Raw genomic sequence first — 72,089 nt, 5'->3', positions numbered from 1 at the left:
AGCAGATTGGTTCACGGGTCAAGAACCTGTATGCTCTTGAGGTTCAAGATGCATGCAAAGCCTTGAGCAGCGAGGCAACTGATGGAGACATGGTGGTTGAGAGGGAGCATATATTACCCCTCAACATGCAAAGCCAGAAGAAGTCTCAGACGATTGTGGAGGAGCCATGATTGGTGCAGCAGCTTCAGGAGGTTGTGGAGCAGCCACAACAAGGGAAGCTGAGAGGAGATAGAGTAGAGACATCTACTCATGCAGAGACCTCCAGTAGGGGGAAACTTCGAGCCAGGTGGGCTAAAGGATCGCATGCAGCCATACCTCCAGGTAGGGGGTGGGGTGATGTGGATTGATCGTCCCAAGGAGGAGGGGTAGGATCCTTGAGGTACCCAACCTCTTGGATGATACCTTGCTACGGGAGCCCCGATGTGGATTAACAGGAACTGACTAGTTGGGTAGAGACAGATGTGGATGGAGCGGCAAAGAGAGCGACAATGTAGGGAATCACAGGACAACGCATAGCTAGCAGGCTGCAGCAATGCGAGAGGCACAAGTGTTTTTCACAATGCTAGGTGGCACAAATAAGTGTTCAGTGGTTTGAGATGCATGGATATGTTGCAGTAGCGTAGATGTCAGAGAGGGAGCACTTGTCAGCAACAGGTAGAGCTTCAGCATCAGAGTATGTTCCTAGCCCAACAAAGTGGTCAGTTGGGAGTGTTTTTGTTCCAAGTGTTGTTGGAGAAAATGGACCGGGCAAATGTGTTGCATTCAGCACATTCCAGAGTTGAAGGATAGGGGTTGCTGATAATCCATATCTTGTTGAGAGGGAGTGTTGAAAATGCAACAAGATGATGGATCTTAGTGAAAAGGAGTCGCCTTCACTAAGTGGGCCCGCAGGCAAATTATGGTGCAAAGTCTATTTTTAGACATATGGATCATGGTCTATGAGTTGCAGGATGTTTTTTATGGATGATTGGTCATGTTTGGAAAAATAGATGGACTTCTATTTCTGGTTCACAGCAGGAGTGATCAAAGTCTATTTTTAGACTACCAGGTTAAAAATAGAAAAGTCAAATATTATTGTCTCATAATAATATTTAGACTATAAACTTTATCTTATCCTCTTGGAGCACTTCAGTTTGAGCTACAGATGTGGCACATGCAGCGGTCAGAAGGAAATATGCTTTTCTTATGAGTCAGTTGAGCTATTGCATGCATGACATCAGTTAGAACTCATGCATGTGAGTTCTGTGGAGTTGGATGTGGAGTTGATGGAGTTGTGTTCAGTTTGACTTTGTTAAACTAGTTGTAATTAGTCTAACTACAAATAGACTAGTGATGAGTGATGTGAATTAATTGATTAAATTAATTCACTAATTATTAACTCATAATGCAACTGAAGAATGCATCAGTTAACTCAGTGCATGTACAGTTCAGTGGAGATAGGTGTTAGAGGTTGAGATTGTTATCAGTTGTGACTATAGTTGTGCATGAGATCTTGCACAATCAATGGATTGAGTATGCCAACGAGTATTGCCCAGTATAAGCCCAGTATTATAGCCTGTTCTCACGTGACTTCTAGGGTGAGTGATTCTCAGCAGGTATTATGCAATAGAGGCAGGCAAAGTAGTGGAGAAGATTTGAACCTGTGACTTGTTCGGATCTGAGCTAGTTTTGTGTGTAACAGGTGGAGATAGTGCTTGATACTTGTGAGGAGTATTGTACTATGTATTGTTACATGTTCTTAATCATTAATATACAGATAGTGTGGGGTTTTTAGCTGTAAGATTTCCCCGGGTTACATACTGTGTTAATGCGTGCATGCGATTGATGTTTCATTGTTTTTAATGCTGCTAAATTGATGATCAACGTAGAGGAGCTTATGTATTGTGCATGTATTCTGCAATAGTGCATGATCAGGATAATCTCCGTTGAATAAGTGTCATATTATTCAAAATTTCTACATGGTTGACCATGATTGATAGTATAAATCCAAGATATTAATATTAAAACCCTAAGGGATTATGACCACAAGGGAATAATATTGACTCCAAGGGATTAATATTTTAAAACCAAAATATACAAACCATAAGATAAATATTATAAACACGGAAATAAACATGGTTGACCATGGTTTATTTTCATATTACGACAATCCTTATCACAATGCGATGTTGGAGCATGGATGACCATAACTGATTTTCATATCGAGACAATCTTTTTCACAATGCAACATTGGACCATGGATGAATTTCATATTGACACAATCTTTGCCACAATGCAATTATAAACCCAAGGGAATAATAAACTCAAGGAATTAAAACTAAAAACCCAATGGAATAATATTAAACCCATGGGAGCAGTATAAACCAAATTTAAATAAACCCCAAGATAAATATTATAAACCCTTAAATAAACATGGCTGACCACGATTGATTTTCATATTGATACAATCTTTGTCACAATGCGACGTTGGACCATGCTTGGCCATGGTTGAACTCTTAGAATAATAAACCCAAGGGATTGATATTATAAACTTGATGGAATAACAAAATCAAGGGATCAATACTAAAACCCCAAGGGATTATGAATCCAAGGGAATAATATTAAACCTAAGAGATCAATCTTATAAACCCAAGGTATCTAAACCCTAATATAGATATTATAAACCCTAAAATAAACATGGTTGACTATAGTTGATTTTCATATTCAGACAATCCTTCTCACAATGTGACGTTCAACTATGGTTGACTATGCTTGACGATGATTTACTTTTATATCAAGGAAATCTTTGTGACAATGCGACATTGGACCATGGTTGATTTTCATGTTGAGACAATGTTTGCCACAATGCGACATTTGACCGTGGTTGACCATGATTGACCATGGTTCACCGTGATTGATTTTATAAAATATGGTTGACCGTAATGAAGAGAAATCTCAATCTTTGATTTGTTAACTACTATTGAGAAAATTTTATAATATTTCATAAAGTATAAATTCCTACTATCCACCTATAGTTATTAATAAATATATTCAAGTATTGGAGACTGAATTATAAAATAAACAAACATATTAAAGTAAATATTTTAGAAATATTCAATAAAAATTAAATCTCTTTCATCTACTATAATTAATAAATTAAAAATCATTTTTGAAGCGAAAATTATAAAATAAACAAACATATTCAAGTAAATATTTTATTAATATTCAATTAAAATTAAATCTTTTTCATTTACTATAATTATTAAATTACAGATTCAAACACCACGTTCTAAAATAATTATAGATTTCAAGTTGTAATTTCAAAATTTAACTAAAGTCTTTTTAAAATATTAATAATACATTTAAATAAAGATAAATTTGTAACCCTGCAAAGGCCGAGGTGAAAATATTAATTCCGAAAGGGCCTTCGGGCTGACGCTTAAAATATTAATTTTAATATTATTATATTGAATGTATTATTAATATACAAATTTTAATATAATAAAAAATTAAGTATAATAAAAAATAATATTTTTATATTAAATGTATAATTTAAATATTATAAACCTATAATGATATTTGAAATATTTTGAAATCTGCACTTTAATTAAATTCATTAGATAATTAAATAAAAAATTACATGTTTAACATTATAAACAAATTTATTGTTAACAAATTTCCAAATGACCCGTTTATGAAGATTAATGATTTGGAGACAATCTATGAGACTGATATACTAATGAAGAAGATATCAACCAATCTTAACATAAAGATTCAAAAAGTCTACCAGATTATTCAATCTCTGGTTGATTCTTAAACTTATTATCAAAATTATTATATTTAAAAAATATTATATTATAAAATACAATTTTCCCTTTTAAAATTAATTATAATAAAAATATTATTATATTCACCATTTATTATTACTTTTAATTTAATTTATAATTATTATTTATTTAAAGAGAATTATGTATTAAAATAATTTTAATATATAGTTACCTAGGCATATTCATACGGAGACTATACTGCTATGGAGGGCGTTAATATATTTGTAAATAGAGAGGAATTGCATAAATGAAAAGCTCTGATACCTGTTGAAAGATAGCTATAGAAGGACCATCCCCATGTCCTGGACACAGATAACTATGCTAACAGGGATGCGGAACAGAGAGTGGAGAAGGTTCATGAAATTTTAAAGATTCAAAAATGTAGACGCGGGAGTAAAAAGCAGAGCGCAAGTGTATGGAATTTAGAAAAATTCAAAAACTTAGAAGCGGGAGGAATAGGGTCCGTGCAACTTTGAAGTGTCAATGTACCATTTCTTTTTGGTTACATATTACGAGGCACAAAGTGGCAACTTGGCATGTACAGTACATCATGTAATGACGAACGTGGTTACTACACATGTACGGTCCATCATTACATGATAGACGCGGTCACTGCACGGCGAGTCCTATTTCCACCTTGTTGTGGTCACCAACAACCCCCCTTTCTTCACTTGACATTAGCAATAACGTCAAGCGAAGAGGGGACCCTGAACGAAAATCCCCAAAAAATAAAAAAATATATATTTTTTCTAAAGCTTTTGTATTTCTATCCCTAAGGTTCAAATCGCATCGCAAAGAAAGGCCAAAGCATAACTCGAGCGCGAAAAACAAATACTGCGAAATTGCGATGCGAAGTTCACCGCATCGCATACTTCACACGCGCCCCTTAAAAGAAAAACCTTCGAGCAATGCGATCGCCGATATGCGATATCGCAAATCGCAAGCATTACGCTATACGACGTAACCATTAAACGAGAACTTGCGATATTTGCGATTTGCGGTGGCAGCGATCTGCGATCTGCGACCTGCGATCTGAAAAGACTTACCACACGATAGACCCATGCATTAAGCGCGCGCCTTGAAAGAATTTAATGACCGCATGCTTAAGTATCTAGGAATGATTGCGTTACATTTATCGAAGAATCAAGTGATGATGGATGTCAGAATTATGCGTTCATTAGGGATTAATGCTTTCACGTCAAGTCTTTTCCTTTCACTTCTCCTTTGCGTAGACTGCAAGACACGCAACTGATATAAGTTTATATGCAGGAAACATCTGAAGGAAAGAGGAAAGCGCCAATCAGCAAAGAGAAAATGCTTTCGCAAAATGGATGCCGCATGCAGCAGAACCGCGGATCCCAGGCTATCAGCCAACCGGCACTGATGAAATTAGACTATCCAGGACTCAGAGTCAAAGGCGCACAAAAGCAGCGTATTCAGAAAAGATCCTGAAGCTAAGACTTAGTGAAGCAGAGAAAGAAGCGCATGAGAAGGAGAACGCTTCAAGGAAACCTGGAACAAAGAACGGAAGAAATTCTCGAAACAGGGAGTTGCCCATGCAACACGACTCTTAACCCACTCAATCCACCGCATGACCGAAAACCGAAAATGGCAACAGCAAAATCAGTTCGAGAAGAAACTGGGACACGCTAAGTATACACGCGGCGAATACACCCAGCTAGAGAAAGGTTTTCGAAAATATCTTCTGGTCTGCCGGAAGGAAGTGCCAGCTCCTGCTATTTCCACTTTTATCTCCCGAGCGAAACAAGAAGGCGGCTCGCTGACTCTTCCCAGGAAAGCATTACACTGTTGACAGCACTAAAGAGAATATACAGAAACGGTCAGAAATTAGATTTTAAGTTTAGAAATAAAGTTGCTTTTAGTAAAAGGGCGGTCATTTGAGGCCGATTCCCTAATTTCATGTAATTAATATTGATTAGTTAGTAGTATTTAACCCTTCTCATGGTTTTTGGAGAAGGGTCCGGAAATCTGTCAAAAAACTTATCCTCAGAACATCCACTTCTGCACCCTCAGAGGAGGTTTTTGATGAATGGATGGATCGAGATTTATTTGTGTTTGCATTTTAATATCTGTTACTGATGTTGCACTTCTGTACTCTTAGCAGATGTTAGAACAAGTAGAAATAAATCATTGTTACTTGAAGTTTATTAGTGAACTTAGTCATAAATGGTACTTTTATCTCTTGGCTAGATTCTGCTAGTATTCCTAAAGTGATATGTGGCTGAGTTCTTTGTATGTTATTGCATGAATGTCTGTATTACCATTTGGCACTTCTGTACGGTGGGGTCATTTATTTATGTTTAACATATAGAAAACTGATTATGCGATATGCTGTTCACAACTACTCTGCCTAACTTCTTATGCAGAATGGTTTATTTTTATTGATTTATATTCTGATATCAGTTGAATGATCTTTATTATCGGCTACTGTTAGAAATATTTCTAGATCGCATAACAAAAGAGAAACACCCCGGGTTAGCGTAGATTAGATATATTTTTCTTCATTAGATTACATTAGCATAGAGTTAATTTAGCAGTTAGAATTAAAACTAGATTAGAAGAATCCCCCCCCCTTTCTTAGATTAATACCATCAGACTCTACGCACACACACAAACACCCATCACATTGGGAAACTGGTCCCATTACCCCCAGTCGGACCCGCTACTCCAAACGGGCAAGGAGCCGCCAACCAGGTTCCGGACCGGGTGGGTATCCCCCTTGTTGTTGACCCGACCTCGGGGCCCTCAACATTTCTGGCGCTAGAAGGAGGGCAAAAACTATGAATGGCACATAATTCAAAACCCAAATACCATTCTAAGAGCAAATCACCCTCACCAACGTCCCCGACTTCCCCAATACGACTAAACTCGGAACTGGAAGTCGCTCGGACACCCACCGCTGCTATACATCCCGATACATCAGAACAACTTATTGTCGATCCCCGTGAAGTTCAAACCTTGATCCGTAAACTCCAGGGATTCTCTATTTTTAACCAGAAATCTGATAAATCTAAAGGCAGCTTGACTTCGCAATACAACCCTGCTCATCCCCTGACCCGATTGAAGAGTGAAAAGTTTGGCATTCAGCCAACTGAAATCCCTCTCCCCACTAGGAAAAGAGCAAGGAAAGCATTTCAAGAGTCTGACAGAGAGACTCTTTCATCCACCTCATCCATTTCAACTCCCTCTCCGCGAAGTCGACCACCCACATCTCCACCTCAAATCACTCATCCATCTTCCGCAACTCTTCCTCCACAATCGTCAAAGATCATAACATCTCTATCTTCTCAATCTCAAAGATCATCTTCTACACTTTTACTAACCAGCAACTCAGCGATGGCACAATCTCCATGGAACAACCCTGGGGCGGTTCTAATGCCTCCACCCCTGAGTCCAATACCTGCCCATCCCGAGAAGTGGTTACCAAAGTTCAATCCAGAAACTGGAATGCTAGCTGAAGAACATATCAATAATTTCATGCTTTCTGTTAATCTCAACGGAGTTACCAACGAAGACGCCGTGGTCCGACTCTTCCCCTATACAATGCAAGGGACGGCCGGGTCATGGTACTTCTCGCTACCCTCCGGATCTATCACCAGCTGGGATATTTTTCAAAATCAATTTCTCACTAAATTCGGCGATGATAGATCGACAGCGACACTGATCAATGATCTGTCCAATCTTAAAGCTGAGGCTCGGGAACCCATTAAAGATTTTAACTTACGGTCCAACAAGATCCTCAATAAAATCCCCGCTGCTTCCCAACCCAGCGAGGAAGTAAGATGCGAATGGTACATCACCGCCTTACCTTCAAACTTGGCCATCTTCGTAGATAGGGCAAGCAAGACAACCTTAGTCGAAAATTTGGCTGAGGCATTAGCAGTCGAAAGACGCGTAGTAGCCCTAGAAAAGAGATCTACAATCGAAGAGCGTAAATCTAAGAAAATTTCTTTCAAAGAAGAAACCAAGAAGAAGCAAACGAAGGATCCTTTCGACATGGAAGGATTACAAAAGGTATTAAAGGCCATGTCAAAAGAGATGATTGATATCAGGAAACAAGTAGCAGAATCGTCCCCAAGAAAGCCTTTTAGGAGTTTTAAGAGAAATCCTCCTATGGAGACGAAGCCACCTAGCGTGGTCTCTAACTTGGAATATGAAGAAGAAGAAGAAGAGAACACCGCTGAAACGCATACCGACAATGAAGAAGTGGTGGAACTGCAAGGATTGTGGGATTTCATCCTCCCACAAGAGGAAGATCAAGAAGCACTTCCGGTTAGTACAAGAAGCAGAAATCAACTTGATCCTCCCCAGACTACCCCAAAACAGAAGGGCGCAAGCCCTGCAGCAAAAGAAAAGGCCGCAACAAAGAAGACAACCCCTAAAGCGACCTCATTTAGCCCAGTCCAATCAGAGCAATCGCCTCCATCAAAGACACTAATAGTGTCGGATGAAATGGAGTATAACATCATCGACGACATGAAGAAGACTAGGGCTAATATCACCCTGTACGAGCTGAGCAAATTGAAACACCAACAGAAAATCATGATGAAAGAGTTACACGCCGTACCTACTGCGCCTTTACCTACAGCTATAGCTTCCCATAATATAGGAAGACCCCCAATCAACGCGATCAATAAAATCGATCCAAATGACATCACCTTGATTGGAGGGAGGTCTAGATCTCACACTCCCCCTTTCCTCCTCACTTACAAGATCTTTAACAAAAACGTGCATAACTGCTTGGTTGATTCTGGTGCTTCAACCAATATTCTACCCAAGTCAATATGTGCCAAACTTAATGTTCAACCGCAAAAATCCGCAGTACGCATAGTTCAACTTGATCGATCACAAGTCGAAGTGATAGGCGAACTTAATCAAGTGAACATAAGACTATCGTCCAACCCCAAGGTGTGCCAGGTCATCGATATTCTAGTTGCTGACATCCCTGAATTTTATGGTCTAATTCTTAGCAGGGATTGGTCCGAGAAGCTACACGGATATTTTTCGACTGACTGGTCGCACATGTGGTTACCCTTCAACGGGAAGCCAAATCAAATAAAGGTTGAACGAGAACTGCACCAAAAGTACATAGTGACGGACCTGGAGGGAGAGAACGAAGCCATAGCATACAACAGCAGCATCATAGGCAACTATTCGGTAGATGCTTTCCTTGGAAATTTCAATGCTCACATATCACCATATTTAGAAAATTCAGTCGTGTCCCAAATAGAAAACTTCTCCCAGACTGATGATTCGAAATGTGTTAGTTTCTTAGATAACCCTGTAAATACTTCTTTATTTTGGAAATTATATTTTGATGGCTCTAAGTCCAACGAGGGAGCGGGAGCAGGATGCGTCTTGATTAGCCCAGACGGAAATAAGACCATGCTCACATGCAGACTGGAGTTCGATTGCACGAACAACACAACGGAATACGAAGCCTTGGTGCAAGGCCTATACAAAGCAATCGGCTCCAACGTCAAATATCTTCAAGTCTTTGGAGATTCCGAGATCGTCGTCAAACAGGTATGTAACACCATACATTGCATGTCTAGTCATTTAAAGCACTACCAATCTTTAGTGCAAGATCTCACTGCGCATTTTACAGCATTTAATATTTCATCAATCCCAAGACTTCACAATGCAAGCGCAGACCTGCTAGCAAACGTAGCCTCCAGACTCATTCCCTCCGAAGATTTTAGTCCAGATAGGTTTTCGATAGAATTAATTTTTAAACCATCTATCCCTGACAACATCACCAACTGGAGAGTATTCAACGACGACCCAGACATCGTAAGTTTCCTTACCTCCGAAGGATCCTACTCAAACCAGATAATCGACGAGGACTGCCATGACCACCAAATACAACAAAGTGGCACTGATAACGCTATACCCAAATCAGTGGTCAAATTAGAAGACTTGTATGACTTAAAAAGTCGGTTCAAAAGGTCAGCTAACGCCAAACTTTACAGTTCAACTTTGAACTACGAATCAGTGAACTTAGGAACCGACGAGAAACCCCAAAACGTCAATCTAGGCCAAGGCCTAGCTCCTGAAGAAAAATCAGCATACATCCGTCTTCTACGACAGTATAAGAACATCTTTGCCTGGAACTACGATGATCTGAAAACTTATAACACTTCTATCATTCAGCACACTATCCCTATGATCGACAACGAGAAACCCGTCCAACAAAAGCTCAGAAAAATCCACCCCAACCTGGAAAATCAGATAAAAACTGAGTTGAATAAGTTGTTGAGAGCCAGAATAATTTTCCCGGTCAGACATTCCAAATGGGTATCCAATATGGTACCTGTTAGGAAGAAAAACGGAGATATTAGAATCTGCATCGACTTCCAGAATCTCAACAAAGCCTGTCAGAAGGACAATTTTCCCCTCCCACCTATGGAGCAAATATTACAGGCTGTAGTAGGCTCAGAATTGATGTCTTTCCTAGATGGATTTTCACGATATAATCAAGTGCTGGTACACCCAGACGATCAGCTAAAAACCACCTTCCGAACTAAGTGGGGTACCTACGCGTATCGAAAGATGCCGTTCGGTCTGATCAACGCCAGCGCTACTTTTCAAAGAGCTATGGATATTGCGTTCAAAGGGTTAATCAATAGATCAGTAGTGATTTACCTGGATGATATAACTGTGTACTCCAAAAAACGAAGCGACCATCTCAAAGATTTGAAGCAAATCTTTCAAAGATGTTTAAGGTATGGAATCTCGCTTAACCCAAAGAAATCTTTTTTCGCGTTGAATGAAGGAAAATTGCTAGGATTCATAGTGTCCAAATCGGGCATTCACATCGAATCTGCCAGAATCAAAGAAATTTCGGAGATATCCATGCCCCATAACAAAAAGACCATGCAATCTTTCCTAGGACAGATCAATTTTGTGAAAAGATTTGTCCCAAATTTTTCACGTATTATTTCTCCTTTACAAAAAATGATAAAAAAGAATTCAAGCTTTAAATGGGATCTAGACGAGCACGAAGCGTTTAACTTAATCAAACAAGCCATCATCGATGCTCCATCCCTAGCAACCCAAAATTTTTCAGAACCATTTGTCTTATACACGTTTGCCTCAGAGCATTCTTATGCTGTGATCTTGACCCAGGCAAACAAAGAAAAGGCAGAAGCCCCAATCGCATTCTTTAGCTCAAACTTACAAGGTGCTGAGCTGAAATATTCGGACGTAGAAAAATAGGCATATGTCGTCTTTAAAGCAGTCAAATATTTTAGACCTTTCTTGCTAAAGGCCCATACCAAGGTCATAGTACCATTCCCGGCGGTAAGAAACCTCCTGATTCAGAAAGACGTGGGCGAAAAGAGAGCGAATTGGATCACCGCCTTGCAAGAATACGACCTGGAAATCAAGCCGGCACACATCGTAAGAGGCCAAGGCTTCTGCAAGATGTTAGCTGGAGCATCGCAAATCCCCGAAGAGTCACCTGAAGAGGTACACACATATGAGGTAAGCCTAAACGACGCAGAATCATTTTATGCCGACATAATTTATTTCCTAAAGAACGGATATGCTCCATTTCACCTGGATCACATAAAAAAGAGAGCCCTGAGGTTAAAAGCCAAACAATACCAGCTTGTAAATGATGTATTATTTAAAAGAAACTATGATTCTGTGCTTCTTAGATGTCTTGAGAAAACTGAAGCCGAAAAGGTTTTGCAGGAACTCCACGATGGACCAGCAGGTGGACACTATGCTGGAGAAGCCACCGCACACAAGATCTTACGTGCAGGATACTACTGGCCCACGCTGTTCAAAGACTCGTACAATCACGTGAGAAAATGCCAAGTCTGCCAAACCGCTACAGGAAAACAAAAGAAGTCATCCATGCCACTGCAGCCGGTTAACATCGAACAGCCATTCAGCCAATGGGGCCTGGACATTATAGGTGAGATCGTTCCTCACTCCTCTAAACAGCATAGGTATATCCTCACTGCAACTGACTATTTTACTAAATGGGTAGAGGCAGTTGCGCTCAAGACAGCTAATTCTGAAAACATTGTTGAATTCATAGATCAGTTTATCATTACTAGGTTTGGATTGCCGACGGCCTTAATATTTGATAATGCTTCATATTTTTCTGGAAATACCATGACTGAGTTCGCGCTCAAAAGAGGGTTCAAACTGAAGTATTCTGCCAACTACTATCTGCAAGGCAATGCGTTGGCTGAATCAACGAACAAGAACCTAATCAGGATTATCAAAAAGACAGTTGACCAAAACCAAAAGAATTGGCACAAAGCGCTGGTAAACGCCTTATGGGCAGACAGAATTACCAAGAAAGCCTCCATCGGGACTTCTCCCTTTAATTTGGTTTACGGGAGAGAAGCAGTTCTTCCAACTCACTTACTCATCCCCTCTTTGTCCTTAGTACAATACATTGATGAAGTACCTACTTCTCCCTTACAACTAAGGCAAATGGAGGTAATCAAGTTAGAAGAACGACGAGAACAGGCCAAGAAAACCCATGCTCACCACCAAGCGCTGATAAAATCCTCTTTTGACTCGAACATAAAGACCAGAAAAAACTTCCAGATGGGTGATCTAGTTTTGAAGTGGGATAAGGCTCACGAAGAAAAGGGCAAACACACGAAATTCCAGAAGCTATGGCTTGGTCCTTTTCAAATCGTAGAAGTCATAGGCCCGTCGCCTTTTGTGTTGCAGGACTTGACAGGCAAGAGAGATTCTCTCCCTGTAAACGGACAAATCCTCAAAATGTATTTCCCATAGAAGGTCATCCTTCTGTTTTTGTAGGATAGTTTTAAATTTTCATGTTAGTTTTATTTTTTTCATAGATAGGGCTGGTTGTGAATGATCATAAATAGTATTCATGAAGCAACATACCATTTCTGTATCAGATTTTGATTTCACTTGTATAAATAGCAAAACTTTTCGAAAAATCTGACTTTTATTATTGACAAATAGAGTTGACTTTAACCTGAATATGATGTTAGTTTCAAACTTCACAAAGAAACCTGGGATGAGAGTAACTTTTGGCAAAAAATTGTTTTATACCAATGCTATGAAAGGTATCATCGATAGCAAAATAGGTATTCTCTGCAAAACTGCTGTTCTTAAAACTCTATTATTGTCGTCCAGAGCTTTCTTAAGGAAAAACAATGACTTCCTCCCTGCTAAGGAAAATCGCAGCATCCAGAGAAACAATCCAAGAAAACACTATATCTCAAAGAATAAGAGGTCTCATCACGAGCCGGCTTATCATGATCACAGATATTATAACTTGCTGACTTTGCCACTACTGTCTACCAAAACAGGGCAACAACTCAACATTGTGCAATCGAAAGACAAGGGGTCTCATCACGAGCCAGCTTGTTCAGCGAAAAGTATAAATCAAGTGAATGACTGTGTCATAATTTGGCCACCAAACCAAGACATTGTTCTTTAGAGAATAAAAAATAAAAAAAAAAGAAAGAAAAAGTGTCAAAAGGATTTTTCTCTGGAATGTTGTAAATAACCTCAAGCAGGAAAAAGGATCATTGCTGGATAACATGGTAACCCTGTCGAGGCTATGGACGCTTGCGGGCAGCAGAGGCTCTACCTGCGACAAATGAGCATACTTTACAAAGCCAGTACGCAGAGAAGACCTTATTTTGTCTTTGAGGAGACTGAGTAATGACTAGGTATGAATACAAAAAATAACCCAGGGGAAACAAACAATCAGAATCAAATAAGAAGTTGTGATGAAGCATCATTGACGGGATAAAAGGTAATGCTCTATCTGTCCATAACAAAATTTAGGCATAAGAAAAATTTTCTGTTTTGGAAGTGAAAATGCAATAGAACAAGCAGAGATAACTGGTTCTTCACAGTGAATCGCCATTGTTGTGGTCACCAACAACCCCCCTTTCTTCACTTGACATTAGCAATAACGTCAAGCGAAGAGGGGACCCTGAACGAAAATCCCAAAAAAAAAAAAAATATATATATTTTTTCTAAAGTTTTTGTATTTCTCTCCCTAAGGTTCAAATCGCATCGCAAGGAAAGGCCAAAGCATAACTCGAGCGCGAAAAACAAATACTGCGAAATTGCGATGCGAAGTTCACCGCATCACATACTTCACACGCGCCCCTTAAAAGAAAAACCTTTGAGCAATGCGATCGCCGATATGCGATATCGCAAATCGCAAGCATTACGCTATACGACGTAACCATTAAACGAGAACTTGCGATATTTGCGATTTGCGATGGCAGCGATCTGCGATCTGTGACCTGCGATCTGAAAAGACTTACCACACGATAGACCCATGCATTAAGCGCGCGCCTTGAAAGAATTTAATGACCGCATGCTTAAGTATCTAGGAATGATTGCGTTACATTTATCGAAGAATCAAGTGATGATGGATGTCAGAATTATGCGTTCATTAGGGATTAATGCTTTCACGTAAAGTCTTTTCCTTTCACTTCTCTTTTGCGTAGACTGCAAGACACGCAACTGATATAAGTTTATATGCAGGAAACATCTGAAGGAAAGAGGAAAGCGCCAATCAGCAAAGAGAGAATGCTTTCGCAAAATGGATGCTGCATGCAGCAGAACCGCGGATCCCAGGCTATCAGCCAACCGGCACTGATGAAATTAGACTATCTAGGACTCAGAGTCAAAGGTGCACAAAAGCAGCGTATTCAGAAAAGATCCTGAAGCTAAGACTTAGTGAAGCAGAGAAAGAAGCGCATGAGAAGGAGAACGCTTCAGGGAAACCTGGAACAAAGAACGGAAGAAATTCTCGAAACAGGGAGTTGCCCATGCAGCACGACTCTTAACCCACTCAATCCACTGCACGACCGAAAACTGAAAACGGCAACAGCAAAATCAGTTCGAGAAGAAACTGGGACACGCTAAGTATACATGCGGCGAATACACCCAGCTAGAGAAAGGTTTTCGAAAATATCTTCTGGTCTGCCGGAAGGAAGTGCCAGCTCCTGCTATTTCCACTTTTATCTCCCGAGCGAAACAAGAAGGCGGCTAGCCGACTCTTCCCAGGAAAGCATTACACTGTTGACAGCACTAAAGAGAATATACAGAAACGGTCAGAAATTAGATTTTAAGTTTAGAAATAAAGTTGCTTTTAGTAAAAGGGCGGTCATTTGAGGCCGATTCCCTAATTTCATGTAATTAATATTGATTAGTTAGTAGTATTTAACCCTTCTCATGGTTTTTGGAGAAGGGTCCGGAAATCTGTCAAAAAACTTATCCTCAGAACATGCACTTCTGCACCCTCAGAGGAGGTTTTTGATGAATGGATGGATCGAGATTTATTTGTGTCTGCATTTTAATATCTTTTACTGATGTTGCACTTCTGTACTCTTAGAAGATGTTAGAACAAGTAGAAATAAATCATTGTTACTTGAAGTTTATTAGTGAACTTAGTCATAAATGGTACTTTTATCTCTTGGCTAGATTCTGCTAGTATTCCTAAAGTGATATGTGGCTGAGTTCTTTGTATGTTATTGCATGAATGTCTGTATTACCATTTGGCACTTCTGTACGGTGGGGTCATTTATTTATGTTTAACATATAGAAAACTGATTATGCGATATGCTGTTCACAACTACTCTGCCTAACTTCTTATGCAGAATGGTTTATCTTTATTGATTTATATTCTGATATCAGTTGAATGATATTTATTATCGGCTGCTGTTAGAAATCTTTCTAGATCGCATAACAAAAGAGAAACACCCCGGGTTAGCGTAGATTAGATATATTTTTCTTCATTAGATTACATTAGCATAGAGTTAATTTAGCAGTTAGAATTAAAACTAGATTAGAAGAATCCCCCCCCCCTTTCTTAGATTAATACCATCAGACTCTACGCACACACACACACACCCATCACATTGGGAAACTGGTCCCATTAACCCCAGTCGGACCCGCTACTCCAAACGGGCAAGGAGCTGCCAACCAGGTTCCGGACCGGGTGGGTATCCCCCTTGTTGTTGACCCGACCTCGGGGCCCTCAACACACCACCATAGCAAAGTTAATGCTATGGAGGTACCCCCTCTGACAGCGGCAGACGGTGTGGTTGACGTCATGGCGCCCTTTCATCCTCGACCATGCATCATGGCATCCATCCGGCGCATCCATCCCTCTCCGGCTGCCGTGCTCCTGCCCCTCGACGGCGACCCTGCCCGCAGCCACTTTGGCCTCCCTCTGGCGTATTGATGAGCACATTTACCAACCTCCGGCACATTTACGGCATTTACGAACCACACCAACCTCCTCCAGGCCATTCAAAGTCCCGACAATTCAAACTGCAAGACAATTCACCTTCTGTACTCCGGCGAACAGAGAGGGATAGCACTCCGCGGCGAACAGAGGAGAGGTTCAATAACAGAGGAGCTTTTACCGAAAGTTTGAAACTATATGCAGCTGGCCATTGGTGATCGAAAATTGCTTTTGGCAAGGTTAGTGCGCATCCTTTTTATGAACTCTTCCCTGGTTAATGATCTGTAATTGGTATATATCTTTGTACCTCCAGCCATTTCAGGCTGGATACATCTGAAGCCTGCGAATTCTTGGTGAATTTTAACATCTATTTGCCTCGAAATTTCCATCGGAGTAGCTACTCTGCACACATAAGATGATTGACGATCAGGACCTTGGATTTTTTGCAAATTTTGTGGGTATTTTCATCTTTGTTTTAGTGGTTGCTTACCACGCAGAAATGTTTAATCCGCAGTCGCAACAATGGGCGTTAGTTTTGTTTAAAAAAAAACACTCTTGCTAATTATTCAAATGCTGGCCCAGGGTTCGACTTGTGCAGACGCAACAATGGTCGTTTTGTTTCAAACACAACGCTGTTAATTATTCAAATAAAATGCTAGCTAAGCCTTTGACCGAGGTTCCATTCCCGTAGGCGCAATAATGGCCTTCTGTTTTATTTCAAATAGAACGTTGTAGTCCATTATTCAAATAGAACGCCCGCTGTTCCGCTGTTGTTACTGGACTCTGTTAATCAAGAATAGTGGAGGAAAGCTGATAGTTGTTACAGTTTCAAAAAAATTTCATGATCATTTTACAAATTTTTTAAACAAAACTGAAATTTGTTTTTCAAATTTTATTTCTGATGATCAATTACGATTCATGTACGACAATATAGAAGAAATCCAATAAATAACTTATACTACTCATCAGGATGGAATTTGATGGGTGATTTACCTGTCAAATATCTTAGCTAATGTCTAATGTATAGAGATTCTAAATAGATAGAAGTTTTTCCTCGTTCGGTAAATTTTATTTGACTCCTCACGAATGCGGTGCCATGAAGAACCCCGTGCTTCGCGAAGTATTCTGGATTTTTGGAGTATTTTTGAATGTAATTGTAGATTTCTGGAATATTTGAAACTTTCGTTTAAAAATTCAGTTGACCCGTCTCCTCATAGTGAAATTTATTCTCAAAATCTTAAATATATATAATATACATAAATATGCTTAGCTAATGTCTAATGTATAGAGATTCTAAATAGATAGAAGTTTTTCCTCGCTCAAATATTTTTATTAATTTATTTTTTCCAACCTGATAAAAAAAGATTTAAATTTCTGAATATAATTATAATTTTGTTAGGATTCAAACTTTTCTCCTCATGACTTGTTTTTCTCAAAAATCTGCTCTAGGATCGTAAAAAATTTCAATTAAAACTTGTGATTAATAAGTATTCGTGTTGCCTATATCCGCAAAATCTAACAGCAAATCATCTGTCCTCATTTCATTCAATTTTATATTATACAAATGAATTATGAATACTGTAGATATATTATACGCAGTGGAATCGGTAGATGAAACTGGTGTCATCTGTTTGGATGGAGAAATGGATAACGATAGTAAAAAATCACAAAACAATTGCATAGTCTAATAAATGTGGAATATTGTTGTTAAGGAATCTGTTTAGTTATTAACACTGTGAGTATATATGCATAGTGGAAACAGTAGATAAATTTGATCTAATAAGTATAAATGGAGAAATAAAGAAATGAGGTACACATGGAAACAACAGAAGGATCTGATGTCATAGGAAGAAATGAAGAAGTAAAGAAATGAGAGTTGACATTATTTACATTAAATATTAACACTTTAGATATTCAGACTAAAATCTGTTGATGAAAGCACTTACAGACTTTGTCCTTGCCGGATGTGCAACAATAACCACAAAAAAAATAGATATGAATATTGATTTTTACTTTAATGTGTTTTTATGATGTTTTTAAAAACATTGTTGTTTACATATTCATTTATAAGGAAGTAAGAAAATGGAGGAAATTAGACATGAATGAGAGGTAACTATCAAAGGCACCAAGCAAGTGTTCACTTGTCTTGTTGGTGGCTGTGCGGGGAATTTGAGTCGATCTAAGCTATTTGGCCTTAATCATCATCGCGCTACCACCCACAATCTCCCACCAATTCCTCCACGTCAAAGAGGTCGAGTAATAGATGCAAATGCTACATGGGCGGTCAAATCAACAAGTGCAGTTAAAAGGCAAAATGCCAAAATACAATATGATTTAGATGCAAGGCTATGTCGTGCACGACAACAAGCATATAAAAGATTTTTCAATGAAGAAATTCTTTCAGCTGTAAGTATTTATTAGTATTTATTTGTATATGATTTTTTATTAATATTGTCAATGAAGAAATTCTTTCAGCTGTAAGTATTTATTAGTATTTATCTGTATATGTTTTCTATTAATATTAATTTATTGTTGTGGACTAAATTCATTGAAACTTGTTTTCACAGTCAGTTGTTACATTTGATCAGCTTAATGATACTTCAAAGCAAAGGATTTGTGAAAAAATTCAACGTTGGGATCAGAGTCTACCTCGTAGACGCATGGAGACAATGAAGCGCATAGATATTGCTTTAAAAGAGAAAGCAAGCACTGAGGTTCCCGATGATGTGGGGGAAGAAGGATCAGATGGGCACAACCATATATTAAACTTTGATGAAACTAATCAGGACAATGACAACACAGTTGAGTCCATTTTTTTGCATATATTAATTTTGTAGACATTTTAACACTAAATAATATTTATATTTATTATAATTGTATACTAATTTCTCATTGTTATTGATATGCATAACCTAATCAACAAAATTCCCCAAATTCAAGCCACCAACCATTACGACGCTCACCTAGATTTCAAGGTTTTCAAGGGGTTACTGGGCCAGTAAGTTTTTAATCCATATAACCTATTCCACCAAAAACATTAATATATAAATTGTTATGTTTTACCATAATGATGGGATGAGAAATGGATGTTCTGTATTATATATCGTTATCTTTGATTTTTTTTATTATGTGTGTGTGTGTTATTTCTTATTTATGGTGCAGGTGTTCCCTTTGGAACCATTACAATCAATGAAAACCCCTTGTAGAAGCCTTAAGAAGAATGGAAATGAAATGGTTCAAATGCTACAACCATCTTCATGTCCAATGTCACAATGCAAGGTAAGACTATATTTATTTATATTCTTATAATTTTATCATATTTTTACATTTAATTCTTTTTGAGTCACATACTTATATTTATGTATAATCTAATGTTCAGAATAATGAATATACATCTCCTAAAACACCTTTGCACATGTATGATGGTGGACATGATACTCAGCAAAAATCACATTCTCCTCAACCATTGCGGCATTCACCTAGACTTCAAGATAAATTAAGAGGGTTAAGTTATATACTACATATCTTAGCTCATAATAACATTGACATATTTTTTTATGACTAGTTAATGCATTTTCTTTTCATATTCGTTACATGTTCACCATATTCTCATTATATCTATATAGATTTTGATATTTATTGATAGCTAGTCAATGAAATGTCTTTTCATATTCGTTACATGGTCAGCATATTTTCATTATATCTATGTGGATTTTGATATTTATTGATAATGTTTTAATTTCCATAGAAAACAAAAAAGATAAATGTTGATGCTATGGTTAAAAGGACCAAAATCACGCCAAAGGACTTGAAAGCACGTGGGTTCAAGTCACGCAAACAATACATAGAGCATATATGCTCAACTACCATTTCTCTCACTAAACCCACTAGGTTTGCTACTTTGAAGGCTAAACATTCCAGCAAGTTTAAATGACGTAGGCTACAATAATATAACTTTAGCCATTTTTTTATCTATAAAGGGGCTACAAGGACAGTTTCAATATATGTAATCTCTGTATTCTTTAGACTTTTCAATACATCATTTTTTTTTCCAAAAATTGTTTCCAGGTGCTAAGTATGTCTTTAAAATTCCAACATCATAAAGATTTTAAATATATTTGCATGATATTCCTCTGAAGTACTGCCCTTCACTAGCTACGTTTGCCCTTATCTATCCAACTTTATCCCAGCTCCTATCGCATCAATCCAAGAAATAGTGAATCCGTGACTTTAAAGGCGAAATAATCCACACAAATATATACAAAGGAATAAAAACAGGATAATATATTCCTGAATGATTCAATGATCAGTGTCCTGACATCCTTATCAAAGCATAATTAACAAAATCTAATGTTATTAATTATTAATGCAGTAAACCGCTCCAAGACGTCATTATCTCCATATGTGACCGCATTTCTGAGCACCCATTTCAATCATCCCTCTGCTCACGTAGATAGTTTCTGGTTATGTTAATAGGTGTGATAGGTCTTCATAATTTTAGTTTTAAAAAAGCAAAATAATAATGTTGTAGATTTCAACTATATAACTGTTAATTTTTAGTGGTTTATTTTAGAATAAGTTTTTCCAGAATTTTCATTCTTTAAAGAAAAATTATGAATGTTATACATTTCAACGATATCTCTGTTCACATTAATCTAGTTATATGAATAGGTGTAGTTTAATTTAGTTATATGAATAGGTGTGATTTATTTCTACTTTAAATTTTTAGTGTTTTATTTGGTTTATTTTAGAATACATCTTTCAAAATTTTTATTTTTTAAAGAAAAAATATAAATACTTCATAAAGATGTTGCAGATTTCAATCTTATCTTTCTTTTTCTTTTTTTTTCCCTTTTTTTTTTCGTAGTTGGTTTTAGTGCAATTTGTTGGATTTTCTAGTGTGAAATCCGATGGAAAAATCTCAGCTGAAATCTTGATTTGTGCTATTTAAACTAGTTTTTTTCACTGTATATAGGGACTCAGCACCCTGGAAAACCCCTAGGGCACTTCATTTGCACAAGATTACCCATCTAGCTTGTGATTTCAATAAATTTCTGCTAGATTTCAGAGAAATTTGACGGAAAAAACCCTAGGGCACTGCTATTGCACAGGATTAACCATGAAGCTTGTGATTTCAATAAATTCCTCCTAGAATTTAGAGACATTTGATTAGAAAAACCTACCATAAAAGCTTCCAAAAAGTAGCACTAAAGACAACTCTTTTTTTTTCTACCGAAAATAGACCATTTTTTTTAGTTATTCAAGTAAAAATAATAATAAAAAATACATACTATATCATTTATATAGCTCAGTGATGCAACCAGTAAGGAAAAAACATATTGCTATCAAATGGCAAAAAACCTCTATACATATAATTTTTGGTTAAAACCTCTATACATATAATTTTTGGTTATGTCAATAGGTGTGGTTTATTTCAGAGTAATTTCTAGTTATGTCAATAAGTATTATTTATCTCAGAATCAACATTTCTCAATTTAGATTTAAATAACGTTTTGTTTCAAATTTAATACATAATTTATTCAAAAAATATTAAATATTAATTTTAAAATGTTTTAATAAAATTATTTTATTTATATTATATTTTTAATAAATAAATTTAGGTTAAAGTTTTACTAAATATATTTTTGTTAGTGATTATTCATGTTAATATCAACTATGCTCTTTGGTACATATATGACATTTAAAATTAGCCTACATTTCTATTTTCTTTCTTTTTCTTTTAAAAGGTTCTTAACAGTGTCACCTTGGAATTCAAACCATGCTAAATCTAAGCATATACACAGGTCAGATCAATTAACAAAACTCACTATCGTTTGAAGTGCATCAAATAGTCATATATGAAATGTGCATAAATTTACTATGCTCTTTGGTACATTGACACCTCGATGTAAGGGTGATAATGAACTTTAATACAATCCAAACTCATGTATATTCGATTCCGTATATTATAATAATGACAATTATCTAAAGCATTTTGTGTATCTGTCATTTATTTACATATGCACTTTTCACCAATTTTAACAAAATTGAAATCAAATACTTTAGTTAAGATTAAGGTAAATTTGATAATTGTGAAAACTTAATTATTATTAAAATGTAAGGTTACAACAATTTCAATTTAGATATAAATAATGTTCTGTTTCAAATTTAATACATAATTTATTCAAAAAAAATATTGAATATTAATTTTAAAATGTTTTAATAAAAGTAGTTTATTTATATTATATTTTTAATAAATAAATTTAGGTAAAATAATAATTACCTATCCATAATCTCGTGTATAAAATAATAATAAAGACATAGGAGATCATATATTTATATATACAAAACACCTAAGTGCTATCGATTTATGATTTTATGCACATTAATTAACTGAGCTAAACATTGATTGATTTCTATTCATTATAATATGGCTTATGACTTAGGAACTATTATTCATTTAAATTTACCAAATAAGGATATGATCCAACCATATTTTGTGCATATGTGTGAGTAAAAAAAAGCACAGTATAGTGCACACTACCTAACAAAAGTGCACTTGTTATTCTACCACAAATATTGACATCACTCCCTTCTTGAATTACTGCAAAAATTGTAACAAGTACATTTTCAAGAACTTTTTTTCTTCTAGGTGTACATGTAGTAAAAAAACCACCAAATTCTGCTACAGACATCAAGATGGAAGAAATCTTACTCATGGTGTTCTAAAAGAATAAATTGTATGACATAAAATTCTCATATATATATATATATATATATCACCATACAATTCATATGTAATATATCTTCTACAAAAAAAGCTAAAACCGTCTACATTTAAAAATAATTTGTTTAAAGGGACTGTAATCCAATTAAATTATCTCATAAATGATGTCAAATAATCAGGTTTTCCTTCTATTAGGTTTGTATCACTTGATCTTGCAATTTTTTTTAATTAAATAAGACACTCCATAATTATATGCTTGTTTCTACGATTTCCATTCACAACTCTAAAATACTAACCATATTTCCACATTGTATAATATGATAGTACATGCATGCCTAGAAAAGATTATTTATAAAATAAATAATTAGACTTCAATGTGTAACAATACATAGAGATGTTTAATCAAATTTTATGCAATTAATATCATGATCAATCCAGTATCACATACTTTTGCTTCACATCTAATTCCTATGGTCAATTCAGTTAATTTACTTTCCTTGTTGCTTAATTCCAAATTCCAAATTTTCTACTTCACCCATGTGTTTATTTATTGAAAATATATCTTTTTAAGGACTAGAACATGAGTTTAGATTGACCATGTAAGTGATTGTATGTCTCCTAATCATTTTTTATGTATCTCACAATACATATGTGAAGCCATAGATATTGAGTTATTGCATTTCTTTGTTATACTAGTGTTTTCCTTATTGGCTAGCTAGACCCTTTAATTGTAATTGTACTCATTTTCTTCTATATATGAGGGAGACCAAGTTTTGGTGAGCATCTCATCTTGTACATTGGTTATACTGTAGAATAAGGTTTCCCTATCGAAGTTACTTCTCGTCCATTCTTCTATCTAATTCTCAAGGCATTGAGTTACTTATCTTTCTATTTCTATTTTAATTGTGTGTTTCATGTATAACATTTGGTATCAGAGCATATGATTCTTAGGTTTGACTAATTCAAATTAGTCATATTAATATTTTCATGATAATTTTTTTTTTAATTTTCATAGATATTTCAGTTTGTGACATTTTCTGAAACTTCAAGTAATGTAGCAAGTAAATTTGGCTAAGATTTCTAGTTTTTGTTCACTATACTTTCAACGATATAGGCTATCTAAATTTGCATTTCTAACAAGTCCTAAAATTAGTCTTAAATAAGTCATGTTGGTGTTTTCTCTATACATTTTTTTAGGATTATTCAAATAGTGAACTTTTTGGGAGACTAAGGAGACATAACAAAGAACTTGTGGTACATGTTTTAGGTTTTATTTTTTTATACTTTAAGAAATACAATCTATGCAAATCATGATTTTGGATTATTCTTGAACCTAGTTTCAAATGAGCATTCTTGATAAAAATTATTGTAATATTAGAACCTAGTGTTATAGCCCTATTTTCCACTCCACTATAATCAGAGAGACCCTATTTAAACTTACCTCATTTTCTTTCTATAATGCATCCCCTTTTACCTTTATTTGTACTTGTATGGGTTTTATACAAATTTTATTAGACATTATAGCTGTGAAATTACATAGTTGAACAATTTATCATAATTCTTATGTCACAATTTCATAATACTATGAAATAATATTTTTTTCATAATATTATGAAATAATATTTTTTTCATAATTGAGGAAAAAATCATAATTGAGAACAAGGTTCTCAGTAAGTTGGGAAATTCTCATTATTGAGCATGAAACTTGTGCATGAGTTGTATCCACCCAATTCACATGCCACCAAGCCTAAATTCTCATGGCCCTAGTTGTTTAGATACATTCTCTTTGATTTAGGAAAGGCATGTACAATGAGACCCTCTCAAGGGGGAGGGAGAAGTAATAGAGAGAATAACTCTGTAATGATGGTGAATTTCTACAAGAACTTTATTCTTTTTTGATGTGAGACGAGCATGGTCTTCCTGTGAGCTAAGGGGAGAAAAGTGCCAAGTATTAGAGAAGAGTCTGTTGCTGAATTAGGGTATAATTTTTTTTTACTATTCTTGTTTATGAATGGAAATTGTGAATTCCCTTCCATATTTCATGTTCTTATATGCATGAATTTGATTTGGTTATTATTATACATTTTGGTGCATACTAACTTTCATGGAGGAAAACATTATCTTGTTTGGTTGTGTATGTGTGTATGGGATTAGATTAGGTAGCTTAGAGTGGGATCTTAAAATTGGAGCACGATTTCAAAAAACTCTATAGGGTATGCTAACTGCACCAACCTGTGTGGATGTGTAGGTGTGTTCTTCTCATCCTATTCTATGAGATGAATGATTGTTAGTGCATTAGATCTAAGAAATTTACTTGGATCCATCAAACATTGTTTAGATGATACTGAGGAGAGATGTGTGAAGTCACCAATTTTTTTAGCTTGAAAAACTCTTAGAGGATAAGTATTTATTGCTCGACTGATCTTGCCTCAAGATTAACTAGATAGTTTATGATGGATCTAAGTAAACTCCCTATATTTGATGCAATAACAATCATTCATATCATATAAGAGGATGATAAGAACATAATTATGTACCCATGCAAGTTGGTGTCATTTGTAGACCCTATAGAGTTATTGGAAGCCCCAATCCAATTTGAATATCTCACTCCAAGGTCCCTTATCTAATCCCCTACACACATACGCCATCAACTAAGATGATATTTTCCTCTACAAAAGGAAAGTTAGTATGCACAAAATTCTATAATAATGACCATATCACATTCATACATATAATAATATGAAATATAGAAGGGAATTCACAATTTCATTTATAAACAAGAATAGTACAAAAAGACAATATACCTTTATTAACCCATAGAATTTCTTGCGATCCTTGGAAGTCCTCTCTCCTTGTCTTACAAGAAGATTGGGCTCATCTCACATGCAAAGGAAGAATGTCTTAGTGGAAATTCACTAGCATTACTAAACTATTCTCTCTATTTCTCCCTTATCCCCCTTGAGAGGGTCTCTCTATATAGGTCTTTCCTAACTCTCGGAGGATGTATTTGGACACCTAGGTCTATGAGAAGTTAGGATTGATGGAATGTGAATTGGATAGATTCAAGTTATGCACAAGTTTCCTACTCAATTATGCACCTTTACCAACTCACTGAGAACCTTCGTCTTAATTATGAGTTTTATTCTCAATTACAAAATAATTATTATTTCATTATTATGAAATTGTGACAAATAAATTATGATAAATTACTCAATTAAGTAGTTTAAACCCTATAGCATCTAATAACTTCCTTGTAAGACCCATATTAGTAAAAACAGGGGTGAGATGGGATGCATTCTAGTGATAAATTGAGGTAAGTTGAACTAGGGTCCTTCTCACTATAGTGGAGTAGAAATTAGAGTTACAATAAATTCCCATAATGCATGAGGTTAAAAGACAAATTGATGGCCAAATTACATTACGAAAACATGGATCAAAATGAGAGGAAGAAGTTTCAACCAAGGAATAAAATTGGAGCCACATTGATAACCAAGTCTCAATCTGTTGACGGTGTTGGACCTGCAAACATGTTAGGGCATTTCCCTGGTAATATGTCCCAACTAGACCTCAGACTGTTTGGTGTAGGAGTCCCAGCAATGGGTCATACAATATCACCTTGAGTCTGGTTGCACTCAGAGGCAAGTTAGATGTCTTTGTTGGTAGTAAGGGTGTGACATGACTAGAAAGACAAGGAAGGTGCGAGAATGATTCTAACACAGAGAAGGTGGAGTGAGTGTGCCCCTTGGAAACCTATGTAAACACACAACTTAAAGGGAACACACGAGTAAATATGATTCAAAAGATGGAAGGAAGGCGAACCAACAATCTAAAGTGATGGTTAAACCAGCAACACATTTCAGTCAGATTCATACATACATATACAGAAAGAGTCTATACATACATGCGTAAGCAAACAAATAAATATATCGTAGAGCAAACAAGTTAACTGAAATGCAATAACAAAATATGCATGATCGCATGGGTGAGTGTTTCAATGGGTGTGATCGCATGCGTGAACATAATGACATCCATGCTCCTGAACACCCTTGCATGCAATCGACGACGCTGCTCACCCTGTCTGCTCCATGCCAACCGTTGGGCTGCGTCTATAACCTATATGGGCATAGTTTCATTAGTATGTGCATCTTGTGCCTCCTAATGTACCTATTCCTACTGCAAATCCTTCTAATATGTCCCAACTAGACCTCAGACCGTTTGGTGTAGGAGTCCCAGCAATGGGTCATACAATATCACCTTGAGTCCGGTTGCACTCAGAGGCAAGTTAGATGTCATTGTTGGTAGTAAGGGTGTGACATGACTAGCAAGACAAGGAAGGTGCGAGAATGATTCTAACACAGAGAAGGTGGAGTGAGTGTGCCCCTTGGAAACCTATGTAAACACACAACTTAAAGGGAACACATGAGTAAATATGATTCAAAAGATGGAAGGAAGACGAACCAACAATCTAAAGTGATGGTTAAACCAGCAACACATTTCAGTCAGATTCATACATACATATACAGAAAGAGTCTATACATACATGCGTAAGCAAACAAATAAATATATCGTAGAGAAAACAAGTTAACTGAAATGAAATAACAAAATATGCATGATCGCATGGGTGAGTGTTTCAATGGGTGTGATCGCATGCGTGCACATAATGACATCCATGCTCTTGAACACCCTTGCATGCAATTGACGACGCTGCTCACCCTGTCTGCTCCATGCCAACCGTTGGGCTGCGTCTATAACCTGTATGGGCACAGTTTCATTAGTATGTGCATCGTGTGCCTCCTAATGTACCTATTCCTACTGCAAATCCTTCTCTTGTTTGTGCAGCTCATGTTCTTCCTGTGATCCTCTTGTCACTTCATCGCCTCGTAGCCTTAGTCTCCAAAGTTGCTTTCATCACAAGTGGATCTGCTTGAACTTGCAACTTTTCTCCGCCTTTTTGTTGTCAACAACTTTCCTTTTGCATTTGTTGCACACATGTGTGGTACCTTCTACTGTTGCTGATGTATTATGTCTTGAATTAGACCCTCATTCCACTAGCTAAGTGTTTTGGCTCTTTGATTTTCACTCTAATCCTTCTAAAAGCATTCCCACAATTTGAGTTTGTGATAAACACTTTGTTTTTTATTTTCCATTTGCATAACATGATATTAGTTTACATGCCATTATTTTTTATCCAAAAATATTCTATTTGCTCTCAACTTAAGTCACAAATCATGATTCCAATGGATACTCAAAGCCCTTGTAAATCAGGAGTGTGATCTGCCACTTGTATGGGAGTCATCGCTTGCTAAAGTCACTAGCCACATTTGCAAATCTCATTACCATTAATATCTAAATGTATGACTTGTATGAGTATCATCACTTATGAAGACATAGGTCACATGTGCAAGCATAATCTAAACTAGAATCCTAATTTGCAACTAAGCTAGAACTTAGATCTGCAACTGCACTAGAATTTGGGTTTGCAACTAGGCCATCCTTAGACTCTTCTCATGTGGTTGGTGACTAACACTACCCTCTCATATTGCGACTTAAACCACTTTATTTTTTCTTTTTGGATTCGAAATAAATAATTATCCTAGGAATAGTCTAACATTTTGACTCACTAGTGAATATTTTCAAGATGTCGGGCACTATTTATTTGGATTTTCTCAGCATATCCTCTTTTGGCGAAATGGCTCAACCTATGATAACAAGATCCATTATAAGTTCTGGGAGAATTGATAGTATTGTAGATGGAAAACCCTCCTAAACTTCCCATAAAAACAAACACCTCATGCTGCATTGACAAGACGACATAGTTGATTTGGGGTGATATATACTCAAAGTTCTCTAGGAAGGACATCCCACATGATGAATTTTTTTTTTAGGTTTACATTAATGTGAAGATGTCCTAGCTATACAAAGTTTCCACACACCCTCAAGTATTTCCTTGCGTATGTTAGAAATGTGCTCACTACTGAAGGGGGAGGGTAGGGGGCGGTGAATCAATAGTTCTATGATATCTTTAATTTAAAATTATTTTTACCAAAAATAGAAGATTCAATAATCCATCATCTAAGAAGTAAAATCACTATACAAAACACCATAAATAATCAACAAGAAAAAATGCACATATGGAAGATATGTGCATGTCTTCCGTATATGCCCAATTTCCGTATATGTGCCTATCTTCCGTATATGCCCAATTTCCGTATATGCGCATATCTTCCGTATATACATAAGACATGCACATATCTTCCGTATATGCGCATATTTCCGTATATGCGCACATCTTTTGTATATACGAAAGACATGCGCATATCTTCCTTATATGCCCAATTTCCGTATATGCGCACATCTTCTGTATATGCACAGTTTCGGTATATGCGCAATTCTTGTATACGGAAATTGGGCATATACAGAAATTGTGCATATACGGAAGAGATGTGCATATACGGAAATTGAGCATATACGGAAGATATGCGCATATCTTCCGTATATGCCCAGTTTCCGTATATGCACAATTTCTGTATATGGAATCTGTGCATATATGGAAGATATACGCATGTCTTCCATATATGCGCATATCTTCCGTATATGCCCAATTTCCGTATACAGGAATTGCGCATATACGGAAATTGTGCATATACGGAAGATGTGCGCATATACGGAAATTGGGCATATACGGAAGATATGCGCATGTCTTCCGTATATACGGAAGATATGCGCATATACGGAAATATGCGCATATACAGAAGATATGCGCATATACGGAAATTGGGCATATACGGAAGACATGCGCATATCTTCCGTATATGCACAAATTCCACATACAGAAATTGTGCATATACGGAAACTGGGCATATACGGAAGATATGCGCATATATTCCGTATATGCCCAATTTTCGTATATGCACATATCTTCCGTATATGCGCATATATTCTGTATATACGGAAGACATGCGCATATCTTCCGTATATGCCCAATTTCCGTATATGCGCACATCTTTCGTATATGCGCAGTTTCCGTATATGTGCATATTTTCCGTATATATGGAAGACATGCGCATATCTTCCATATATGCCCAATTTCCATATATGCGCACATCTTCCATATATGCACAGTTTCCGTAAATGCGCAATTCCTGTATACGGAAATTGTGCATATACGGAAGATATGCGCATATACGGAAATTGGGTATATACGGAAGACATGCGCATATCTTTCGTATATGCACAGATTCCATATACAGAAATTGTGCATATACGGAAACTGGGCCTATACGGAAGATATGCGCATATATTCCGTATATGCCCAATTTCAGTATATGCGCATATCTTCCCTATATACTGAAGACATGCGCATATCTTCCGTATCTGCCCAATTTCCATATATGCGGACATCTTCCAAATATGCATAGTTTCCGTATGTGCGCATATTTTCCGTATATATGGAAGACATGCGCATATCTTACGTATATGCACAATTTCCGTATATGCGCACATTTTTCATAAATGCACAGTTTCCGTATGTGTGCAATTCCTTTATATGGAAGATATGCGCATATACGGAAGATATGTGCATATATTGAAATTGGGCATATACAAAAGATATGCGCATATCTTCCGTATATGCCCAGTTTCCGTATATGCACAATTTCTGTATATGGAATCTGGGCATATACGGAAGATATGCGCATGTCTTCCGTATATGCCCAATTTCTGTATATGCTCAATTTCCGTATATGCGCATATCTTCCATATATACAGAATACATGCACATATCTTCCGTATATGCGCATATTTCCGTATATGCGCACATCTTCCGTATATACGGAAGACATGCGCATATCTTCCGTATATGCACACATCTTCCGTATATGCACAGTTTCCGTATATGCGCAATTTCTGTATACGGAAATTGGGCATATACAGAAATTGTGCATATATGCAAATTGGGCATATACGGAAGATATGCGCATATCTTCCGTATACGCCCAGTTTCCGTATATGCACAATTTCTGTATATGGAATCTGTGCATATACGGAAGATATACGCATGTCTTCCGTATATGCGCATATGTTCCGTATATGCCCAATTTCTGTATATGCATAATTTTTGTGTATGGAATCTGGGCATATATGGAAGATATGCGCATGTCTTCCGTACATGCCCAATTTTCGTATATGCGCATATCTTCCGTATATACAGAAGACATGCGCATATCTTCCGTATATGCGCATATTTCCGTGTATGCACACATCTTTTGTATATACGAAAGACATGCACATATCTTCTGTATATGCCCAATTTTCGTATATGTGCACATCTTCCGTATATGCACAGTTTCTGTATATGCGCAATTCCTGTATACGGAAATTGGGCATATACCGAAATTGCGCATATATGGAAGAGATGCGCATATACGGAAATTGGGCATATACGGAAGATATGCGCATTTCTTCCGTCTATGCCCAGTTTCCGTATATGCACAATTTCTGTATATGGAATCTGTGCATATATGGAAGATATACGCATGTCTTCCGTATATGCACATATCTTCCGTATATGCCCAATTTCCGTATATAGGAATTGCGCATATACAGAAACTATGCATATACGGAAGATATGCGCATATACCGAAATTGGGCATATACGAAAGATATGCGCATGTCTTCCATGTATACGGAAGATATGCGCATATACGGAAATATGCACATATACGGAAGATATGCGCATATACGGAAATTGAGAATATACGGAAATTGGGCATATATGGAAGATATGCGCATATATGGAAATTGGGCATATACGGAAGACATGCGCATATCTTCCGTATATGCACAGATTCCATATACAGAAATTGTGCATATACGGAAACTGGACATATATGAAAGATATGCGTATATCTTCCGTATATGCCCAATTTCCGTATATGTGCATATCTTCCGTATATGTGCATATCTTCCGTATACAGGAATTGCACACATACGGAAACTGTGCATATATGAAAGATATGCGCATATACGGAAGATATGCGCATGTCTTTCGTATATACGAAAAATATGCGCACATACGGAAACTGTGCATATATGGAAGATGTGCGCATATACGGAAATTGGGCATATACGGAAGATATGCGCATGTCTTCCGTATATATGGAAGATATGCGCATATACGGAAATTGGGCATATACGGAATATATGCGCATATCTTCCTTAGATGTCCAGTTTCCTTATATGCACAATTTTTGTATATGGAATCTGTGCATATACGAAAGATATGCGCATGTCTTCCGTATATGCCCAATTTCCGTATATGCACATATCTTCCGTATATGCGCATATCTTACGTATATGCACAATTTTTGTATACAGGAATTGCGCATTTACAGAAACTGTGCATATACGAAAGGTGTGCGCATATACGGAAATTGGGCATATACGGAAGATATGTGCATGTCTTTCGTATATACGGAAGATACGCGCATGTACGGAAACTGTGCATATACAGAAGATGTGCGCATATACGGAAATTGGGCATATACGAAAGATATGCACATGTCTTCCGTATATACGGAAGATATGCGCATATACGGAAGATATGCGCATATACGTAAATTGGGCATATACGGAATATATGCGCATATCTTCCGTATATGCCCAGTTTCTGTATATGCACAATTTCTGTATGTGGAATCTATGCATATACGGAAGATATGCGCATGTCTTGCGTATATGCCCATCTTCCGTATATGCGCATATCTTCCGGATATGCGCATATATTTCCGTATATCTTCCGTATATGCCCAGTTTCCGTATATGCACAATTTCTGTATATGGAATCTGGGCATATACGGAAGATATGCGCATGTCTTCCGTATATGCCCAATTTCCGTATATGCGCATATCTTCCGTATATGCACAATTTCTGTATATGCGCATATCTTCCGTATATACAGAAGGCATGCACATATCTTCCATATATGCGCATATCTTCCGTATATGCACAATTTCTATATATGGAATTATTTTAGAAATTGGCATTTTGAAAACCATTATCACTACTTTGAAAATCCAAATTTACACTTTAAAACAGCTAATATTAACACTTAAAATAAAAACTCACAATGTTTTACTTTAGATTTTACTTATTATTTAAAATTTAATAAAATTAAAGTTTTAAAATTAATAATTATTTTTGAAATCAAAATTCACAACTTCATAATTAAATTTTGGAAATTAATAAATATTTTTAAATCAAAATGCACAACTTCATAATTGCGATGGACACTTTTGGAATTGAAAAATTTATTTTTGATAGTCAAATTCACTATTTTTTAGTTTAAATTAACAACTTTGAAATCAAAATTTATATTTTTGAAACCAAAACATGACACTTAACGCTTTAGAAATCAAAATTCACAGTTTGGAGGTTTGAAATTAATGGAATTCACATTTTTGGATTCCAAATACATACTTTTATCCATCGATATTTCCACTCTCAAAAATCAATATTTCACTTTAGAATATTAACCATTTCAAAATTTAAATTTACAACTTTTAACTTTATACTTCCTTACTATTTCAATTGTAATTTTATTTTCGTAATCTTAATATTCCCTCTTCTCCAATCACACCCTTAACCCCATAAAACAAAAAAAAAATTCAATAAAGGTTAAAGAGGTTAAATAACAAGTACATGTTTATTAAATGGGTTGATTCTCACATGTAAAATCTATGGAGTATGAACATAAACTATAAACTATAATTCATATGTAAAGAAATAAATGAATATTCTAAGGTTGAGGATGTGAAAATATATTTAAGCTTTCATATTTTTTTTTATATATATTTTGTTTATACTTAAGAGTCGTTGTTGTATGGTAGCTTATGATAAAAATATCTACGGTTACATATTTTTTAAGAGACTTGGTAAGAATATTTTTAAAGCGATATTGGATTGTAATGTGTGGTTATTGGTTTTTTATCTAGTATCAAGTTTGAAAGGCATATGTATTTTTAGACAGATTAATCTTGAGGTGCGAGGTATAAGTCTTAAGATTACATTTTAAACATCAAATAAGATATACATATAAAAGTAACTTAACTTATAAACTTGATAATTTGTAAATAATAAAAACAAAATCCGTTACAACTATTCATCAAAAGTAATGTAACATTGATAGAATATATCATCACATCCACATAAGGATTTAAAATTCAATGAAGATGTTGTCATAAACACAAATATAAATTTATGTATTTTTTATTCAAAATAGGTCCAACTATACATGTTTCTTTTTTACAAAATAGAACTTCATTTCCAACATAAATAATGGAATCTCATGCCCATCAATGACATAATGGAAAAACAAAATCATGATCGATCTAAAGAATGGGTCTATAAGTCACCCTCGTCCCATGAGGCACTCCGAGGTGGATTTCCAAATTGATATCTCTGCAAAAAATTACAATAATCAATTACTTGTAAAAATTGAAAGGCATATAATCAATTTCATTAATTCATGATGATATTTTGATCAAATACTCATTCTCACCATGAGGATTTGAGGCAATGGAGAAGACAACCCTTCCTGGCTATGGCGGAGCACTTGGTGACGGATATAGGCATGGTTCAGGGGCGCTGGAGAAAGGCATGGTGGATGTGAAATAGGGAAAAGGTAGTGGGTGCGGGCGACGATACACCCCCACCGGTTGTACAATAGTGGGAATCACTGTAGGCCGGGGGATTAACCTAGGGGGGGAAATTGGAATGTTAAGGGTGGACGATTGAAAAAATGAGAATGGTGGATGATTGAAGGGTAGGGGTGAGCATTGGGAAGGTATTACAGAGGTGGTTATAGGCATGGAAGAATTTATGGAGGAAAAAGGTGGTGGGTGTGGGTGATGATACATCTTAATTGGTTCAACAATAGGGGGGAGCACCCTTGGGGAGGATATTGGGGTGTTAATGGCTGAAGCAGTGTTCCCAATGCTAGATCTTTTTTCAGTAGCATGTTCATCGAATAAACGAATTCGACAATTTGAAATGTTGTGAGATGTGGTTCCCTCAGCTGTAACAATAAAAATAGTTCATATAGTCATGCAAATGTGTTGAACATGCTAATATATCGCATTTAACGTAAAACAATGCATAGCATGAAATTTCCATACCAATATTGGGTATAATAGAATCTTGCATTATCTCAGGCGCATGGTCCACATTTCCTTGTTTTTGAGAAGATGACTCCAATTGTTCATCCATTCTTTTTTTCCTTGCATGAACTCGTCCAACCGTTTCAAATTGTAGTATATCTGTCCCTGATTTTGACTTGCGACCACATCGCCTCTTTTTATTTACTGGACTCAAGAAACTATGTTTTCTCTTGGTAGTGATCTTGGATGGAGTTATATTATTGAAAAACATTTTGTTGTATTCTTGACATGCTTTGTCTACCAAGTCGTTCAATGCATATGACTGTTCCAAATTTGTAGGTATTATGGATCTCAATTTATCAAGAGTTGATGAGTTAACACGTTTCATCTCATCATGTTCAGAGAATGCACTATCTTGTTGTACATTGGTCAATTCAACATTGTATGAGAAGTTCTCTAAATTATCAATGCTTGTTTCATTATGATAATTCAGATTGGGAGGAGAATCAAAGCATGGCAAAAGCTCTGTTTGGATTTCTGGGACCAATATAGGTGTTTCATTCAAATCAAATAAAATTCTAGGCCTTTCTGTCATGGGATCAGTGACACCAGGTGCTACATTTTCACCCAAAATAGTGTTACTCACTAACATCTCAACTTTCAATACATGTTTACATATATTTCCATTTAGGGTCCAATTGCAATTGCAGAAGTGTAGATTAGAACCCTTATATATGACATTGTACCAAATGTCACGAGTACCCTTATTTTGGCTACGAACCCAATAGTCATTACTCTTTTCATCAGGCACACAATCTTCATTTGGGATTTTATTAGCTCTACACTTGGATGAATTCAATTGTTCCTGTATTTTTCTGGGTCGTTCAAAACCAGCTTCTTTTAAATGGTGCATATGATTGTAAAATAATACAACCTTTGTCAACAAAACATAGATTAACCAATCAACCCTTCTGTGGCATGCATTGTTCTTCTCACATAGGTACCTTTCCTTGATATACCGATGGTAAGATTCAATGGCGTTCTTCGTATCTTGATTTGAATGTGGAAAATTTCTGTATGCTTTTGCCCACATATCTGTAGAAAGAAATTTACTAGTTATATATTAATAAGTATACAAATGACATGAAAAATAGAGTCATTAAAACCACCAATAAGAAGCTTACATATTTTGTTGTTGGACAACCAAGTATTTCTAAAATATTCCAAAAATCTTTTTTGTTCACTGAATTCTTCAAATAAGCTTTCAACTTTCTTTCGCACAGATTCATCATCTTTACACATGTGCATGATTTCTCCTAATCCACGAAAAATGTGTATTTGGTTTTCCCTCCCTTTGACCTTGTTTCCAACATTTTTCAACCATGCACGACGAACATGGCACACACATAATAATACTTTGCACTTGATTGCAGACCTGCAATAACATAAGTTTTAGAGAGATTATACATTAACAATATTTTTTATGCCTCTTATAAAAATAATAAACACATCACCTCAATGCTTCAATTTCAGCAGTAGCATCATCTGTGATGAAGGCAAGAACATGCCAATCTAGTCGCTCTTTGTTTCAAATTGCAAGTAAGGCCAACATCCATTTAGAAAGATCAGCTATAGTATTGCGTGATAATATCACCCAAGCTATTGGAACCCCATTGTGATGTTCGCCGAAAACCATTAAGGTGTAAAGTTGATACTACAATACAAAAAATATGCATAATTATATTTATATAAGATACATGCATTAATATGAGGTTAAATAAATGAATCGGATTTAGGATAAATATGTACTCACCTCGTACTTATTTGTACTAAAGGTTGAATCCATTGAGATGATATTATTGTGAGAGTATTTCAGCATCATTGAACACATCCACTTTGTTTGTATTCCTATGATAAAAGGGATATTTTCAACAAGATCTTGTTTTTGGTAGAAGAAAAAACTCTCTGGGTTTTCCTTATACCAGCACTCCACACTCTTTGGATCACTTTGATCTTTAACATACTCTAGCCTTATGATATCATTGTAAATGTTACTTATATCTTTTTTTGTCATGTAGGTATCTCGAGATATCCCTGTGTATAACTCACCAGATCCATCCTTCACATCAGAGATGAACTTGTCCCATATCATTGTAACATTAAAACCTCTTTTAACGAAATGTTGGACACTAGATCGCATATGCCAACTTAAATGTGGTGCATAATTGAATCTCATGGACCTTCCGATTGCATCTGTCCCATGACAAATAACATTGGATTCATCAATATGTCTACATGCAGTATATATTATTACAGCATCATCTGGTCTCATCACAAGTCGTCGCACAAAGAAGTGACATTGGCAACCAACTTTAATACTTTCATGTCGATTGCGGGTTGTCTTTGGATCTGATGATGCACTCCTAATTCTCCTTGTCGATTGTGGACCATATGAACACCAATAACTGCACGTAAAAAAATTACTACAAATTAGATATAATATTATGCATATTGAAAAAATTACACGTATCTTGAAAAAGCATATAGAGACTCACACACTGTACTCCAGGAATGTTGAGTAATTGGTGTGTTTGATATCCTCTATTTTGTTACTTCGATGATTCTTAAGAAGAAATTGAGTGGGTGCACTTTCATTTGATTCCTCTCCACTTATGAAATCATCAAGTCGACAATATGGAATAACTGCAACTTGGTCCCCCTCAATCTCTGTCCATGTTAAGTCTTCTGCTGAAAATTGTGTCATATCTTCCGGGTCTTCAACTTCCAACTCGTTAATCTTCCCCCACTTATTCATTCTTAAAAATACTTGTACAAATTGCATTGAAAATAATTTAGTTTGAGTAAATAATATGGTCTTGATCAATGCATAGCGTACTAAGCATGGAAGTCTCATTTTTTAGTAAATATTTTATAATTTTCACGTAAACCACCTTGGGATTAAGTAATATTCAGGGGATCTTAGATGACATTGTACGATAACTAAGATCATAAGAAATTGGGTCATTAATAAGCTTAAATATCTCTGAAAAATTTAGACTAACCCATGTATGACATATGAATTCTTTCTGGAGGTGGGGCCACCATGTTATTGTCGAGGGGCGACTTGTGATGAGTCGCTGCGCTGGAATTGGTCAAAGGGAACTGCCTAACACTGACACATAAGATGGTGCGTTAATGGGTCCCTTCAAATAGGGATGAAAGGGAGAGACATAAAACCTGTCCCCAACAAAAATGCAGAGGGAGAAAGGATAATAGAATAGGGGAAGATTGAAAAAGTTTTAGTGGACTATCACAAAGGGATCCTCACAGAAATACAAAGGGATCGGGGAGAAGAAATAGAATATATCTGCAAGGAGATTCCAAGGTTAATAACAAATGAACAAAACAAGGCTCTGATGAGGGCAGTAACCATGGAAGAGGTAGAAGAGATCGTGATGAATATGAGCAAGAACAAGGCACCAGAACCGGATGGATATACGGTGGAATTTTATCAGGTAGGGTGGCATTTTCTAGGAAAGGAGGTCTTGGAGGCTGTAGAGGAATCAAGAATGAAGCAAAAGATATGGCCTGGTATAAATTCGACCTTTTTGACCCTGATCCCTAAGAATAACAATTCGGAGGAGGCGCAAGGTTTTCGGCCAATAGCACTGTGCAATGTCATCTATAAGATTATAGCCACTCTGATAGCGAAAAGGTTGAAGCCATTACTCCCGAATATAATCGCACCAGAGCAAACCGGCTTTGTGGAGGGTCGCCAAATACTTGACGGAATAGTAGTTACTCAGGAAGTGATACACTCCTTAAAGACGAAAAAGCAGAGAGGGATGATGATGAAGTTAGATTTGTCAAAAGCCTATGATCGGTTGAATTGGAATTACCTCAGAGCGATTCTTGGAGCATATGGATTCGATAATAGATGGATTGAATGGGTCTACAGTATGATTTCAACTCCGAATTTCTCAATTCTGGTAAATGGTACACCAACGAGTACTTTCAATGCAACAAGGGGAATCAGGCAAGGAGATCCTATTTCTCCATTCCTATTTATAATGGCAGTGGAGGGTTTAGGAAGAAATCTCAAAAAAGAGCTAAGGGAAAAGAGAATTAAAGGCATAAAACTATGGGGAAACTATCTGCCCATCACACACCAACAGTTTGTAAACGATGTGATGCTATTTGGCGAAGTTTCAGTCAAAGAGGTGAGGAACTTCAAGAGAGTATTGGAAATATTCATGGAGGCATCAGGTATGGAAATAAACAATGAAAAATCATGCACTTTCATATTTAATACTCCTGATTCTATCAAAGCTCATCTTACCAGAACTCTAGGCTTTAGACAGGGAGAACTACCTACTAAGTATTTGGGAATCCAGTTGGACATAAACCCTACTCGGATGAAAAACTGGCAGAGTACGTTGGAAAAAATAAAAAACAAATTGGCAAGTTGGTCCTTTAGATCCTTGAACATTGCAAGTAGGATTGTACTGTTAAAATCAGTCCTGCAATCGATACCTATCTATCCTCTGTCCATTATGGCAGCACCCAAAGGAGTATGTTCAAGAATGAAGGAAATATTTGGGAAATTCATATGGGGCGGACCCAAGCAACAGAGGAAATGGGCTCTGGTTTCATGGAAAAATGTAACTAAAAGAAAAGAAGAAGGAGGTCTGGGTGTGAGAGATCCGGAAATTTTAAATAAGGTACTAGGGGCAAAACTTTGGTGGAGATGGGTGCAGGGGGGAAATGATGTATGGAAGAGAATATGGAATCAAAAATATAATATGCCGGAAACAGTAGAGGGAAGACTGAGAGCTGAGGAAATCCCAAAAGGATCTTCAATCTGGGAACTTGCAAGCCAGAATAGGGACATAGTTAATAATCATGCCTTTTGGGAAATCCGTGAGGGGAGCAATGCCAGATTCTGGGAGGAAGGATGGCAGCAGCGAGATAAATTGGCAAGGATACAAACCCTACAAGAAGTCCAACAAAAAGCGAAGAGGGCAGGATTAGAATATGTGAGGGATTACTGGAAAGAGGGAGAGTCCAATGATATATGGAGGGTTTGGAGGAGGCCAGAGGAATGGTATGAAAATATAAACCAGGATATAGAAAAATTATATACTAAGGAGGTAGAATTGAGGAAAATTAAAATCAGACCAGGAAGGGATATCCTCAGGTGGGGAAAATCTATGAAAGGAACCTATACAGTAAAAGAAGCGTATTATTTAGCAACGAAACAGGAAAGGGAGGAAGGAGCTGTTGATTGGAGAGTAATATGGGAAGGCAAGTGGTGGCCGAAAGTAACAATTTTTGCATGGTTGGTGAGCAAAGAGCGGACTCTGACATGGGACAAAATCCAGCAAAGAGGCTTCTATGGGCCCTCAAGATGTAGCTTATGCAGAAAAGAAGCTGAAACCCAAGAGCATATACTTAATAAATGTCCATTTGCGAGGAGTTTGTGGGAGGAAATCAGAGTACTCTTTGGAAAAACAAAAAGAGATGTGAACAACATCGTGAATACTATGATGCAATGGGGCAAAGGAAAATTCCTCAGTAGAGTAGTAAGAAGAGTATGGAATTTGTCAGTGGGGTTCGTCATATGGTCTATTTGGAAAGAACGAAATAGGAGGATTTTCAGGGATAAAAGCTGCCAAGCTGCAAGAATATGGGAAGAAATATGTAGATCGATAAAAGAAACTGTTCTATCAGAGGTATGGGAGGAGGAGGACTGGAAAATGAATCAGGAAGAATGGAGAATAGTTTCCAAATTAAATATGGAATTTAGCATGGTCTACCCCCGAGCAGAGAAAAGGATCGGACCTCTCACACAGAGCCCTAACCATTTCAGATATCCTGGAGAACATTTGATTAAGTTGAACTTCGACGGGGCGTCCAAAGGAAACCCAGGGCAAGCAGGCCTGGGGGGCATCTTCAGGGACAGCAGGGAAAATACAAGGTGGGTGTTTGCGGAATGGGGAGGTGAAATGACGAATAACGAAGCAGAGCTTTGGGCGGTACATCAGGGATTACGGATCGCAGTAAGGAATAGGTACATGAACCTGGAAATCGAAGGAGACTCACAGATCACAATAGAGATGCTCCGAAAACTAAGGGATGGCAGGAGTTGGGAACAAGTAACGAAAAGTTGGAGGACTGCGGGGATCATTCAAGACATTGAGGGGCTACTAAATAGAATTGAATATAAAATAATAAGCCATGTAAGGCGAAAAGGGAATAGAGCGGCGGATCTGCTGGCGAATTGGGGGAGTAAAGAGTCGAACAGAAGACTGGACGTTAGTTGGCCATCAATAGAGGATGAACCGAGCTGGAGTGAACTTAAAAATATAATAATCCAAGATCATAATGAATCAATTGCCCGGAAAAAGGATAATCAATAGACTTCCGATCGTGAGGAGGAAGAGAGTAGACAGGACAATAAATGCCCGGACAGGGAGCATGCAGGAACGGGCAAGCGGAGATCAAATCATGATTAATGGGATCAAGCGAACCGCGGAAAAGGATATCATCCCAAGGAGAGGTGAGGGAAGAGTACCGATGAAGGGAGGTGGAGATGTCAGGCTGACAGGGGATGGGCGGACTCATGATAGCAAAGATAAGATAGGTGGAGGAGCGGAAAGGAAGTTAGTCAATAAGAAAAGGAGGCAGAGGAGAAAGTTTAAAGCGAGAAGGTGGCAAGACAAAAGAAACAGGAGAGGGGCATGCAGGAGAACGAAGAAGGGTGACAAAGCGTCGACGAGCACAGTTCAAGGGCGGGGAAGGACCAGGAACCTGCAACAGAAAGAAGGAAGTCAGGAAAATCTGAGGCGAAAAGGGATAATGGCTGAGGGAAGGAGCATGGGTGCAGGGAGATGGACGCGAAGTAAGGCTGAGGGAGGCATTCAAAAACGAGAGGAACGCGAGGAGAAAGGAAAAGGCATTGCGAAGGAGGTGACAGAGAAAGAAATTATGTCAATCCATGACGATTCGGAGGATGAGGTCGACATTCGTGACTTCGAGCCAGAGAAATAAGTACCTAGATATGAAGATTATGGCAAGGGCGGAAGGTCGGGTAGGACTCAGACGAGGAAAAGAGGCCGAGAGGTTGAGGAGGGGTACCGGATTGAGGAAGAAGGAGAGGATTACGAAAGAAGAGTAGGGATAAGAGGACGACGAGGCAGGGGAGGATAGAGGAGAAGGGGAGGAGCAGGAGAAAGAGGCGGGCGAGGAAGAAGAAGTGGAGGAGGGATGGCAGAAGCAGGGGAGGCCAGCGGAACAAGGAAAGGTAGAAAAGGGAGGAGGGAGATAGGAAGGAGAGTGCAGGCTGCTGAAAGGGCATACTGCCATAACACAAACCCAAAAATTCGAAGGATAATTGAACACCTGGAAGAAGAGTCAATGCAGGCTCAGTCGGAGTCGGAAATGGAGGACTGGGAGTATCTTCTCCCGGACCCGAGTAATACGAGGGGACGAATGACCCTATATAAACAATCTCTGCACGTATATTGGGTGATGAAGAGACTCCTTGCCAAAGCCATGGAACAAGTAGCCATGGAAATGGCAGAACTATCCCAGGGGATACCAAACCTGAAAAAGGAGCTGAGGAATATTCAGATTACCTTGCTCATGCAGGACAAGAAGATGGACGAAATTCAGCAGCAGTTACAAGCAGGAGGATCGGGAGTCAAGCAGGAAAAGGAGAAACAGGCAGTAACAATGAACCAGTAAGAGAAGGCTTGATGTAAAGAGTTTTTAATGCAAAATCTCCCTCTAGTTACAGTCAGATTTTTGTAGGTTGTTGTTTTTATTTTAATATGCAGACAAAAAACAGTTTAAATATATATAGGATCGCAGTTTATAAAGCTTGGAAAGATAGACTGAGGATATACTATTTTTGGCTTGCTATTAAAAACTTCAGGTGGTCAAGAAACCCGGTTTCCCTTAGGGGCGGGTTGAGATCACCACAGTTTTGTATTGATCTCAATTTATGATAATAGAAAAAAGGGACTCTCCTCAGCTTACAAAAAAAAAAAGTTTAAAAATAATAAGTAAATGGAAATATTAGTTATATGATTTAATAAAAGATGTAATTTATAAAATATGATATCAGAGGAATCTAATTAAAAAGCCGACTTATATTCTATTATATTTTATTTAATTATGAAACTTTACATACAGAAAAACGAGTATTTATTACAGAGTCTTTTTTGACATTGTATTCTAAATGGTTCTTATGTTATGCTCTTAAATCTAACTCTTGGATGCTCTACTCTACCACGAGACTATACAATGCTAGAAAGATGGAACCCCCTCTTTCTAGTGACCTGGTGTTTAACATAGTTTGATAATGATTTCAGATTAGGGTTTTCGCATGTCCCAACACTTCGTTAGTGTTAAATACATATAAATATTTAAACCCATAAAAGAAAGAAATGTAAGTGAATATAAAAATCATATAATTTAATACAAGATATAACTCAGGGATATCATATAAAAGAAAACCTAATTAGAAGGTGAGGCTTATACTCTACTCTTTTTTATTTAATTATGGAAATACAAATACAAAGAAAGGGGCATTTACGATTGAGTTGCCTATGACATTGTTGTCTATATGGTTGTTGCAAATTATCTTTCTCCTTTGTTTTGATCTCAAATACCACTCCTAGATGTTGTGCTCAACTATGTTTTAATACAGTCCTAAAAAGATGGAACCCCTTCTCTTCCTAGTGACGTAGTATTTAACATAGCTTGGAAACTATTTAAGGTTTAGGGTTTTCACATTTTTCAAGCCACTATTAGTGTTATGGTTTTGGACCTTTTAGGATCTTCTTGAATGTCCACACGTGACTAACTCCACATATCTTAGTAATGGTGTTGATGCAGCGTCCACTTGGTACAACCGTATGAACTAGTTAGCTAAACTTGTGGGAGGCATAGCTTCTGCATATGAAATTTGATTAAGGTGATTTTCACATTGTTTGAATGCTAGAATTGGTGTGTAAAACGACATCAAGAGGCAGAGAGCTATGCTCACAAAGCTTTCACTCATTTCATATCCCAAAATAACTTTAGAGGGCTTTAAATTCTAAATCTCAAAATTAAGACATATCATAAAATATGTCACAAAAGATAATTCCTCCAATTTTTCTACCCAAAAAATATCAAAATAAATAACAAGTTATCCAATAATTCATTTTAAATCAGTTAAAAAACATGTTTCATTTCAATTTTTATTTGTAGAATTTATTTTAATGTATATTCAGGTGAAACAAGAATTGGAATGTTTTGTGTAGCATTGTCTTGTTATTCTTAATATGAAAAAGTAAAGTATTTATGTATTCTTAAAATGGAATGTGTGTCACTTTTGTGGTGAGGAGAGGAATGTGTATAAAAAGAAATTACATACATAAAGCAAAATGAAAAATAAAGTGTTACTTTCCTTTTAAGTTAAGCTATGTGATCAATCAAACAAGGAAAATATTTTAGATTGTTTTGCGTATGATAAAAGGTCCTATGAAGACCTATTCGTCCTTTCCACTCTATAAGTAACTGGGCCTTGTGGAAATATCTTTTGTGACGGGTACTGGGGCTACGTCCCGAAAGAACTAGTGACGCTTCCAGCAGCCAAAAAATGACGAGTACTGGGGCTATGTCCCAAAAGAACTTGTGACGCCTCCAACAGCCAAAAAATGACGAGTACTGGGGCTATGTCCCAAAAGAACTAGTGACGCTTCTAGCAACGAAAAGAATCAACCAAGGTATTGAATGAGGCTTTAGTGCTTCCCACACCTCCACCCATAGGGAAAGATGCCCTAAAATTTGGCCAATAGGATACCTTCGTCTCACGGAGGCAGTCAAGTCTTTAGCTTCTCGGTAATCGGTTATCAGTACCGAGCACTATACAGGTTGGGTAGCCCCATATAGGACCGCACGCACTGAGCCTAAGCCGAACCCCCTCTGAATCGGGTCTCTGTGCTGCTTGGGTTGTCTTTTCCGTGGACTGATTGAAGGATTTGAAGCACCCTAAAAGACAACTTCTATGTTTCAAAATGTAACATGACCATGGCGGCTTATTGGATGCCTACCCCCAACAGTCATAACCTAAACTATAAATTATTTTGTGGCCCATGTGGGGAAATTTAGTTTGTTCAAGTTATGATTGCTTTTACGTGTCTTCCTTCACTTATGGTGTGAAAAATTAAGCTTAAATAAACTAAGTACAAAAGTTTTTTACACTTGATTCCCTTTGTTCAAAGTTTAGAGTAGCTTAGTGTGTGTAGTGAAATGTGTGTGTAAGTGACAGAGTGAACATACAAAGTTTGTAGTCATGTGGATATTCGATGATCCTTTTCAAATTCGTCTACTTACACTAAATTATGTTTGTTCCTTACCTGCAAATAAAATAATGTGTGGTTGATGGGCCACTTACTTCCTTCCTATTACACTATGTGAGCCTAAAAAGGGAGATGAAAAACTGAGTGCTTTGAGAAAGATTTCAGATGCAAGCCCAGGATCGTCTAAAAGACGCAAGGGAAGCAGGGGCTACTCCCTTTCTTTAATAACACCAGTTCCTAGTCCCAATGCTAATGAAGTAAAGATGCTTTGGTTAGTAAAAAATATGAGTGAATTATGGGCCACTTACTCCTTTGCTAATTAAACTATTTGACTTGGGTAAAATAGCAAAACAAATTGAAAAAATGTGTGGATTATGGCCACTTACTTTTCCCCTTATTAAGCTATGTGTGAAATGTAAAAATTTTAAAGTAAAGGCTAAGTAATTGCCCTACTAATACTGATTATTAAAACAATCTGAACTATATGGAAAAAAATTGCAGAGGTGAAGGCAATTCACTAAAGGTTGCCAGCCACCCACGAAAGAAAAATTACAATGATTGTTTTTGTTCTTTGTAAACTGTGGGGTTAGGCTCTGCACAAGCGAGGGAACCGTGTGTCAATCTGCAAGAAAATGATAAGTGTTAAGCCAAATTATAGATATTAAGAGTGAGAATGATTATAAGCAATATGCATTATCAATGTTGTAAATTTAAACTTATATGATTAAAGAACAATGTATTTTATAAATGATACTATACTAGAAATAATTTGACTAAAATTTACAATCTCACTAAAACAAATTAGTATTGAAGAACTAAAGGCAAAATTTATACCTTTACCATAAATTCAGTTAAATTAAATGACATCCTAAGCAATAACACAAGGCCATGTGCAAGAAAATTAAAGTAGAGTATAAAGAAGTATCAGAGTACTTTGTAAAATAAATGTAGAGATAAAAAACTATACTAATTATATGTTATTAGTCAATCCGAAATGCATTATCTAATATTTTTTCTCAAAACTTTGGAAATGAGTGGATATTTATGGTAGGAATGTAGCTTGAATATGATATAGATTTAATACATTAAATTTTTTATGATATATTCCATTAAATAAATTCAATAATCTAAAATTATAATTATCTCAATTTCACACGGTGAATTAAAAAATCTTAAAAAACAAAAAATCTGATAAAATATAAAAAAAAATAATGCATCAAAAAAATTATGATGCATTCCATTAAATAAACTTAACAAATTAAAATTATAATTATCTCAGTTTCACACACTGAATTAAAAAATCTTAAAAAAAATAAAAAAAATAACAACATTAAACTACATTTCATGTTAAAATTTATAATGAATTATATAAATATCATTAAACTCATCATAAAATTTAGGTAAAGAATTAAAAAATTAAAAAAGAAACAACTCGTAAAATTTAATAATTTTAATAATTACCTTTTTAATTTTGGACAATCTTTTACACTATTTAACGAAGGAGGAATTGCACACTATGAATCCTTAGTATCCTATCCATGTTGGAGAGGGAAAAAAAAAAAAATCCAAATTTCTAGCACTGTTCTATTGATTGGTCCTACTGATGGGGATGAACAAAAATGAGTCTAATCCTATATCCAATATAATTCTATGTATAGTACTCAAAACTGTCAATGTAAGTGTATGTATGAATTTGGGGTAATACTATGAAAAATTGAACGCATTGTTCTTTGTCTTGTAAACTTCACTTGATTTGTCTGTAGATCTTCCAGTGTACCATCCACCATAGTTGTAGACTTCTAGTGCCAATAGTAACCCAAAAATGTCTTTGCACCATCCACACTAGGGAAATAAGGTGGTTCAAAATATATCTGACGCCAGGGCATCACAAGCACCTAGATATGATGGACCCTTCATTTCAATGCTACCCATGGCTGTTACTACCAGTTGCTGATATGAGAAGAAAAACCTTTTCACCGCAGCTTCTATTGCCTGGAAGGCCAACAGAACATGTATTGTTGCAACATGATAAGCACCTGAAGTGTTATGTGAGCGAAACCCATGTGAATGAAACAAATGCATAAGTGCCTCCTGGAGCCTTGGTCCACCCTTTGGATCAGCCTCAACACCCATGACTTTGGGCACCAGACGCCTTAGTTCCTTGCATGCATTTGTAAGGTTTCTAAGGGGGGCAGACCGAAGGCAATATGCGCCTGCAAGCGTACTAGCGTTGCTAATTTCCAACTGGTGTTTAAGGCAAAGGAAATCATCTAGGTCCATCACTAGAAGCAAATTCACAATTTCTGTGAGCATGTTCCACATCCTTTCAACCATCCAACAGTCTGTGGATGCTCCTACAAAATCCCCAGAGTCTATTCTTTCATATACTCTGTGCAACAATTCTTGGCCTACAAATACCCAGGCCTCAAAGATCTGGAGGACATTGCAAAGTTTGGCATCTTCTAGATTATGGAACTGTTTATGTTGTTTTAAAGAGTGCAAATATCTTGGCTTGCAGATTCTATCATATTCAAGAAGATGCTTACCTGACATATTTGTTTCCCCCAGACCTAAAGTGAAGGGAGTCCTCTGCATATGGCCTTCAATGGCAAGCCATATTCTAGAAACCATAGCTTCAGCGCTTTTCCATGTACCCAAACGAGGAAGTCAACTCTCTTCACTTGTTCTGCTAACCACAGGTAAAGCACCAGGTCTCTGCCATACCTCATGGAAAAATTTCCATGAGAGAACACCACTACTTACTGACAACTGAAGAGTGGGAACCTGCTTGTCATTTTCACAAATCATTGAAATCAACTCAATCTGGGAACTAATTAAGGATTCAAGCCTTCTCTTCCATTCCTCTTTGTCAATGTAAGTCCTTGTGTCACAGCGGACAGATGAAACAAACTGAAAAGTAATCTCCAATGACTGTAAGGCAGCCTTTACCAACCCCTCTCTAGACCAACCAGGCCATTCCTTGAATTTCCACATGGCACTGAGCTCGGGGAGATGCACATACTGATCGTAACCCGCACACTCCATGGGGGAGGGCTCTATGGATTCTTCAACAAAGGCAAAATAGGATGCCATTTTTTTACAGGACATATTTTTTCGCTGCAAGCATAACCAGGAGAGTAAAGACACTAATGCTCTCCATATACCATAATCTAAAAAGAACAACATAATAATAGAATAAACACTAAAATCCATTTTAAACACTAAAATTTTGAAAACTGGAATAGAATAAAATGTTCTTAAATCCTTGATATATTTAAAAAGTTATATATAATATGTTACTGGACAAAAAACATATCTATTTGTTGCAACTCAACTTTTTATGTAGATGATAAAAACTCAACACATAAATAATGAAAAGAGTTAAATAATGTCAACACATAAATATATATTTTTCCAGTTAACAAAGTGAATAGATATAAGCTAAATATACGGTGGTTGGTCTGTTGGCACTTAAATTCTGAGCACATTATTGTTGCACATCTGGCAAGGACAAAGTCTGTAAGTGCTTTCATCAACAGATTTTAGTCTGAATATCTAAAGTGTTAATATTTAATGTAAATAATGTCAACTCTCATTTCTTTACTTCTCCATTTCTTCCTATGACATCAGATCCTTCTGCTGTTTCCATGTGTACCTCATTTCTTTATTTCTCCATTTATACTTATTAGATCAAATTTATCTATTGTTTCCACTGTGCATATATACTCACATTGTTAATAACTAAACAGATTCCTTAACAACAATATTCCACATTTATTAGACTATGCAATTGTTTTGTGATTTTTTACTATCGTTATCCATTTCTCCATCCAAAAAGATGACACCAATTTCATCTACCGATTCCACTGCGTATAATATATCTACAATATTCATAATTCATTTGTATAATATAAAATTGAATGAAATGAGGACAGATGATTTGCTGTTAGATTTTGCGGATATAGGCAACACGAATACTTATTAATCACAAGTTTTAATTGAAAATTTTTACGATCCTAAAGCAGATTTTTGAGAAAAACAAGTCATGAGGAGAAAAATTTGAATCGTAACAAAATTATAATTATATTCAGAAATTTAAATCTTTTTTTATGAGGTTGGAAAAAATAAATTAATAAAAATATTTGAGCGAGGAAAAACTTCTATCTATTTAGAATCTCTATACATTAGACATTAGCTAAGCATATTTATGTATATTATATATATTTAAGATTTTGAGAATAAATTTCACTATGAGGAGACGGGTCAACTGAGTTTTTAAACGAAAGTTTCAAATATTCTAGAAATCTACAATTACATTCAAAAACACTCCAAAAATCCAGAATACTTCACGAAGCATGGGGTTCTTCATGGCACCGCATTCGTGAGGAGTCAAATAAAATTTACCGAACGAGGAAAAACTTCTATCTATTTAGAATCTCTATACATTAGACATTAGCTAAGATCTTTGATAGGTAAATCACCCATCAAATTCCATCCTGATGAGTAGTATAAGTTATTTATTGTATTTCTTCTATATTGTCGTACATGAGTCGTAATTGATCATCAGAAATAAAATTTGAAAAACAAATTTCAGTTTTGTTTAAAAAATTTGTAAAATGATCATGAATTTTTTTTGAAACTGTAACAACTATCAGCTTTCCTCCACTATTCTTGATTAACAGAGTCCAGTAACAACAGCGGAACAACGGGCGTTCTATTTGAATAATTGACTACAACGTTCTATTTGAAAGAAAACAGAAGGCCATTATTGCGCCTGCGGGAATCGAACCCCGGTCAAAGGCTTAGCTAGCATTTTATTTGAATAATTAACAACGTTGTGTTTGAAACAAAACGACCATTGTTGCATCTGCACAAGTCGAACCCTGGGCCAGCATTTGAATAATTAGCAAGAGCGTTTTTTTTTAAACAAAACTAACGCCCATTGTTGCGACTGCAGATTAAACATTTCTGTGTGGTAAGCAACCACTAAAACAAAGATGAAAATACCCAAAAAATTTGCAAAAAATCCAAGGTCCGGATCGTCAATCATCTTATGTGTGCAGAGTAGCTACTTTGATGGAAATTTCGAGGCAAATAGATGTCAAAATTCACCAAGAATTCGCAGGCTTCAGATGTATCCAGCCTGAAATGGCTGGAGGTACAAAGATATATACCAATTACAGATCATTAACCAAGGAAGAGTTCATAAAAAGGCTGCGCACTAACCTTTCCAAAAGCAATTTTCGATCACCAATGGCCATCTGCATATAGTTTCAAACTTTCGGTAAAAGCTCCTATGTTATTGAACCTCTCCTCTGTTCGCCGCGGAGTGTTATCCATCTTTGTTCGCCGGAGTACAGAAGGTGAATTGTCTTGCCGTTTGAATTGTCGGGACTTTGATAGGCCTGGAGGAGATTGGTGTGGTTCATAAATGCCGTAAATGTATCGGAGGTTGGTAAATGTGCTCATCAATACGCCAGAGGGAGGCCAAAGTGGCTGCGGGTAGGGTCGCCGTCGAGGCGCAGAAGCACGGCAGCGGGAGAGGGATGGATGCGCCGGATGGATGCCATGATGCATGGTCGAGGATGAAAGGGCGCCATGACGTCAACCACACCGTCTGTCGCTGTCAGAGGGGTTACCTCCATAGCATTAACTTTGCTATGGAGGTGGAAATAAGACTCGCCGTTACTGCACCGCCCTCCATTACGAAGTCAAATATTATTTTAAGTTCAATTTTCCAAGTGGCACGATTAGTGTTGCAAAAAATTAGGTTTTATTTTAGTTACGTGCATTCTATGTATAAATGGCGTGGCATGAGAGAGATGATATGCATCTATACATGGCATTCCAAGGCATCGATTGTATAAAGTGTGGTATAGAGAATCATCGTAGAGAATGTTACACCTTCTTACTCCCAATTCCACGTGACTTTCAAAGATCGTTGAGCATCGCAAACTGAATCAACAATCCATGAGTTAAGTCTACTTGATAACACACTTGAGTGAGCACCTTCGTCTTCCATCCTCCTAATAAATTTTTCTCATTTAAAAAATATTAAAGTGATTATGAATTTGAGAATTTTTTAATCATTGTAAAATATCTCTAATTTCATATCAAGATTTTGAAAACATGTACCATTTAGTACTTTAATTTTCTTGAAAATTTGACAAGTATATCTCTATGACAACGACCCATCATAAACGTTTATCCTCTTTGTACAATGATTGATTGAGGATTAATGCGAAAAGAAATAGAATATATAGATTTATGTGGTTGGGTGTGTTGGTTAGTTAGTTGATGTATTGGTATGTGTTTTAAATTTAATATGGAGATAAAAAGTAACAGAATATATAAGAAATGTGATGGTTAACCATTTATGATGTAAAAAATTATATAAATAATGAATGAGTGGGTGGGAATAGTTTAAAAATAATAGTAAGATGATAATTATAACATATTGTTTCTATAAAATATAAAAAAATTTGTGTGGTTGATTGAATAATTTAATCAATTCATTTTTAGTTACATTTCTAAAATAACAATAAACGAATTTTGAATGTATTTATGTAAAACACTTAATTTTATTATACAAATAATTTTAATTTTTTTGTTATGAAAATGGTTGGGAATCTAGATTTTTTTATAAAAGGTTTTTTTATTTATGTTGATAGAAAATTTTTATGCCAGATTCTTATGTTAATTTATATTTTAATCTAAATCTTTATCTAATGGTTATAAATGAATGATATTGACATATTATATTTATCTCTTATTTTGGTTATCAATATTTATTTTTTTACATTTACCTAATACAATAATGAATCACCACACAAATTATCAAATCACAAATAACACCATGTGAATCAACCTATCAATTTTAAAAGATATAGAATAATGATTAGCATATATCAATTATATTTATTAATATAACCATATGGATCTTAAATTTATCAATTACTCGTATTTAAATTATTATTAGTTATAAATATAAAGTTACTCATATTTTAAATTAATTAAATATTAATGATTAAAAGCTAATTATTTATATACAATTTTAAAAAAATTCACTAATCCATAAGAAAAAAAAGTATATTAAAATTCATATATCAAAACGCTAAGCTTCAAACAAATTCGGAAAAAACAAGTACATTCTCGTTTTCATATTTACTTTTAGATAGAATCTAAATATATTGGTTAGTAATTTTTATTTTTTTTACAAAATATATAATTTTGTACCTTTATATGTAGATAAAGGATTTTGTGAAATTTAGGATGATATTACAATGTAAAAGTGTAATTTAATTGTTTTATGTTCAATTTTTTTGGAGTAAATTTTGTGGTTAATGGATTTGTTGGATTGTAAATTTTAGTCATATATTCCATACTATTCAAGTTCCCCAAGGGTTTTTCAAGGCATTCAATCTATTTATGATTTTAAAAATAATAGAAAATTACAATCTTCCCAAGAATTTTATCACCAAATTCTGACAAAAAAACCAAAATATAAAACAATTAAACTACACCAAATATCAAGAGACAAAAGCATATATAACTACTTTCAACCATAAAAATCACAAGTTGGGCTTAGGCACCATCTCCATAAAACCTATAAGATGGTAATAATATTAATGGCTCTCACGACACCTTCAAGAAAGAAGGGTTCAATCATAACAGAGAAAACATCAATTAATAGAACTTTTGGCAGATACACTTCTTCTTGTTCTCTTTTTAATGGAGGTGAATAGACAAGTAAAAGTTTTTAGAAGAGTATTTTTTGAGCACATAAACCTTTAAAGTCTTGACAATCACATTTTCATAGCACCTCCCTCTCTCTTGATAGATATACATCCTCCCATGTTCAATTTTTGTAAAATACATACATTGAAAAAGATGCAACATGGTAAGGAAAACACATAATTTTGCTTGTTATTAAGTACAACACACATGTACATCATGTTACCAACCATGCTAGTTTTAGGGTTAATATGAAACCTAAATTTTTCTAAAATGACAATTTAAAAAGAGGAGGCACTAATATGTACAATATCATGCCCACTGCATTAAGCTAACATTTTGATCAAAAAATGTTAATGTGGTAAATAAAATAGCTACATTGATTCAATTCATACAAAATAGTTATACATTGATTCAATTTATACAATGTGTAGTGTAATAAGTTTTAAAAGGATTGTTTTGCAATATGCACTAAACATATCATTCCTCTAGTGTGATCTAAATAGACCATTGCATCAAGGTCCCATTAAATTATTTTATTTAAAAAATGGCTTTTGAAGTGTATTAAACATAGCTATACATTTGTGCATAACACCAACATATGTAACAAGGCACATTAAGATATTTTATAAAGGAAAACATGTTAGCAGTGTTCCCCATACCTATCAATGTGCTAATGCATTGGAATATGAGGCACATTGGAGTAGGGTAAAAAAAAACACCAACCAAATTATTATTTCAATTTTCCTTTAGTACTTAACACATGTTCAAGCTTCAATGCTCTCTGAAAATGTAATAATGAAGGAGAAAATCATAACATAATCCTATAACATGATGTTAATAGATCCACAATGTCCATTTATTATAAGTTTAGTTTTTTAATTTTTAAAAGGTTCAAATACTATGCATTCAATCTTGTTAATATTACTGTATATCCCATGATCCAAAGAAATGGTAAAATATGTAAAATAAAATGTATACTTTATATTTAGATCCAATAATATATATTAGCTTATGTAAACCATAACATAAACAATATTAATTAATCTACTTTGAGTTTTTATTGATGACATTCAATAGTTTTATTGGGTTAGTCATCTTATATGTCTCATAAGATCTTTATAATCATATCTCATATATACAAATGCTATGGCATGTCACCTCATTATTTTGAGTGTTCCATGCAATTTCAAACTAAGATTCAAGATTTAATAAGTCATTTGTGTGTTATGTTCATTTTGTTTTTTCCTTATGTTATATATGTGAAATTTTTTAACATAATTATGTTATTGAAGGGTAATTTTTTAATTAAATATTTATTGGTGAAAGGTTAATTTATTATGATAACATCACTCTCGAACCGAAAAATTTCAAACATAAGATTTCTCGACACTAAACATAAAGACCTAAAACATCAAAAAAATTTGTATGACAGAGAAAGAGAAATCCAAATTTATCCGGCCATCATGAGAAAGGTCTAGAACCTCTGGCTTAGATTTGAAACTTAACTAGCCAACGGAATATCAGACCACATGCGAGAAATGAGACAATGACACATGTAGTAGCTTAATTAAAGAGTAAATTTTCGAGTGCTGCTAAAAGTCTACATTATACTCATGTGGGTTCCAATTTTGATGCTCAGGGTATATCCTATTATAGAAACAGGATCTGAGCTTTTTTTTTTTCATAAATATCCGATGGGTATTTTCAATATATATGAATAGCTTCTACTTCGTTTGAGGCCGAGGGCGATTCTCTTTGTTTTCGTCCCTGCTCTTTCCAATATCCCTGGTCGATGATTTGTTTCCGCAGGTTCAGATGACCTGTTTGAAGCAAATGCTCCCAACACACACTATATTTTGTCTATATTAGGCACGGTGGCATCAGCCTGTACGGGCCAATATTCATCTATTGTAAGGACCTACAAATCAATGCAGCTGATCAGCAACCCAATTAATACTTAACCCTGTACATCTCATACGACGCTGCAATCGTAAGGTCCAAACTAAAAGTCAACGCCTATTTAGGGCGGAAATATAGCATACCTTTACTTGAAGCTGCAAAATTTTTACATAATTTATAGCCTTTTCCAACATGGTAACCAAATCAACCTGCAAACATGTGTTATGATGTATCAGATAGATCTAGATACTTTTATTGAACATTATAACGTATCCTTGGTACCCATTAAATGGAGGTTTCACGTTGATGAGTAGCAAACGTTTCTGAAAAACTTCACAATGTTATATTAACCTTGCAAATTCTATGAAGTTGTTTCGGTAGCATACCTTAGATCCATTTGGTATAAGATCCTGCAATTCTTTAACCTTTCACTAATACGCTCCCTCCGATGCTGGAACGAGGACGAATATAATGATATGAATCGATGAGATTAGGCAGACATGCAAAGAAAAACTTGAAGACTAATCAGATAAAGGCATGCAATAGAACGAGAAGGCCATACCTTCTGAACTAAACATAAGTTCTTTACAGTTAGATCCATATTTAATCCATAATCTATCAAGTACTCTGAAAGATTTTGAAATCCCCGAGGGAAAAAGTCCATGATTTTTAATCCTTCTCAAACTTACATATAGCAATATGTATAACTAAGTAATTGGTTGGTAACACGAAGGAGATTCTCTACCCTTGAAATTTACGATATTAGGTTTCTCTGCCCTCGAAAGAAGATTGTGAGATTTCCAAAAGAGATTTCCAAATCAAATAGGGTTCTGCGTCCCGGTGCTTATCTGTACGATATTAGCTTCTCAAACCTCACAAGTTGATTTGAAATCTAGAAAACTCAAATCTAATAGGGTTTTCTATCTCGAGGGGTTGTCTATATGATATTAGCTTCTCAGACCTCGGAGGATCGTGAGATATATGAATCTGCTCAGGTTTTTCATAAAGTGCGGTTGAAATACAGCTACATAAATTCTTGTATCAAATATTGTCATAGTATCCAATGTGGGAGGGAAGGGTATACGTACCCTAGCAGCGACATTTTGTGGATGTGTCGCACTATCCTTTGGCTTTCGCGGGTTTGGACTGAACTGAACTACAGGAGCTGCTTAGAGAGGACAACGAAGTCGATTTCTTCATGTATCAATGCCTATCAGCCCCAATATCAGTCTGGGAATAAGATATGAATATCCAAAGAGAAATCCAGAGACAACATAAGTAATGAATAGGAGTCAATACTGTCTGGTTGGCAACATAAGAAAAGACAAAGCCTCAAAACATCTTAAGGATATAATGAAAGATCTGATTTATATTATACCATGTAACTCCTCTTAAGTGATTTGTAAGGGGGTCAAGCTGAATAGGGTTAAAATAAGATAATGACTATTGCATAAGGAGTCCGTTAAACATAGAGAGTAAGTTAACTGAGTGATTGAGTGGTTGAGTGTTTGACTGTTGAGTCAAGTTAAGTGATAGACGATTTTGAGTGTGTGATTGCATGTCAAGATATTTTAGGCAAGTAGCTAGTTGGAAAAGGTTAAATACCATTCACCAGGTTCATTATAACCATCATGTTGTGTGTGTTCAATAGAAGAGCAGAAACTTGTATTTTATGTGTGAATTTATGTTTTGTTTCCTCTACCCTTTCAACAAATAAGTTGCTTTGAATCTTCGTCTATAATGGAACTATTCATATATTGTATCTCCACATAGTTGTTTTGAGATGTAATGGAGGATACGGATTGCTAAGCGAGTGTCTGCTAACTACCTCCTTTGCAATACGCTGGTGAAGGAAATCCAACTGTCATCTCTACTCCTGAACCATTATAGTGTTTTACATTACTGTAAAAATGCTCCACTGATTCTACAATATGATTATCCGAAGAAAAACTGTAACCCGTGTTTCCACCCAATGGCGTTTTAGGCGCTTTTATGGACGTTTCTTGTAATTCTTGTGCCTCATATTTTGCAAATATACGCGGTGATTTAGCACACGAGGAAAGCATATCTCCATTACTGAAAAACATGTTTTGAAACCGAGAGTGATAAATGTGACCATCAACATTAGAAATCTGCTCTAAAACATCTGAATAGTAAAAGGGGCAGACGGCTAAACTATGACCAATTGCTTGAGATTTCTCTACGGTGACAGGAAATAAAATAGATGAAGTACTAATGGAAGGACAGCTCCATTGATTGTCATAAACTTGCAGATAGGGTAGAGGCCAGGGAAATTGGCCATGCCATCAGTTTGGTGCATTAAGTCCCCTATCAAGGGGCTAGAGCTATGTAAAACTGCTTGCGGGTTCTCTAAAACTAGACACAACGATTTAGAAGTTGAGGGAAATAAACAATTTCTAGTTGGACAGTTGAGCTCTAACTTTTCATCTTCCATACATATAACACCTAGATTAGAGATGTTAGACGAAGTTCCAGTTTCAGAACTGAGAACAGAAGCCTCTGACTGCGTCATGACCTCGCTACCAGATATACTGGAGGATGTTGGTACTAGAGAACCTGCGATCTGGTCTGCATGAAATGTTGAACATTCGGCAAAAGATAGAGGCCTCGTACTGCAGCAATTCCATGGCAAAGCTACACTAGTAGTGCTTCTGCAGATTAGATGGGAAAAAAATTATTGAAACAAGCTCCAAAGGTGAGTAATAGGGTATTTAGGGCTAAGCAAAGACATTTCAGATATGGTGGTCCGACTAGAAGAAATCTGCATAGCGTTCAATGAATTCGAATTTTGTTGAAATATTAATTTCAACCGCACATTTATTGCAGCGTTGGTTTGGCAAAACCACCGAGACTTCTCCGCATCACTTATTGGCAAAAGTGGTATCCATAATAAAGGCTCCGAACACCCCGACCAATTGACACATCTCCAGTATACAACTCCGAAACCACCAATTCCCCAGACATTAAACTTCGATTAAGTTGTGTGAGTTTGGTGTGCGAAATGCATCCGCTCAAGTCAATGGACCAGGATCATTTTCAACCTGCCTGAACTTTTTGGGTGTGACCGCCGACGTTGTCAGTAAATCAATTAATGTAGTTTCCGTAGAATGTTTGGTAAAAGTTTTAAATTTTAATAGTTTTTAAAAACCACTGAGGTATGGGCAAGTCAACGCCTTATTAAATTCTTTTGGTTTTGGTATATGTTTTTTTGTGTATTCATTCCCATATGTAATTGTAATGTGTAATGGAATGAAAAGAGGGTTTGCTGCAGCAAATAAAAAACAGGTACAGCAGTGCGAAGAAAATGAAACCAGAGCAGGGGTTAATTTTTCCAGAGAAAGCATTTTGAAATGTGCAGACATCCCATATAAAATTTTATTGGTGGATATGTAATGCATCAAGTGCAGAAACGTGAAAAGGGTGAAGCAAGTTTTTTTTGTTTTGTTATTGAAATGTATTCTCCAGCGGTATGAATATAATGAAAACATAAGATTTTCTTTTACAGCAGTAAAAGTAAGTTTTTTTTTCACAAGACCAGTGAAAAGAGTTATGTAAATTTTGTTTTGTTGGGAGTTTGAAATATAGTGCCAATGTAATCAGGTTATGTAATGTAATCAGGTTATGTAAGAAAATTTTTATTTTTACAGTAGTGAATATAAAAAATTTTACATAGCAGTGAGAGAGAGGAAAAAAATCGTATCAGACAGTTTATGAATTAATACAAGTTTATTTTGGTTGACAAACTTTGCTCTGCTCAAATTTTTTTTAAAGCTTCCCTGTGCAAAAGATCATGTAGCAGAAACAGAATATTTTTTATGTTCAATATTTGTTTGAAATTTCCAACAAATTTAATGGAGTGTAATTGCTGAGTGAATGCCACTCCAACTCAGATTCGTGAGCCTTACTTCCCATTGTTGCCTCCATGCTATTAATGCACATCCTCTGTAGTGGTTAGTGAGAAGAAAAATGCCTGAGAAACAATAACAGGGATTGGGATTGTATTAATTAAGGCAAGAGCTAACGGATGCGCCCCGATAGCTGTTTAACACGCGCGCGGTGATAGAGCCGTTAATTAAAGCTCATTATTACTACAATAAAGCCATATTAGCCTCTTATTTCTTATGTCTTATATATAATATAAAATTCAGTTAAGGAAAATCTACCGTAGCCTACAAGGCGCATTAAATATTTTTGCTGAAATCAGATACGCCTCTAGTGCGTGCAATGTAATGCACCTACCTAAAAAGAGACCTCGGTGGTCGTGGAAATCAGAGATAATTTACTTGTATAATTGATCTCCTTAGAAACTCAAAACTATAAAGTTCAGCGCGTTGAAGAATGAATGTAGCAGGGAAGAAGTAAAGCAATAATCGGGAGACAAATATAATTTTCTGAATCCTGTGCGCAAATCACAATACGGAAAAAATCCCTTGTACCTTGAATGTTAAGGCAGTTGCTCCGGAGTCATCTCTTCCACGTTTTTTTTCCATGGTAGTTTTGACTTAGTTTCCAAAACACCAATGTTAACTAGGATATATCTCACATATTAATCTGCTTTGAAATTATATGCACCATGAACGTTTGATATGTGCTTCATTTTTCGTTGGAGTGTGCAAAATAACAATATGCACGAGAGAAAGATATCCGAACTGGGATATTACCTCTTCCTGCAACGTTACAACATTAATTTTCTTGGCATCTTTATTTTGCAGCAAATCAAAGCGAAACAAGTCACTGATCTCTACAACAACTTACAGGCACAAGATAAAGGAATGGGAAACTGCTAAGCAACATTATGTAGTTAAAACAAAATATGGGTAGTGTTTTAAATAGTAAAGGATGATATACATGGTTTCTAATATGACTGAGAGTCAAAAATAGAATATAGTGTCACACCCCTACCCTGGTGGTACTCCTCCAAATACACGAAATGGGGTGCGGAACGACCACCCGTTTTCTTTTTATCAATACTCACAAGTGTGGACTATACCTACTTTCACACTTACTTTATTTTTCAACCTTTCTAAGTATTATCTTTCTTTAACACAGCGGAAACATTAATACAATGTTCATCATCATTATCATTTTAACATTTTAAAATAAGTGCACAGTGGATATAAAGCAAGGGGGGCAACCCCCTGCAATATGAGTATGCCCAATAATAATGATAATATCAATTTTTTCACATAAAATTACAACCGGAGAGGAACCCCTAGATTCCAACTCTCAAATATGAAAATTTACAAGCTCAGCATGCACCACCGTGCAGCCTTACCTTTCACCGGGCAGAGGTGCCCATGGGCCACCTCCACCATTTCATCGTTCAGACTTTTGTTTAACCGTCTTTCGGTCCACGCCCGTCGTTCGGATGCCTTCATACAACATTGCCCAGTCGTGTCATCCACCCAATACACACTCTATCATTCACCCACACCATGCCACCTAACACCGTGCTCAACCTTCCAACTCGTCTTGTCGCACCGACACTCTCCACCCATTCACTAGCTCATCGTGCCCACAGCCGTGTCACCTGACTCGCGGGTCGCCCAACTCACGGGTCACCCAGCTCGTGGGTCCCCTAGCTCGTCCCTTGGGCATGCCCACCAACTCGTTGTGACACTGACCAACTCACCCGACTAGAGGTTGCCTTAACTCGTCGCGCCAACCACCCATCCACGGTTTCCCAGCTCGTCGTGCCAACCACCCAACTCGTGGTCTCACCAGTACAACAAACTCGAGCACCTTCACTTGAACTTGTCTCACCTGCCAAGTTACCAAGTGTGCCCACCCTACGGTATAGCTTGTCGCCTTTGCCTGCCTGCCCACTGTGGCTAGCTCGTCGCACCTCCGAGTGCGCTCTCCCATCATTCAAACACAACCCGACCTACGGTTGCATCCGCCACCCGACCTGCAGTTCTACCCACCACCCGACCTGCGACTAGCCTATCAACTTGTCTGCTGCAACCCGAACACCCGATGGGACACTCGATATGCACTCACCTTACCTCGCCTTCATGCTTCAACCCACAACTCTGCCTGCACTTCGACCTCTGTTTCAGACCCTCCAAGTTAGCTCGCACCACTTGCTCACATAAACACTTGAAGAATGCATTATGTCTCTGCTCCACCATCCCTTCGTTAGCTTATATGGCGTTCACCCTTCGATTGGGGCTTCGACTTACCAATCTGACCCCCCGTTTGGTTGACTCGCCCATATCCAACGTCAGCCAATGGCGTGGGCACCCATGTGTGGGAACACCCTCCATATAAACTTGCCACTACTTCCAACACTTAGCCATTTTCATGATGACTCTTGTCCGGTTGTTTCCTTGGTTTGTTCGCTGAGCTCTTCACACCATGTGGGCACGCCCTCGACTTGCTAGTTGCATTGCCCAGCTCGTCTCTTGCCCGTCGTCTGCCCATGCTGACTCTCGCTGACTCGTCGGCTAAACATGCTCAATTGGAGCGCCCGACTCACTGCATCGCAACAATGACTCGTGGGCCTTAGATGCTCCCCCACCTCAAGTCATTGTCATCCTCTACAATTCTCCATCCCAGCAACCGTCTGTCACGAAGACCATCAATCCACACAAACTGCGTGTATGGGTAATCCCATTGTGTCCACCTCTCAACCTGCCTCACGCCATAGATGTGTCATTGCTCTGCAAGGAATCATGTGTTGGTACGCCTCATGTCGTGACTACTTGTGTAGCTAATCCATCCATGCATCACCTCCACAAGGACTCACACCCCTACATCATCATGATTGTCCACGACATTGCTACCTGTCAATTTGTGTCATCTCACCCCTAGATGCCTACTCGAAATGTTAGAGACTCACTGCCACGAGTAGCTAACAATGAGCCTCATCTCCATGATAGTCTAGGAAGATAAGGAGGGAGCAGAGTCTGAAGGCTCTCCCTCACTCATCAACTCAATCCACCTATCGAGATCCTCCACTTCTAATCTCTACAAGTATGCCTCCCGATCCTCCGTCTAAACATTCGGCCTCACATGCTCATCGTTATCATCACCCTTGACTACCTAGAGCCTCCTAGATAGATCCAAGATGCTATCTGACAATGTCCTTATAACCCGTGACTACCCCATAAGCCTTGCCTTCACAATAGACAACCGCTTATAGACCTCTTCATCTCATTTCCCATTCTCCATATTCATCGTTATCAATTTACACTCACGCTTAGTCACTCCTACGGTTGGAACACCGATAGGTATATCCACTCAGTGGTCATAAATGTATAGTTTCCTCAAATGGGGAAAGCCCAACACAACCTCATAGTCATCTATCCACACCATAGTGAAATCGACTTTCCTTGTCCACTCACCAAGTGTCACATCCACCTTCTCAGCTACACCGATCACAGAATCTGGAGAAAAATTCATTTCCTTCATTTGTGCCTCCACTGGCATAAATTTCAGTCCAATACTTCTTGCAATATCCTCACTCGTAAAGTTGTGAGTTTCCCCACTATCCACGATAGTGAGTACAGTGTCACTCCCAACTTTCATCTTGACATACTCCTACATGTTCCTTTCTGGGTCTCTTCATGAAACAACTTCCATAGCCAACGCAGCTCCAAAAATATGCATCACCCCTATAGAAATTTCTTCTTTCGTTTTCACATTGGCTTGTGCCAAGGTAGCTAATTTTGGTCTTGAAGGAAAATTCTTCACCATATATGGTTCCTCACAAATCCAACATTTCAACGGTTTCTTCATCTTCATCTTATCATGTGATCTCAAAGATTCCTCTTTCGTAGTTTTGTCTTTTGGTTTGTCATTCCTTTTCTTCTTGTCATCAAAACCTTCATCATAGTGTTCTACCAAGCGATCCACAATAGCAAATTCTTCTTCAAGTGTCTTTATCTTTTTCCTATTCACTTCATTCTGTGCCCAAAGTTTCAGCCCTATGATAAACTTGAACACCTTGTCCCTTTCTGCCATGTCTGGAAGTTCCAAAACTGCACTTGAGAACTCTCGTTGATAAGCTTGTAGACTCCTTGTTTTCTTTATGTATTTTATGTTCATCCCTGCATTCCATGTTTCATCTTGTGGACTAAAATGAGTCTGAAAATCCTTCTTCATTTCATCCCACAAAGTAATTTCTGCAACATTGCCATTGGAAATATGGTCCATCCTCCTTTTCCACCACATCTTAGCATGTTTCATCAAGAATTGAGAAGCTACCTTCACTTTGGTTTCCTCATCGGACATGCCCAAACGCTCCAAATATTGTTCCATATCCCATAGAAAGTTACCAAGAGTTTTCGCGCTCCTTGTCTTGTCATAAGAATCTGGCTCTTTAACTTTCACATGAGCCACACCTCCACCTAAGTTGTGCCCAACAACCCTCTTAAAAACTGTGATCTCATTCTAAGCATCCTCAAGATCTTTCTGCAATTTTAAGATTTCTGCTAAACCTTGATCTCTTGTTTCACTAATATTCTTAACTCCTTCTGTTTGTGCATACATCCATTCAGTATACTCATATCAAACCTTGAGGTCCTCAAGCTCCCCTTTCACCTTCGCATAGCCTTCGTGAACTTGTATGTTCTCGGCCTCCATCGAAGCCATATGATAAGAAAATTCCCCCATACGATCCAATACCCTATCAAAGAAAGCTTCACCTGCATCTTTGCTAGATTTAATTGTCACAACATGAGGTTCTTCTGCCATCTCTGCCATCTTCCTTCTTTGTGATAATGTATAGACCATAAACTGATGTCACCAAAGCACTGTGGAAAACTAAGACCTCTGATACCACTTATCACGCCCCTACCCTGGTGGTACTCTTCCAACTGGACAAAGTGGGTGCGGCACCACCACCTGTTTTCTTTTTAACAATACTCACAAGTGTGGACTATGCCTACTTTCCTACTCGATTTATTTTTCAACTCTTCTAAGTACTATTATCTTTCTTTAACACAATAGAAACATTCATCATCATTATCATTTTAACATAAGCACACAACAGATATAAAACAGGAGGGGTAACTCCCTACAATATGAGTCTGCCCAATAATAATGATAATATCAATTTTTCACATAAACTTAAAACCGAATAGGAACCCCCAGATTCCAACTCTCAAATATGCAAATTTACAAGCTCAGCCTGCACCATCGTGCACCCTTGCCTTTCAACGGGTAAAGGTGCCCACGGGCCACCTCCACCATTTCACCATTCAGACTTTCATTTCATCATCGTTCGGTTTGTGCCCGTCGTTTGACTGCCTTCGTGTAGCGCTACTCAGTTTTGTCGCCCACCTGGTGCACACTCCACTATTCGCCTGTGTCGTTCCCCCCAACATGACGCTCAACCTTCGAACTCGTCTTACCACACGGACGCTCTCCACCCATTTACCGGCTCATTGTGCCCATGGCTGTGTCACCCCCCTCATGGGTCACCCAACTCGCGGGTCGCCCAGTTCATCCCTCAGGTGCACCCTCCCACTCATCGTTACACTGCCCAACTTTCCCGACTCGCGATTTCCATAACTCGCTGTGCCGAACACCCATCTGCAATTTTCCCAGTTCGTCGTGCCAACCACCAGACTCATAGTTTCGCCTGTTCAACCAACCTAGGTGCCCTCACCCGAACTCGCTTCACCTGTTAAGTTACTAAGTGCGCCCACCTTGCAGTCTAGCTCATCACCTTTGCCTACCCACCCACTGCGGCCAGCTCGTCACACATTCTAGTGCGCTCACCCATAATTCAGCCACAACCCGACCTGCCATTTGCCTCCACCGCCCGACCTGCGTTCTACCCACCGCTCAACCTGCGACTAACCTGCCAGCTCATCCACTACAACTTGAACGCCTAGCAGCTCACCTTACCTTGGTTTCATGCTTCGGCCCACAAATCTGCCTGCACTTCGCCCTCCATTTCAAACCCTCCAAGTTAGCTCGCACTACTTGCTCACATAAACACTTGAAGAATGCATTATGCCTCTGCTCCACCATCCCTTTGCTAGTTTATATGGCGTTCATCCTTTGGTTGGTGTAAGGCCCATGAGTTGCGGATCGTTTGACGAAGGGAGCACGACGGGTGAGCGGGCAATGAGATGGGGCAACCGGCACGTGGGGCGCACCCAAACAGTGCGACGCGTTGGCTTGAACAACGGAGGAAACGAGCGAAGGGCACACGATGCGCGAGTAACGAGTTGGGAGGTAACCATCGAGTTGGGATGCACTGGCACAGTGCGACAAGTTGACTAAACAGAGGAGACGAGCCAACGTGCAACGCGAAAGTCATCTTGAAAAATCACTAAGTGTCGGGAGTATTGGTGAGTTTATATGTGGGGGCGGTCCCGCACATGAGCGCCCACACCATGGGCTGACGCAAATATCGGGTGAGTTGGATGAAATGGTGGGTCGGCTTGGTGAGTCGATGGCCCAACCAATGGGCCAACTACCATATAAGTAAAGCGTTGCGATAGTGGCAAAAATAAATCAAGTAAAGTTTCCAAGTGTTTATGCAAGCTAGGAGGGTGAGCTACTTGGAGAGTCTGAAATTGGGCAAAGTGCAGGCAGACTCTTGAGCTAAAGCACGGAGCCGTAGCAAATGCAGAAAACAGAATCACAGGTCATGCGAAGGCGTTCGGGCGAGGACCTCAGCCCTAAACGACTGAACGGGCGAGGGCATCGGTTTGAATGACCAAACATGCGAGGGCCTCCGAGGGCATTTGTCTGAACGACTGAATGGGCGAGATAATTCGAATGTGTTTTGGCTAACGCGTGTGAGGGCATCGGCCTGAACGACTGAACAGGTGAGGTCATTCGAAGGCGTTCGGGCGATGTCGTGCGAAGGCATTCAAGCGAAGTTGTGCGAAGGTTTTCGGGCGAGGGCATGCTAGGGTGCCGGCTTGAATGACTGAACGGGTGAGGTCGGTCTGAACAAAGAATGGACGAGGGTGTGCAAGGGTGCCAGCTGGAATGAATGAACAAATGAGGTTAGTCTGAATGATGGAACGGGTGAGGGCATGCGAGGGCGTTGGCCTGAACGAGTGAATGAGCGAGGGCGTGAGAGGGCATACGCCTGAACGATTTGAGGGCATTCGTCTGAACGAGTTGAGGGCAAACGAGGGCGTTCGATGGAATGCTGAACGACATGTTGAACATTGCGACGGTGAACAAGTTGCGATGGATGGTAGAACCGGTGGGCACTCTGAACGGTGGTTCGGGTAGTCTGAACGGTGCAGGCTGGGTTGCATGGTTGTGACAGAAATTGTACCAAAGAAACTTGGGATTTCCTGCAAAGACTGTAAAATTGTATATTTTGTGAAATATTGTTATTATCGGGTAGACTCATATTTCAGGGAGTTTCCCCTCCCATTAAAATATTTGTTGTGGATATGTGTAAATGGTAATAAAAATGAAGATGATTAATTGAATGTTTCCGCTGTGTATGTGAATGTTATACTTAAGAAAGTTGAAAAATAAACTAAGTATAGAAAGTAGGAATAGTCAACACTTACAAGTATTATTAAAAAGAATGTAGGTGGTGGTGCCACACCCCCCATCCTGCGGTTGGAAGAATATTACCAAGGTAGGGGCATGACAGATGGTATCAGGGCTCCATATTTCATGGGCTTTGGTGATTCAGAGAATGAGTTGAAGCTGATCTTTTTGCACTCGGTGACAAGCACTAGAGACTTGATTCAGTGAATCAAGGAGGATGTCCATTTTTCAGAAAATGTGTTTTGTAGGGATTATGACCTTCGAAGAATGGCAGGAGCACATATCATGGCCAAGTCAATCTGAAGGAAGTCTACTTGAAGAATCAAGTGATTTGGAACAAAGAAGTGCAGAATTGAGCAAGGAATTGTTCGAGACAAGGGATGCCCTTCATGGTTTTTTCAAGGAAGGGATCTCTGACACAAATAGAGGTGAAGGCTATTGACTTTCAGGGAAAGTAGACTTATTTGATGCAAAACTCAAGGCGTTGAAGATAAGGAAGAACTTGCTTGGGAAGAAGCTGGAATGGCTAACTCTTGAGAAAAAGCAGTTCATAGCTTTCATTCATGATAAGGAGAAAGCTGCATATTGTGATTATAAGGAAGAGAAAAACGTGATGTTTGAGGATGTTGCAGATACAACAACGATGGAGGGTGAACTTGAAATTGATTAAGTTGGACAAGGATCATGCAGTTTGCAGACATTGGTGGATGAGGATACTCACATGGAGGAGCCTCATGATGAAGTAACCACTATTTCTACTTGTGTTTCATTTCATCTTTTGGAGGATAGACCATGAGCAGGGAATGGAAAAATTAGTTTGCCGATGCGATGGAGAGTCTTACCATGGATCTCTACGATGAGACCTTGTATGGAGAAGCAAGGACCATTGACTATTGTAGAGCTTGTTGGGGTTGTTTGTGACCTTATGGCAGAAGGTGAAAATTCTCGTGACAAGGGAGGAATGTGATGATCATTGCAGAGGAATGGGTCATGCTTTAGCCATATGAAGAAATTGGATAAGTGCTTGGCATGACTCATGGACAGATTGGAGAAGGGCACACACTTGAGTTGTTGACACTTGGGTGGACTTCTCATGGCCAAGACCAAGAGGAAGTCTTGGTGGAACCTTTAGTGGGGGAGATATGATGGAAGAAACTCATATGACTTGATGATATGGTTTGGGTGACCGAGTTCACTAGACCATATTGCAGACTTGAATGAGGATGACCGATGGTTGTGATGGGTCTACTTAGTTGGAAAACATGGGCAACTTGAGTAATGGACATCAAGTTGGAAACATGGAGCATGGCAGTCTTATGCAGGGACATTATGCAGAAGCACTTGTAAAGGTGTCACTTATTGACATCTAATGAGGAGTGCCAAGAGAAAGATGTTGTGTGGATGGATTTGTTGATGTGACATGGAGATGTTTTACTTACGAGCCGATGGAGATGTTGTGCACTCTTGTACAACAAGGCTATGACTTGATTAGAGTTAAGCAGACTATGGAGCATTCCTACTACATGGAGAGTTGGGGCATCTTACAGAGACCTTCGGGCTGAGACATGTATGCTTGCTAGGATGTTGGTTGGAGATGACTCATGGAGCTCACGATGACACAAGGTTGTGACTTTTGGGGACTTCATATTATGGTGGACTTGGAGGATTTGATGCATTGAGGATCTGAGGTCAGAGACTTTGATGCAGGATGGGGTGCATACTTTTGAGTACATGTATGGGTGTGCTTGAGAGAGTGACTTGATGTGGAGGATTGATATGAGACACTTTGGAGTGACGGAGTTGCAGTGATGATGATGCCTTAGTGGCAACACTTGGGCATGGGTTTAGCCGATACTTAACCACTTTTGGTACATGTGAGTTGATTGGTTTCTAACCATTGGCAGCACATGGATGATGAGACATGTACACTTGTTTCTGTGGAAGACTTGAGGGATGATACATTACAGATATGATGAAGGTTGCTTCATGGACCTGGATGTGGCACATCGAGAGTCAGGTTTGATGAGAGGATCTCTTCATTTTGAGGAGATGGATTTTACACATATAGGGATGATGTTGGGATAGATGCAGTTGATTTCATGCAACGGATTCACATCAAACATCTTGGATTAGCATGTTGCAGATGTGATGAAGATTACTTCATAGACCTGGGCATGGCTTACATTATGATGGAGATGGAGATGGATTTTTGATCGAGTTGATGTTGCGCCAAGAGGCTGAGAGAAACAACTGATGATAGCATGAGGATGTGCATTCTCATGGTTTGAGCATGACAATTGGATTAGCTACCCGACTAGTTCAGATCGTGGGGCTCGAGTAGTGGACAACGATGTGTTAGCATTGTGTTGGAGTATGGTGACAACAGTTCACACGATGATGATACATGACGGGGTCGACACGATATGTTGTAGTGAGCATGTAACTCGAGTTGGAGGGGCAAGCATTCCATGGTGGGGCGGCATGTGGGGATTGCGATGGATGTGGTTGATTATCATGGATTGAGGAGACTTTCCGATTCATGGAGACATAAGCCTTTATGGTTTATGCAATGGCAGCCTAGAGGCAGGCAACATGAGCATTTTGATGTTGGAGCTAGAGAAACTTTACAATGTCGTATGACGGTGTTGTCGAGGATGACAATCTTTTAGAGTGGGGGAGAATGTAAGGCCCATTAGTTGTGGATCGTTTGGAAAAGGGTGCATGACAGGCGAGCAGGTGATGAGCTGGGGAAACCGCCATTTTGGGCACGCCTTCCCGGTGCGAAGAGTTGGCTTAAACGATGGAAGAAACAAGCGAAGGGTGCACGATGGGCGAACGACGAGCTGGGAGGTAACCGACGAGTTGGGGCGCACCCGCGCAGTGCGACAAGATGACTGAACAAAGGAGATGAGCCAATGTGTGACGTGAAATTCATCTTGAAAAATGACTAAGTGTCGGTAGTATTGGCAAGTTTATATGTGGGGGTGGTCCCGCACATGGGCACCCATAGCATGGGTCAACGTTAAGATGGGGCGAGTTGGACGAAATGATGGGTCAGCTTGGTGAGTTGACGCCCTAATCGATGGGCCAAATGCCATATAAGTAGAGCGTTGGGATGGTGGAAATAATAAATCAAGTAAAGTTTCCAAGTGTTTATGCAAGCTAGGAGGGTGAACTACTTAGAGAGTCTGAAATTGGGCGAAGTTCAGGCGGACTCTTGGGCCGAAGAGTAGAGCCGTAGCAAAAGAAGAAAATGGAACCGCAGGTCGTGTGAAGGCGTTCATGGGAGGACATTCGAGGGTGTCACCCTGAACAACGGAACGAGTGAGGGCATCCGAGGGCATTTGTATGAATGACTGAATAGGAGAGGTCGTTTGAAGGCATTTGGGTGAGGGCGTGTGAGGGCGTGGGCCTAAACGACTGAACGAGCGAGGTCATTCAAAGGCATTCAGGCAAAGTCATGCGAGGGCATTCTGAAAAGTTGTGCAAAGGTGTTTGGGTGAGGGCATCGGCCTGAATGGTTGAACGGGCAAGGTCGGTCTAAATGATGGAACGGGCGAGGGCGTGCGAGGGCACTGGCCTCAACAACTGAATGGGTGAGGTCTTTCTAAATGATAGAATGGGTAGGGTATGCGAGGGCGCCGGCCTAAATGAGTGAACATGCGAGGGCATGCAAGGGCGTCTGCCTGAACAAGTTGAGGGCGTTCGGTTGAACGAACTGAGGGCGAACGAAGGCGTTCGATGGAAGGCTGAATGATGTGTTGAATAGTGCGATGGTGAACGAGTTGTGACGAACGATAGAACTGGTAGGCAATCCAAATGGTGGTTCGGGTAGCCTGAATGGTGTAGGCCGGGTTGCACGGTTGTGATAGAAATTGTACCAAGGAAACATGGGGTTTCCTGCAAGGACTGTAAATTGTATATTTTTTGAAATATTGTTATTATCGGACAAACTCATATTTCATGGAGTTGCCCCTCCCATTAAAATATCCAATGTGCGTTTGTGTAAATGGTAATAATAATGAATCTTATTAATTGAATGTTTCCGCTGTGTATGTGAATGTTATACTTAGGAAGTTGAAAAATAAACTAAGTATAGAAGTATGTGTAGTCCACATTTACAAGTATTATTAAAAAGAAAGTGGCTGATGGTGTCACACCCCCCATCGTGCTGTTGGAAGAGTACCATCAGGGTAGGGTTGTGACAATTGGGGCTTCAACTTACCAAGTTGACCCGCCATTTCATTGACTTGCCCATCTCCAACATCGACCCATGGTGTGGGTGCTCATGCTTGGGACCACCCTCTATATAATCTCGCCACCACTTCCAACACATCCATTTTCATGATGGCTCTTGTGCGGTCATTTCAATGCCTTGTTCAGTCAGCTCGTCGCACCGTGCGGGTGCTCAACTCGCCGGTTGAACCGTCCAATTCGTCATTCCCACGTTGTGGGCTCATGCGAGCTTCTATTGACTTATTGGTTAAAAGCATTTAGTTGGAGCACCCGACTCACAGCATCACAACAATTATTCGTGGGCCTTACATAGAGCCTAAGATGGTGAGCTGGATTCACCAATGAAATGAAAAAGCAAGAGGCTCTGCGGTTATAGCATCGCCACCCACGTCTAGAAACGTAATTCCCTTTGGATTCCTTTTGCCATATTTACTGATAGATGGAGAGAGACAATATCGCAAAGTCACAACAAGGCTAATGTACACCTGTTTGTTTTAAATTGTGAATTGCTAGCCCTACCTTAACCTTAACCTCGCATTATTGCAAATTCGTTAGCCCTAACCTAACCTTAACCTCGCGTTATTGCAAATTCGTTAGCCCTACCCTAACCCTAAATCCGATGCTAGAAAACCTCTGTCAACGCGTTCAAGTGAAATGTAATTAATGAGATTAACCATTGAAAACAAAGTAACACTTCATTTTGATGTGATTTGGTATTTGTATTTGCAAAAAATATTTTCAGAATGAGAAAAGTAATAATTGAATGAATGCCATTGGATTGCGTTAAGTCGCTGTCGATTACCCAGCATAGCGCCTATGGTCCAACATTTATTATTATGGTTCTCCATTATATTAAGATACAAAGTATAGAACATGAATTCCCTAAACGAAAAGTCTGGTATAAGCACGTTCCATATGTGCAAAATGTTCCAATTAGTATTATGAGACTTCTTCATTCTAATGATGTACAAAGTGTGTAACATCGATTCTATAAAATAAAATGTTAATATAAACATTGTTGAAATATTACTTTCAACTACCGTGCAACTACTATACAGCGACGACAGAGCCACCATGGATTCTCCCCGCACCGCTTTTGCTGAACGCCAGTATTTCTGGAGGGGGCAGCAATCACAATCATCAATTGACGCGTGTCTCGACAGTACTTTTCAAAACCACCATTCCCCGGCAGGTAAAGTTCTGCAAGTTGAGCCTTGCAATATTTGCATTAGACGTCTGATTGTTCTGGGACAGATCTACGGTTGACAGAGCAACTGCACATATTTTTGTTTGACCTCCGTAGCAGCCATATGACAGGGTTAATAATAATAGGAATGTATCGCCATGCTGAAACATTTAATGAATTTACCGTGGTCAATAAATGTAGGTAGAATTTAATTTTATTTTTTTTAATTCTCACGGGTGTTTGTTTTAGGGTA

General features: G+C 37.7%; 2 protein-coding genes and 1 pseudogene across 2 annotated transcripts; 1 reads left to right on the top strand and 2 right to left on the bottom strand.

The window, feature by feature from the left end:
* The first annotated feature begins 16,398 nt into the window (after positions 1-16,398).
* LOC149255355 (dolichyl-diphosphooligosaccharide--protein glycosyltransferase subunit 4C pseudogene) lies at positions 16,399-16,844 on the top strand (annotated as a pseudogene).
* Positions 16,845-47,139: 30,295 nt separating this feature from the next.
* LOC149255354 (nematode resistance protein-like HSPRO2) lies at positions 47,140-47,910 on the bottom strand. Its single transcript, XM_089455017.1, has 2 exons — positions 47,826-47,910; positions 47,140-47,633 (listed from the first exon to the last, which is right to left on the bottom strand). The coding sequence occupies exons 1-2, from the start codon at positions 47,908-47,910 to the stop codon at positions 47,140-47,142; spliced, it is 579 nt and encodes a 192-aa protein (XP_089311143.1).
* A 36-nt stretch (positions 47,911-47,946) lies between these two features.
* Positions 47,947-48,372, bottom strand: LOC149255353 (nematode resistance protein-like HSPRO2). The gene has a single exon (XM_089455016.1). The coding sequence runs from the start codon at positions 48,370-48,372 to the stop codon at positions 47,947-47,949; it is 426 nt and encodes a 141-aa protein (XP_089311142.1).
* Between the last annotated feature and the right edge of the window lie 23,717 nt (positions 48,373-72,089).

The sequence above is a fragment of the Pinus tabuliformis genome, chromosome 7 (assembly GCF_031772625.1).
Source record: "Pinus tabuliformis cultivar Carrire ecotype Pingquan chromosome 7, CPIR1, whole genome shotgun sequence".
NCBI classification, from domain to species: Eukaryota; Viridiplantae; Streptophyta; class Pinopsida; order Pinales; family Pinaceae; genus Pinus; species Pinus tabuliformis.
Note: the sequence above shows the minus strand (reverse complement) of the source record. Positions and strands in the feature narration are given on the sequence as shown.

Excerpts from the sequence above, each read along its gene's own strand:
- LOC149255354 (XM_089455017.1), bottom strand. The coding sequence starts at position 47,910 with ATGGTTTCTAGAATATGGCTTGCCATTGAAGGCCATATGCAGAGGACT. Across the intron at positions 47,634-47,825 it reads GGGGGAAACAAATATGTCAG|GAGCATCCACAGACTGTTGG; the intron begins GTAAGCATCTTC and ends GGGATTTTGTAG.
- LOC149255353 (XM_089455016.1), bottom strand. The coding sequence starts at position 48,372 with ATGGCATCCTATTTTGCCTTTGTTGAAGAATCCATAGAGCCCTCCCCC.